This window comes from Ovis aries, chromosome 16, assembly GCF_016772045.2.
Source record: "Ovis aries strain OAR_USU_Benz2616 breed Rambouillet chromosome 16, ARS-UI_Ramb_v3.0, whole genome shotgun sequence".
NCBI classification, from domain to species: domain Eukaryota; kingdom Metazoa; phylum Chordata; class Mammalia; order Artiodactyla; family Bovidae; genus Ovis; species Ovis aries.
This window is the reverse complement of record NC_056069.1, coordinates 46,348,646-46,420,734: the sequence shown is the minus strand read 5'-3', so window position 1 is coordinate 46,420,734 and position 72,089 is coordinate 46,348,646.

Genomic DNA, 72,089 nt, shown 5'->3' with positions numbered 1-72,089 from the left:
TTTCATAATTAGACTCCAGGAATAACATCTCTTATAACCCCAAATTCTCTGTAAGGATGTGTTTCGTTGCTTAAATCAACCATATGTTTTACAGAAGGTTAACTTAAAGTTTTAATACAGAGTTAATTTCTTTTTACCTACCACAGGTTTTGGAGTACTGTAAGGGCTGATTGATTAAGCTTTCTTTCTACAACAGCAGATGAATTAAAAGTGTGGAATAAATTTCAGGATAAATTAAATATTAAGTCATATGGCATAACAATAATGTCCTACTTTTCTTCCTTCCAGGTAAATTTGAAAGTTCATCCTAATCATATGCATTTATAAAAGGGTGAAGACTAAGGGACCCTTAGTGGTGTGGACTAAGTGGTGTGACTCTGCACAATGATCCTCAAACCTGTGTTCTCACTCCAGAATGAGAAAAATGTACACTCTATTACTATATAACATTGTCTCTTCACAATTATACTGGAGAACTTAGTCAAGGTAATAAAGACATAATAAGAAATATACATTGTAAGAAATGGAAAAAAGAAATAAAATTGTCATTATTTGCAGAGAAGATGAATAGAAAACACAATAATCTTCAGATAAACTCTTACAACTGACGAAGGAATTCAGCATCCTGCAAAGTCAACATATAGACACCAACTGTCCACACGGAAGCAGCAAACATTCAGAAAATAAAAATTTTTTAAAATGATACCATTTACAATGTTATGGGTGTTAGTTGCTCAGTCATGTCTGACTCCCCGTGGACTGTAGCTTTCCAGGCTTCTCTGTCCATGATATTTCCCAGACAAGAATACTGGAATGGGTTGCCATTTCCTATTTCATGGGATCTTCCCAACCCAAGGATCAAACCCATGTCTCTCCCATTGCAGGCAGATTTTTTTTTTTTTTTTACACCATCTGAGCCACCAGGAAAGCCCTTACAATGCTATACATAAAAGCAAATAAATGTAACATTCTGAGATATCTACATGCATACACATACACAAAATTGTTGGGAGAAATTTAAGAGCTATATAAATATAGAAATACACTGTGCACATGTAAAGGAAAACTCATTCATTTAAACATGCTAATTATTGCTATATTTATGCTAGGTAGAAATTAAATACAACCAACCCTATAGCAAATTTGTGTATGTGTATGTTTAATTGGTAACTTGATTTTAAAGTATTATATGTAAAAGAAATAAGAAAACTATTCAAGGATGAGCAAATTTGAAACAATAGCACAACCTGATATCAAGAGGTATTATGAAACTAATACTTGACAACATCATATATGCACAAGGATAAAACCAATGAAACAGGACACATAGATCAGAAATCTCATATGTTCACTTAATTTATAACATATTCAGGGAAGAATAGCTTTTTCAATAAATGGTGTGAGATCAAGTGAATACATAAATTCAAAAAAAATGAAACTTGACCTCTACTTCAAACCACATACAACAATGAATTCAACGTATACTGTATATCTAAATGTGAAAAGTGAAACACTAAAGCTTTCAAAAGTTAATATAGAAAAATACTGTTATAATTTTGGTGTAAATCAACATTTTGTAAAACATTACACAAAATTCCCTTAATCATAATAGACAAGACTGCCAGATTGTATTATATTAAATTAATAACATTTGTTAATCTAAAGGAATCAGATCAATGTTGGAGAAGATTTTTGATGTACTACAATCAACAAGGTTCTAATAGACTGAATACATATAGGGCTTCTTCAAATCACAACAAAAAACAAGTCAGTGGGAAAATGTGAGAAAAAGAAAGGAAAGATCTGAACACTTCACAATGTTATTCAAATAATCAATAAGGAAATGACAAATTACTCATCTTAGATACAGAGTAAAGCAAAGGAGATCAGCCCTGGGACTTCTTTGAAAGGAAGGATGCTAAAGCTGAAACTCCAGTACTTTGGCCACCTCATGTGAAGAGTTAACTCATTGGAAAAAACCTGATGCTGGGAGGGATTGGGGGCAGTAGGAGAAGGCGATGACGCAGGATGAGATGGCTGGATGGTATCACTGACTCGATGGACGTGAATCTGAGTGAACTCTGGGAGTTGGTGATGGACAGGGAGGCCTGGAGTGCTGCGATTCATGGGGTCGCAAAGAGTCGGACACGACTGAGCGACTGAACTGAACTGAACTGAAAGCAAATTAAAGTCAATTGAAATGCTCACAACAGAATGTTTAAAATTTTTAAAAAGGACAGTCACAATTGTTGCTGAAAAAGTAGAAATACAAGTATTACACACAGGAGATGAGAGCCTATATTGGTAAGAATACTTTCAGAAAACTCAGGCAATACATACTAAAGTTGAGCACATAATACTCCAAGACCTAGCATGCTCACTTTTAGAAATATTCTCAACAACAAAAACATGTTTTATATGCATTTAAAGACATACATGTTAATATCCCTGGCACCATTTTTAATAAGATTGCTGCATGAATAAATTGTGTAGCCAAACAATTGATCAGCAATAAAAATGGACTAAGGAAAAAGAATTTCATGCTATTAAATCATGTTTAAAACTGCTAGGTATGTAAAAGCATATACTATGTAACAATATTTATATAAAATAAAAATGGCAAAAGTAATTTGTGATAATAGAAATCAGAAGAGTTCTCATTTTAGGGAGTTTAGGTAGTATATAGAAATATTTTGGGGGAGTTTGGTAATATTCTGATTTTTTTATCTAAGTAGTAGCACAGGTGTATACATTTTGTGAAAACTCACTAAACTCTACATATAATATTTATATATTTCTTAATGCATATTTTAGCTTAATTAAAAGTATAACACAAATAAAATGAGGAAACATAATTGAATACAACATATTTTCTACAAAACTAATTCCTGCTATGTATCGTGCTTAGGCACTCAGCCCTGTCAGTCTCTGCGACTCTGTGGATATTATCCCTCCATGTTCTTCTGTCTGTGGGATTTTTCAGGCAAGAATGCTGGAGTGGGTGGCCATTTCCTCCTCCAGCAGATCTTTCTGACCCAGGTATCACACCTGTTTCTCCTGTGTCTCCTGCATTGGCAGACAGATTATTTTACCACTGAGCCACCTGGGAAGCCCTGGTGGCAAGTATTCCCCTCCCATGGCTCACTGGCTAACCTTGAAGGCCTGCAATCACAATCCATTTCTCAGGTGTCATTGGAATACTATCTGTGACTCCTCTATAATACCTAAAATAGTTGGAAATACAAACAAAAAATCATAATTAAGTTGAACAATAATAACAATTTTAAATTGTCCCAATCTGTGATATGCACATTACATAATAAAAATTGAAATATTAGAATAAAAGTTCAGTAAAATTAGGCACATATATTTCCAGGGTATGGTTAATCATATCATATGGGTATATGAAAAGACAGGTACTAGTAGTTTATTCAATTTCACCTTTAAATTAAAACTGATGTTAATGAAGTGAAACAACTCTTATTAAAATGCCTTTAGAATTGTTAGAAATATATATTGCTTTATCCTCAACTGCAGGTGTACTCATATTCTCATAAATGAAATCATCCATCTTTAAGCAAACCAAAATTATCTTTGCTTTAATTATTGTATATGTAACCAAAATTTGTAGATCTCTCTTTGTTCATGTTAACAGGAATGGACATTTTATAGATAAGTAAATTTCTTGGACAATTGAATATATTTTGAAATGGAAATTTTCAGTCATCCATGAAATTAAACAGTGCTTTACAAAGAAAAGAAAAGCTTTTCAGTGATGAATTCTGCCCTCCTATCTTAGATTCTCTGTTTAAATTTCCATGTCAAAATAAATAGTGTCTTATTCCAAAACAAATTCCTAGGAAGTTTTTATCTCATGCAAAGTTCCTTTTTATTCTAACAGTCTCTACATGCAGTGCTTATGGTTTGACTTTTCTGGTGGGACTTCCATGCTGTGTAATTCTTCTTGCTTGCTGGTTCTTACCATATCTTGTTAACCTTCTAACACTTCATTCCATTGTATAGTTCAGTTTTGTTATCCTAATTCAACATTTAGCAGGTGTTTAACTTTGTGGAAGGAAGGAGGAGAGGAAGGAAGAGAAGGAGGGAGGGAAGAATTAGGAGGATCACTTTCATCTTTGTCAGGAGTGATATGTAATGATATTTAGCCAACTTCTTGTCCTACAAGTTGTCCCTCAGATAAATATACTGTTCATTTGCCATTTTCTGAGGTTCAGATTTTGTTGCTGGTGTTATTGTTTGTGTTTTTTTTTTAATTTAAATATTTATTTAATATTATGGAGGAATCATGGGGGCTAAAATAAACAGGGTGGAAAATCTGGATAGAACTAGTTTGCAAGTTTCAGTGAAAAAAACTCTGATTGTAACAGAATGGAAATGGAACTAGGTCTAATCCTCCCTAGCTACTCATTATATTTCTTTCAATCTTGTCTAGTAAGAATAAATCCACTCAATTCTTTCATTCATCTTTTAAGCCTGTGTCTTGTGTTCCAAGATCCCGCAAGAATTTTCTTTTGCTGTAGAACATATTAGGAAAGTTGTAAGTACAGATAATGTTGCTTTAGTAATATAAAGTAGTCAGATAAAAAATATATAGCTTAGAAAGTTTTACATGGTCTGATCTCAATCCTAATATATGGTTCTTTGACTGGAAAAATGTGTCTAATGTATTTGCCTGTCAGGTAGGACATAAATTTCTGAAATTTTCTTTAAATTAGAACTTTAAGTATTCAAAGCATTAATGTCCTATCTGTAAACACTCTTCTATAACCTATTTGTGAAATAAAATTTATTGTGCATTTCAGATAAATCAAATGGATATGTTGTTTTCAATCCAAAATGTCCAGAGTTATAAATCAAGATAATGTTTCAATATGATCAGATTCAAGGAATGCAACACTTAAATTAAGGATTGCATTCCCAGGATCAAGATTAAGATCTCCTATCAGATGTAAGACAGAATTAGAAGAATTAGTAGATTTTAATGTCCCCAAATATAAAGATATGAGAAAATAGAATTATGAGTACTCTGCCAGTGATAATTTGATCTAAGTTAAGATTAAATATATATACACATAAATGTTATTATTTAGTAGATAAAGTGAAGAGCATATACAGAGAGCATGAGGTGAGAGAGGACATCACACATTGGGGATCCCTTCATTTCTTCATGTGACTGAAATGCAGTCGGAGGAGAGACAGATAAAAGCTTCAAGAAAGAGGTAAATGAGCATTAATTAGGGGCTTTACACTTTGTTCATAATAGTTTCGGAAGCACTGGAATGAAATTATTTCACGTGTTTGCTTGTCTAATACATATATGAGAGGACAGAATCAAACTTAAGAAATCATTTAGATAGGAAGTATTTTATTTTAGAATTTGAGGTTATATCTTAATATGTTTTGTTTGGTTTGCTTTACAAAATCACATAAAGCAAAGAAGCTCTGCTCTAAATTGATGTTGCTTAGTAACTAGAATAATTCCAGCAATAATAATTAAAACTTTTGTTAAAGATTAACATAAGACCAGATTTTGTGCTTTGTTCAAGATACATTTATTTTAAAAATCCTGCAATTGATAGAATTAGAGTTTTATGATATAAAAGGATAAAGTTTCTGGAAAAAATTCTTTTTAAATTATGGAACGCTGTTTCCATTTAGCTATTTTTAATCACTACTGTCATGGTCTAATGAATTGGATAGTCCTCTAATGTACTAATATATTTATACTGCTATAATAAAATCACATGAACAGAGGAGAAAAATTTTCCATTATAATGCAAATATATAATATTGTTTTCTACCACTTTGTGTTTCCAGGGTGAATGGACCTATAATCATGTACTGTTTCTTTCATTCATATACTTTTTTCTGTTATTTCAAATTTTATTGTGTACTTAAAATTTTGGTGGTGGACAAAATGTCTCATTTTGGTTACACACACACGCACGCCCACAAATGCATGCACCATGATGAAGTTAAAAGTTGAATAATATTGTCTCAATAATTTATAAAAAATGCATCAAGATATGGTAATTTGGAACACATTATAAAGAGGAAATCAACCCCATTAAAATAACTGTGTAGGTTCTTATTTAATTTTCAAAAAATATATGTGATTTTAAATAAGTAAATATTAAGTATTCATTTATCGAGAAATATACTAAAGTGAAAGTATAAAAGTTGTAAACCAAATTTTTTTCCACTTACACTAAACACAATTGCATCCTGCAATATTAGCCAGTTACACATTATTTTAATGAACTATGCACATTAGGAGAAATTATGAACATGAGGCCACATATTACAATTTACCATGTCTTTCATTGACCTTCATCGACATTTCCTCTGTGTCTTGAATACTTAATGGTCTTAGAAAGCACCTAAATGCTATCAGTGGTTCCTGTATATGATTTTATGTATCCTGAATGAATGCTATTTTGTTAGTCTCCTATTGCTGCTGCAAAAATCTACAACTAACCTTGTGGCTTAAAACAGCATATATTGATTATCTTAAAGTTCTGGAGGTCAGAAGCCTGAAATAAGTCTAACTGGGGTAAATTCTAAGTTTAAAAAGGGCTGTACTCCCTCTGAAGGCTGTAGGGGGAAATCTCTTTTATTCATTTTCCAGATAGATAAGGGGCCAAGGACACTTAGTGGTTTGTGGTCCCATTGCTCTCTTCAAAGCCAAGGAAGTCAGACTAAATCTTCATGCTGCTATCTCTCTGACTCTCTTTTTTTCCTCCCTTGTTCTTGCATAAGGATATATTTCATTACATTAGAACTACTTGGATAATCCCAGATAACCTCAATGTTTTAATTCACCTAATTAGCAACTTTAATCCCCTTTGCAATCTTTATTCTCTTTGTCAGGTAACCTAACACAGTCATTGGTTCCAGAGATTAAGCTGTGGATATCTGGTGCTAGTGGTAAAGAATCTGCCTGCCAATGCATTTAAGGAGTGAAGATCCCCTGGAAAAGGGCAGGACAGGCCATTTCAGTACTCTTGCCTGGAGAATCTCCTGGACAAAGGAGCATGGTAGGCTATGGTCCATAGGGTCCCACAGAGTTGGACACGACTGAAGCAACTTAGCATGCACACATCACTAAAGAAGGGAAGGGGAAGCATTTTGCTTAATAAGCCTAGCTGTGCGTGGAGAATCATTGGTAGAAGAGTAAGTGTGATTAATTAAGCATCCATCAAATAGTTATAGCGACAGTAAAACTGAAATGCTCACAATATAAAACCTCATAGAGTACCAAAATAATAAACGTTATTACACTCTGTAATATACTACTTACTATAAGTTTATGATAAATGAAACAGTTGTTATTAGATTCATGATAAATTACAGACTTGCAATGTCCAAGCCTGAAATGACAATTTTTAGGTCACATTGCTTGCGTGATTTATCAATGTTTCAGTTTACTTACGGACTGAAATAATTCTAATTATTTTTGATTATCTTGTCACAAAGTAAACTTTTAAAAATTATCTGGATCTACTATACTCTATCCATCTACATACACATGCATGCATCTCTTAAAATTTTTACCATCTCTGTATTAACCACACATTTTCTCATAAACTTGGCAAATTAACAAGAGTTCTGACATAAAGTGAAAGAAAATCAGCATGTTTACTTATGTGTTCTGTGTGAGAGTGCACAATGGTATAAATTAGAGAAAACATTTTAGAAGTATTTTGAAGCATTGAAATTTTATATAATTTCCCATTTACTTATTAAATTACACTTGTAGAAATTTATAACAGTAAAAGTGTTAATAACAGTCATCACTTATTATTGAGTATTTACTTTTGGACAGAAGTAATCTAAGGCATTTACTTGTATAAATTGTTTAATTCTCAAAATGATACCATGAAATAATTTCTATCACTGCCTCATTTTATGAATGAGGAATCAGGGGCATAGATAGGTTAGTGCGGTTTACTTAGGTACAAAGAGCTAATCAATAACACATATTTTTGATTCCAGACTCTGGATTCCAGAATCCTTATCACAACTGTCCCTTTTAATGTAAGAAAGAGGCATGCCCAGGATGACATACACGCAAAGATCTCCTTTTCATGAAAAAATGCAAACATTTTGTGTCAATTAATGTGAAAAGCGTTAAATATTATTCATTATAACTCCAGAAGACAATGGAATTATTTTACAGCTAGATGAAAGAAAACAGAAGACTCTACACATGACATCATCAGATAGTCAATACTGAAACCAGACTGATTATATTCTTTGTAGCCAAAGATGTAAAAGCTCTATACAGTCAGCAAAAACAAGATGAGGAGCTAATGTGGATCAGATCATGAACTCCTTACTGTTAACTTGAGACTTAAATTGAAGAAAGTAGGGAAAACCACTAGACAATTAAGATATGACCTAAATCAAGTCCTTTATGATTATACAGTGGAAGGGACAAATAGATTCAAGGGATTAGATCTGATAAAGTGCCTGAAGAACTATGGACAGAGGTTCGTGACATTGTATAGGAGGCAATGATCAAGTCCATCCCCAAGAAAAATAATGAAAAAAGTCAAAATGGTTGTCTGAAGGGGCCTTAAAAATAGCTGAGAAAAGAAGAGAAGCTAAAGGCAAAGGAGAAAAGGAAAGATATACCCATTTGAATGCAGAGTTCCAAAGAATAGCAAGGAGAGATAAAGAAGTCTTCCTCGGTTATCAATGCAAAGAAATAGAGGAAAACAATAAAATGGGAAAGACTAGTGATCTCTTCCAGAAAACTAGAGATACCAAGGGAACATTTCATGCAAAAAATGAATAAACAATAAAGGACAGAAATGCTATGCACCTAACAGAAGCAGAAGATATAAAGAGGTGGCAAGAATACACAGAACAACTATACAAAAAAGATCTTCATAACCCATATAACCATGATGGTGTGATCACTCACCTAGAGGCAGACATCCTGGAATGTGAAGTCAAGTGAGCGTTAGGAAGCATCACTATAAACAAAGTTAATGGAGGTGATGGAATTCCAGTTGAGCTATTTCAAATCCTCAGAGATGATGCTGTGAAAGCGTTGCACTCAATATGCCAGCAAATTTGGAAAACTCAGCAGTGGCCATAGGACTGGAAAAGGTCAGTTTTCATTTCAATCCCAAAGAAAAGTAATGCCAAAGAATGTTCAAACTACTACATGATTTCACTCATCTCAGCGATGCTCACAAAGTAATGCTCAAAATCCTCCAAGCCAGGCTTCAGTAGTATGTGAACTGCAAATTTCCAGATGTTCAAGCTAGATCTGGAAAAAGCAGAGGAACCAGAGATCAAATTGCCAACATCCATTGGACTATAAAAAAGCAAAAGAGTTCTAGAAAAAGATCTATTTCTGCTCCATTTACTATACCAAAGCCTTTGTCTGTGTGGATCACAACAAACTCTGTAAAATTCTTAAAGAGATGTGAATAGCAGACCACCTGACCTACCTCTTGAGAAATCTGTATGCAGGTCAAGAAGAAACAGTTAGAATGGGCATGGAACAACAGACTGGTTCCAAATCAGGAAAGGAGTACATCAAGGCTGTATATTGTCACCCTGCTTATTTAACTTATATACAGAGTAAATCATGCAAAATGCTGGGCTGGATGAAGCACAATCTGGAATCAAGATTGCCCAGACAAATATCAATAGTCTCAGATATGCAGATGACACCTCCCATAATGCAGAAAGTAAAGAGGAACTAAAGAGCATCTTGATGAAAATGAAAGAGGAGAGTGAAAATGTTGAGATCATGGCATTCTGCCCCATCACTTCATGGCAAATAGATGGGGAAATAATGGAAACAGTAAGAGACATTATTTTGGGGGGACTCCAAAGTCACTGCAGATGGTGATTGCAGCCATGAAATTAAAACACGTTTGCTCCATGGATGTAAAACTATAACCAACCTAGACAGCATATTAAAAAGCAGAGACATTACTTTGCCCACAAAGGTCCAACTAGTCACAGCTATAGTTTTTCAGTAGTTATGTATGAATGTAAGAGTTGGGCTATAAAGAAAACTGAGTGCCGAGGAATTGCTGCTTTTGAACTGTGGTGTTGGAGAAGACTTTTGAGAGTCTCTTGGACTGCAAGGAGATCCAACCAGTCCATCCTAAAGGAAATCAGTCTTGGGTGTTCATTGGAAGGACTGATGTTCAAGCTGAAACTCCAATTTTTGGCCATCTGATGGGAAGACCTGACTCCTTTGAAAATATCCTGATGCTGAGAAAGATTGAGGGCAGGAGGAGAAGGGGACAACAGAGGATGAGATGGTTGGATGGCATCACTGACTCAATAGACATGAGTTTGAGTAAACTTCAGGAGTTGGTGATGGGCAAGGAGGACCGGCATGCTTTGGTCCATGAGGTTGCAAAGAGTTCACACAACTGAGTGACTGAACTGAACTAAACTGAAGGATAGGCACTGGCTGCTAAGTGACCCAAAGGCTTGTTTAGAGGGTTGGAGTCTCCCATCCCCCTCCCCGCCACCTCCGGACTCTGGGGAACAGAAAGGGGCTGGAAATTAAACCAATCACCAGTGGCCATTTATTTGATCAATTATGACTAGCATTAAAGCCTAGAAGGATAAGGCACAAGTTGGTAAACACATGGAGATTTGGGAAGAAACCAGTGTCTGGAAAGTTCATGGAAGACCAACACCTCTTACCATATATTTTGCCCTATGCATTTCTTCCAATTGACTGATGTGACGTTACAGGCTTTTTATAACAAACCAGTGATCTGGAAAATAAACTGTTTCTCTTGAGTTCTGTGAGCCATTCGAGCAAATGAATGAAATCCAAGGAGATTTTTGGGAATCCCTGATCTACAGCCAGTTCATAAGAAGTGGCTAACAACCTGGATCTGTGATTGATTTCCTGAGTTGGAGGAGTTATTGGAACTTCCAAATTGTAACCAGTCTGTCAAAACCACAGTGACCAACCGGAACTTGTAACTGAACACTAAAGTTGTGGAGATGGGCAGTCCCTTGGAACTCAGTTAAGTTCAGTTTAGTCGCTCAATCATGTCTGACTCTTTGCGGCCCCTTGAATCACAGCACATCAGGCCTCCCTGTCCATCACCAACTACCGGAGTTCACTCAGACTCATGTCCATTGAGTCAGTGATGCCATCTAGCCATCTCATCCTCTGTCGTCCCCTTCTCCTCCTGCCTCCAATCCCTTCCAGCATCAGAGTCTTTTCCAATGAGTCAATTCTTCACATGAGGTGGCCAAAGTACTGGAGTCTCAGCTTTAGCATCATTCCTTCCAAAGAACACCCAAGACTGATCTCCTTTAGAATGGACTGGTTGGATCTCCTTGCAGTCCAAGGGACTCTCAAGAGTCTTATCCAACACCACAGTTCAAATGCATCAATTCTTTGGCGCTCAGCTTTCTTCACAGTCCAAATCTCATATCCATACATGACCACTGGAAAAACCATAGCCTTGACTAGAGGGACCTTTGTTGGCAAAGTAATATCTCTGCTTTTCAATATGCTATCTAGGTTGGTCATAACTTTTCTTCCAAGGAGTAAGTGTCTTTTAATTTCATGGCTGCAGTCACCATCTGCAGTGATTTTGGAGCCCCCTAAAATAAAGTCTGACACTGTTTCCACTGTTTCCCATCTATTTCCCATGAAGTGATGGGACCAGATGCCATGATCTTCGTTTTCTGAATGTTGAGCTTTAAGCCAACTTTTCGCTCTCCTCTTTCACTTTCATCAAGAGGCTTTTAGTTCCTCTTCACTTTCTACCATAAGGGTGGTGTCATCTGCATATCTGAGGTTATTGATATTTCTCTGGGCAATCTTGATTCCAGCTTGTGCTTCTTCCAGCCCAGCGTTTCTCATGATGTACTCTGCATAGAAGTTAAATAAGCAGGGTAACCAGTTCCATCACTTCATGGCAAATAGACGTGGAAACAGTGGAAACAGTGGCTGACTTTATTTAGGGCTCTCCAAAATCACTGCAGATGTTGATTTCAGCCATGAATTGAAAGACGCTTACTCCTTGGAAGAAAATTTATGACCAACATAGACAGCATATTAAAAAACAGAGACATTACATTGCCCACAAATCTCCGTCTGGTCAATGCTATGATTTTTCCTGTGGTCATGTATGGATGTGAGATTTGAACTGTGAAGAAAGCTGAGCACCGAAGAATTGATGATTTTGAACTGTGGTGCTGGAGAAGACTCTTGAGAGTCCCTTGGACTGCAAGGAGGTCCAACCAGTCCATTCTAAAGGAGATCAGTCCTGGGTGTTCTTTGGAAGGACTGATGCTAAAGCTGAAAACTCCTATACTCTGGCCACCTCATGTGAAGAGTTAACTCATTGGAAAAGGCTCTGATGCTGGGAGGGATTGGGGGCAGGAGGAGAAGGGGATGACAGAGAATGAGATGGCTGGATGGCATCACTGACTCAATGGACATGAGTCTGAGTGAACTCCGGGAGTTGGTAATGGACAGGGAAGCCTGGAGTGCTGCAATTCACGGGGTTGTGAAGAGTTGGACACGACTGAGCGACTGAAGTGAACTGAAAACTGAATTTAAAAATACATATTTTTAAAGGCAAATGATTATCTCCAATTTACTTTTGTTATAAATCAATTCTCTCTGTCTTGGGAGCCAAATATAAGTGAGCTTTTACCATTAAAATATCTGTGGCACTTTAAGTCTTGGAGGTATTACTAAAATAAAAAAATATATATCTCTCTAGTTCCAGACAATATTTTTATTTTAAATGACAAAAATTAAGCACTATTAAATCAAATAGGCAAGTTAATCATTATTCAGGATAGAGAGTAAAGGAGACCATTATCTTGTAATACCATTCAACAAATATCCATTGAATATCTTCCTTTTACTATGAGATCTATTAGGTGCTACAGATGTCAGGTAGAGATAGGCCTGGTGACTGATCCACCATATACAGCTTTCTATGAAGTGGAAGGGTCTACAGGCAATTGCAATGAAGTGTAATTAGGAATATAACAAGTACTTCCCAGAGGAAGTATAGTCTAAGTCGATAGCTCTGTGTCTAAGTAGAGAGTAAATATAGAAAGTGAAGGGAGAACACATTTTAGAACTGAAACAGGGGGGCGGTCCTAAGATGGCAGAGGAATAGGATGGGGAGACCACTTTCTCCCTCACAAATTCATCAAAAGAACATTTCAACGCTGAGCAAACTCCGCAAAACCACTTCTGAATGCTGGCAGAGGACATCAGGTTACCCAGAAAAGTAGATCATTGTCTTCAAAAACAGGTAGGAAAAAATATAAAAGATGAAAAAAGAGACAAAGGAGATGGGGAGGGAGCTCCGTCCTGGGAAGGGAATCCCATCCCGGGAAGGGAATCTTAAGAAGAGAGGTTTCCAAACACCAGGAAACACTCTCCCTGCTGTGTCTGTGACGAGCCTTGGAAGAACAGAGGGCAACATAACAGGGAGGAAAAATATATATTTAATTAAAACCAACAGATTACAAGCCCAACAGTAATTCCCCCAGTGGAAAAGCAGTGCAGACGCCTGCATCCGCCACTAGCAAGGGGGGGCTGAGCAGGGAGGCATGGGAGGCTAGGGCTGCAGTGCTTCTTAAGAATCGGGCAGAAACGCCCCGCGCATAACCAGAATGAACTTGGGCTAGCAAACTAGACTGTGAGATAGCTACCACGTGAAAAGCTCAAACAGAAGACACCTCCAGGACCGCACACAGAACAAAGGATGGAACGGAAATAGCCGGCTGCAGACTATCCCCCGCAGGGGACAGGCAGCCAGAGCCATAAGGGCTGGAAGGGGCAATCACAGCCCCAGAGAGACATTGCCTAACAAACTGCAAGCAGGCTTCTTTGCTAAGACTTCTGGGGGTTCTAGACAGTCACCATCTGCCTCACAAGGGGCGCCAGTGGTACACCTAGAAAACTGAGCAGCAGAGACAGGAAAGGCGATAAGTCGCAGTGACCATGCTCGCCAAACACCTGAACTATTTGGACCTGGGAAGGGCACAAAACGAAGAACTGAATCTGCACCTCTGAGGACTACCTGAGTGCCGAGCCTGAGCGGCTTAGACCGGGGAGGTGCATGCAGCCTAGGGCCGGCCTCAGACGGTTCCCGGCTGAGCATCGTAGAGCCTGAGCGGTTTGTGCAGGCGAGCAGGGGCAGGCCCAGCGGGGCTGAGACACTGCGTGCACACGACAGTGTTATTTGTTTGCAGAATCCCTCCCTCCCCACAGTGCGACTGAATAAGTGAGCCTAAAAAAAAAAAAAAAAAGTATCCACCACCGCCCGCCTTGTGTCAGGGCGGAAATCAGACACTGAAGAGACCAGCAAACAGGAAAATTTAAACAGCATTGGAAGGGACCCCACACTGCCCACAACATGAGAGAAGGGCCAGATATATCTTTACTATTTTTACAATCATTCCTTTTTTTTTCCCTCTAGAAATAAAAGAGAGATAATATATATAAATAAAAGAGAGTCAATATATAATGAATAATGCAATAAATGAGATCAGAAACACTCTGGAGGCAACAAATAGTAGAATAACAGAGGTAGAATATAGGATAAGTAAAATCAAAGATAGAATGGTAGAAATAAATGAATCCGAGAGGAAAAAGAATTAAAAGAAATGAGGACAATCTCAGAGACCTCCAGGACAATATGAAATGCTCCAACATTCGAATTATAGGAGTCCCAGAAGAAGAAGACAAAAAGAAAGACCATGAGAAAATCCTTGAGGAGATAATAGTTGAAAACTTCCCTAAAATGGTGAAGGAAATAATCACCCAAGTCCAAGAAACCCAGAGAGTTCCAAATAGGATAAACCCAAGGCGAAACACCCTAAGACACATATTAATCAAATTAACAAAGATCAAACACAAAGAACAAATATTAAAAGCAGCAAGGGAAAAACAACAAATAACACACAAGGGGATTCCCATAAGGATAACAGCTGATCTTTTAATATAAACTCTTCAGGCCAGGAGGGAATGGCAAGACATACTTAAAGTGATGAAAGACAATAACCTACAGCCCATATTACTGTACCCAGCAAGGATCTCATTCAAATATGAAGGAGAAATCAAAAGTTTTACAGACAAGCAAAAGCTGAGAGAATTCAGCACCACCAAACCAGCTCTCCAACAAATGCTAAAGGATCTTCTCTAGACAAAAAACACAAAAAGGGTGTATAAACCCTAACCCAAAACAATAAAGTAAATGGCAACAGGATCATACTTATCAATAATTACCTTAAACGTAAATGGGTTGAATGCCCCAACCAAAAGGCAAAGACTGGCTGAATGGATACAAAAACAAGACCCCTATATATGCTGCCTACAAGAGACCCACCTCAAAACAAGGGACACATACAGACTGAAAGTGAAGGGCTGGAAAAAGATATATCATGCAAATAGAGACCAAAAGAAAGCAGGAGTAGCAATACTCATATCAGATAAAATAGACTTTTAAAAAAAGGCTGTGAAAGATACAAAGAAGGGCACTACATAATGATCAAAGGATCAATCCAAGAAGAAGATATAACAATTATAAATATATATGCACCCAACATAGGAGCACCGCAATATGTAAGACAAATGCTAACAAGTATGAAAGGGGAATTTAACAATAACACAATAATAGTGGGAGACTTTCATACCCCACTCACACCTATGGACAGATCAACTAAACAGAAAATTAACAAGGAAACACAAACTTCAAATGATACAATAGACCAGTTAGACCTAACTGATATCTATAGGACATTTCACCCCAAAACAATGAATTTCACCTTTTTCTCAAGTGATCACGGAACCTTCTCCAGGATAGATCACATCCTGGGCCATAAATCTAAACTTGATAAATTCAAAAAAATCAAAATCATTCCAAGCATCTTTTCTGACCATAATGCATTAAGGTTAGATCTCAATTACAGGAGAAAAACTATTAAAAATTCCAACATATGGAGGCTGAACAACACACTTCTAAATGACCAACAAATCACAGAAGAAATCAAAAAAGAAGTCAAAATATGCATAGAAACAAATGAAAATGAAAACACAACAACCCAAAACCTGTGGGACACTATAAAAACAGTGCTAAGAGGAAAGTTCATAGCACTACAGGCATAGCTCAAGAAACAAGAAAAAAGTCAAATAAATAACCTAACTCTACACCTAAAGCAACTAGAAAAGGAAGAATTGGAGAACCCCAGAGTTAGTAGAAGGAACGAAATCTTAAAAATTAGGGCAGAAATAAATGCAAAAGAAACAAAAGAGACCATAGCAAAAATCAACAAAGCCAAAAGCTGGTTCTTTGAAAGGATAAATAAAATTGACAAACCATTAGCCAGACTCATCAAGAAACAAAGAGAAAAATCAAATCAATAAAATTAGAAATGAAAATGGAGAGATCACAACAGACAACACAGAAATACAAAGGATTATAAGAGACTAATATCAACAATTATATGCCAATAAAATGGACAACGTGAAAGAAATGGACAAATTCTTAGAAAAGTACAATTTTCCAAAACTGAACCAGGAAGAAATAGAAAATCTTAACAGACCCATCACAAGCACGGAAATTGAAACTGTAATCAGAAATCTTCCAGCAAACAAAAGCCCAGGTCCAGATGGCTTCACAGCTGAATTCTACCAAAAATTTAGAGAAGAACTAACACCTATCCTACTCAAACTCTTCCAGAAAATTGCAGAGGAAGGTAAGCTTCCAAACTCATTCTATGAGGCCACCATCACCCTAATGCAAAAACCTGACAAAGATGCTACAAAAAAAGAAAACTACAGGCCAATATCACTGATGAACATAGATGCAAAAATCCTCAATAAAATTCTGGCAATCAGAATCCAACAACACATTAAAAAGATCACACACCATGACTAAGTGGGCTTTATCCCAGGATGCAAGGGTTCTTCAATATCCACAAATCAATCAATGTAATTCACCACATTAACAAATTGAAAAATAAAAGCCATATGATTCTCTCAATAGATGCAGAGAAGGCCTTTGACAAAATTCAACATCCATTTATGATAAAAACTCTCCAGAAAGTAGGAATAGAAGGAACATACCTCAACATAATAAAAGCTATATATGACAAACCCACAGTAAACATTATCCTCAATGGTGAAAAATTGAAAGCATTTCCCCTAAAGTCAGGAACAAGAAAAGAGTGCCCAGTTTCACCGCTACTATTCAACATAGTTCTGGAAGTTTTGGCCACAGCAATCAGAGCAGAAAAATAAATAAAAGGAATCCAAATTGGAAAAGAAGTAAAACTCTCACTGTTTGCAGATGACATGATCCTCTACATAGAAAACCCTAAAGACTCCACCAGAAAATTACTAGAGCTAATTAATGAATATAGTAAAGTTGCAGGATATAAAATCAACACACAGAAATCCCTTGCATTCCTATACACTAATAATGAGAAAGTAGGAAAAGAAATTAAGAAAAAAATTCCATTCACCATTGCAACAAAAAGAATAAAATACTTAGGAATATATCTACCTAAAGAAACTAAAGACCTATATATAGAAAACCATAAAACACTGATGAAAGAAATCAAAAAGGACACTAATAGATGGAGAAATATACCATGTTCATGGATCAGAAGAATCAATATCATAAAAATGAGTATACTACCCAAAGCAATCTACAAATTCAATGCAATCCCTATCAAGCTACCAGTGGTATTTTTCACAGAACTAGAACAAATAATTTCAAGATTTGTATGGAAATACAAAAACCCTCGAATAGCCAAAGCAATCTTGAGAAAGAGGAATGGAACTGGAGGAATCAACTTGCCTGACTTCATGCTCTACTACAAAGCCACAGTCATCAAGACAATATGGTACTGGCACAAAGACAGAAATATAGATCAATGAAACAAAATAGAAAGCCCAGAGATAAATCTGCACACATATGGACACCTTATCTATGACAAAGGAGGCAAGAATATACAATGGAGTAAGACAACCTCTTTAACAAGTGGTGCTTGGAAAACTGGTCAACCACTTGTAAAAGAATGAAACTAGATCACTTTCTAACACCACACACAGAAATAAATTCAAAATGGATTAAAAATCTAAATGTAAGACAAGAAACTATAAAACTCCTGGAGGAGAACATAGGCAAAACACTCTCCGACATAAACCAGAGCAGGATCCTCTATGATCCACCTCCCAGAATGCTGGAAATAAAAGCAAAAATAAACAAATGGGATCTAATTAAAATTAAAAGCTTCTGCACAACAAAGGAAAATATAAGCAAGGTGAAAAGACAGCCTTCTGAATGGGAGAAAATAATAGCAAATGAAGCAATGGACAAACAACTAATCTCAAAAATATACAAGCAGCTCCTGCAGCTCAATTCCAGAAAAATAAATGACCCAATCAAAAAATGGGCCAAAGAACTAAATAGACATTTCTCCGTAAGAAAGACATACGGATGGCTTACAAACACATGAAAAGATGCTCAACATCACTCATTATCAGAGAAATGCAAATCAAGACCACAATGAGGTACCACTTCACACCAGTCAGAATGGCTGTGATCCAAAAGTCTGCAAGCAACAAATGCTGGAGAGGGTGTGAAGAAAAGGGAACCCTCTTGCACTGTTGGTGGGAATGCAAACTAGTACAGCCATTATGGAGAACACTGCGGAGATTCCTTAAAAAATTGCAAATAGATCTGCCTTATGACCCAGCAATCCTACTGCTGGGCATACACACTGAGGAAGCCAGAATTGAAAGAGACACATGTACCCCAATGTGCATCGCAGCACTGTTTATAATAGCCAGGACATGGAAACAACCTAGATGTCCATCAACAGATGAATGGATAAGAAAGCTGTGATACATATACACAATGGAGTATTACTCAGCCATTAAAAAGAATACATTTGAATCAGTCCTAATGAGGTGGATGAAACTGGAGCTGATTATACAGAGTGAAGTAAGCCAGAAAGAAAAACACCAATATAGTATACTAACACATATATATGTAATTTAGAAAGATGGTAACGATAACCGTATATATGAGACAGCAAAAGAGACACAGATGTATAGAACAGTCTTTTGGACTCTGTGGGAGAGGGAGAAGGTGGGATGATTTGGGAGAATGGCATTGAAACATGTATGCTAGCATGTAAGAAATGAATCGCCAGTCTATGTTTGATGCAGGATACAGAATGCTTGGGGCTGGTGCATGGGGATGACCCACAGAGATGTTATGGGGAGGGAGGAGGGAGGGGGGGTTCATGTTTGGGAACGCCTGTAAGAATTAAAGATTTTAAAATTAAAAAAATAAAAAAACTAAAAAGAAAAAAAAAGAACTGAAACAAAATAATACATTACTGAAGAATAAATTGTTGGTTTGAGAGTGAGGAGATGAGAAGGGATCATGCTGTCCTCTCAAAAACAGGTATTAAATGTATCTGCTACTACTACAGTCCATAATACATCAGCTCTTCCTTTAAATACTGTAGTAGCTTCCCACCCAGCCTCCTATCTTCCCCTCTTTCTCCCATACAGTAGAAGGTATGAGCTTAAAAAAATATACACTGTATATAAAATACTTGATAATATTTATCTGTTTAAAGCCATCCAATATTTTTTATCAAGGGCTTCACTGATGGCTCAGCAGGTAAGGAATCTGCCTGCAATGCAGGAGACACAGGAAGCATGGGTTCAATCCCTGGGTGGAAAATATCCCCTGGAGAAGGAAATGGCAACCCACTCCGGTATCCTTGCCTGGAAAATCCCATCAACAGAGGAGCCTGGTGGGTTACAGTCCATGGAATCATAAAACATCAGACATGACTGAGCACAAGGCACGCACTATGACTTTTATCAATATGAAAGGAAATTTGGATCTTGTCTCTCAAGCAAATGACATCTCTTTCCACTACTCTTTGAATTTCAACCAGAGTGATCTTTCAGTTTTTCAAAATCAGCAAGATCTTCTTGTATAAACAAGTTCAAATTTAGTTTTCCTATAACCTAAGTCCTCTCTTCTATTGCATGTATTTGCTTGTTTGCTGACATATATTTATCTTTTAATTATCAGTTTCAATATTTTAATTTCAACAAGTTCCTTCCTGGAAGCCCAGTGTAACTTATCATCTTTATTTAGCTCAATACCACCTGACCAGCACATAGGATTATGACTGACACATAGTAGGAGCTCAATAAATATTTGTTGAAGTGAATGAGTGGAGGAAAGACAAGCAGTGACTAAATAAGTAATGCAGAGTTGCAAGTTTATCTGAGTGCCTTATGTAAATGGATTGGAGAATGCTTGTTTGAAAACAAACAAAAATGTAATTAGGAGACGAGTAATCCCATTAGCCCATGTATTGAGGAAGAGATAATGGTGGAAAAGTCTAGGAAGATGAACCATGATGAGGAAATACATGGTTTGAAAAATGTTATGTTGTGCTATGCTTAGTCCCTCAGTCATGTCTGACTCTTTGTGACCCCATGGACTGTATAGCCTGCCAAACTCCTCTGTCCATGGGGACTGTCTAAGTAAGACTATTAGAGTGGGTTGCCATGCTCTCCTTCAGAGAATTTTCCCAACCCAGGGTTCAAACCCAGGTCTCCCACATTTCAGGTGGATTCTTTACCATCTGAGCCTCCAGGGAAACCCAAGAATACTGGAGTGGGTAGCTGTCTCTTTTCCAGAGGATCTTCTGACCCAAGAATAGAACTGGGGTCTCCTACATTGTAGGTAGATTCTTTACCAGCTGAGCTACCAGGGAAGCCTGAAGAGGTGTTATAGACATGTAATTAATAGCACTTTTTAACTGATTGGCTGTGGTTAATAAGTGAGACATAAATAACAGAATCATGGAAGATATCTGATTTTCTCCCTTAAAAACAGAGTGAATTGTGTCATTTTATTTTTTATTTGAGAAAAGAAACAAACCTGATTCTTTGTGACCTCCTGGACTGCAGTATGCCAAGCTTCTCTGTCCTTCGCTATCTCTTGGAGTTTGCTCAAATTCAAGTCTTATGAGTCAGTGATGCCATCCAACTATCTCCTGCTTTGTTGCCCCATTCTCCTGCCCTTAATGTTTTCCACCATCAGGGTCTTTTCCAACCAGTTGGCTCTTTGCATCAGGTGACAATAGTATGGGCAGTTTCAGCATCAGTCCTTCAGTGAATATTCAAGGTTAATTTCCTTTAGGATTGACTGGTTTGATCTCCTTGCTGTCCAAGGGACTCTCAAGAGTATTCTCTAGGATGACAGTTCAAAAGCATCAATTCTTCGGTGCTCAGCCTTCTTAATGGTCCAACTCTCACATCTGTAAATGACTACTGAAAACCCATAACTTTAACTATACAGATCTGTGTCAGCAAAATGATGTCGCTGCTTTTTAATATGCTGTCTAGGTTTATTACAACTTCCCTTCCAAGGAGCAAGTGTCTTTTAATTTCATGACTGAAGTCACCATCCACAGTGATTTTGGAGACCAAAAAAAAAATAAAATCTGTCACTCTTTCTACTTTTTCAACTTCTATTTGCCATGGACTTTTGGGACTGGATGCCATGATCTTAGTTTTTTGAATGTTGAATTTTAATCCACCTTTTTCACTCTAATCAAGAGGCTCTTTAGTTCCTCTTTGTTTTCTGCCTTTTGGTTGACGTCATCTGCATATCTGAGAAGGGCTATCTCAGAAGATCAATCTAAATAAGAGATGTGATAATGCAGTCTTTTCTGTTACATCAGATAACTGGAAACATGCTATTAGAATGAGCTACTTGGACAAAGTGTTGGGGAGAAAGAAAATGAGATTTTTTAAGACATTCAAGTGTTAAAAGAAGAAGAAGAAGAAGTAGAGACTGCAAAGAAAACCAGAAGAAATGGCTTTGGACAAAACTAGGGGAATTTGATATCATAAATGCAAAGGATGAAAATGCCTGATGTATGAGGATATGATCAACAGACTGAATGCAAAGTGCTCCTCAGTTGAACAGGTCATTGCATTGGCAAGAGTACTGTTTAAATTAATTTTAATGTATAGTTACTTTACAATATTGTGTTAGTTTCTACTACATAGCAAAATAAATCGGCCACACACACACACACACACACACACATATATATCCCCTCCATTTTGAAATTCCTTCCCATTCAGTTTACCACAGAGAATTAAGTAAAGATCCTTGTGCTATACATTAGGTTCTCATTAGTTATCTTTTAATACATAATATCAATAGTGTTTATTTCTAAATCCCAGTTTCCCAATTCCTCCCACCCTGAACTATCCCTCCTTGGTATCCATACATATATTTGTCTGCTTTGGTTTGCAAATAAGATCATCTGACACCATCCTATGGCAGAAAGTGAAGAGGAACTAAAAGCCTCTTGATGAAAGTGAAAGTGGAGAGTGAAAATGTTGGCTTAAAGCTCAATATTCAGAAAATGAAGATCATGGCATTTGGTCCCATCACTTCATGGCAAATAGGTGGGGAAACAGTGGAAACAGTGTCAGACTTTATTTTGGGGGGCCCCAAAACCACTGCAGATGGTGACTGGAGCCATGAAATTAAAAGACGCTTACTCCTTGGAAGAAAAGTTATGACCAACCTAGATAGCATATTCAAAAGCAGAGACATTACTTTGCTGACTAAGGTCTGTCTAGTCAAGGCTATGGTTTTTCCTTAGTCATATATGGATGTGAGAGCTGGACTGTGAAGAAGGCTGAGCGCTGAAGAATTGATGCTTTTGAACTATGGTGTTGGAGAAGACACTTGAGTGTCCCTTGGACTGCAAGGAGATCCAACCAGTCCATTCTGAAGGAGATCAACCCTGGGATTTCTTCGGAAGGAATGATGCTGAAGCTGAAACTCCAGTACTTTGGCTGATGCTGGGAGGGACTGGGGGCAGGAGGAGAAGGGGATGACAGAGGATGAGATGGCTGGATGGCATCAGTGACTTGATGGACATGAGTCTGAGTGAACACTGGGAGTTGGTGATGGACAGGGAGGCCTGGCGTGCTGCAATTCATGGGGTTGCAAAGAGTTGGACACGACTGAGCTACTGAACTGAACTGAACTGATTCCATAATGGCACCTCACTCCAGTACTCTTCCCTGGAAAATCCCATGGACGAAGGAACCTGGTAGGCTGCAGCCCATGGGGTCGCTAAGAGTCGGACACGACTGAGTGACTTGACTTTCACTTTTCACTTTCATTCATTGGAGAAGGAAATGGCAACCCACTCCAGTGTTCTTGCCTGGAGAATCCCCAGGATGGGGGAGCCTGGTGGGATGCCATTTATGGGGTCGCACAGAGTTGGACATGACTGAAGTGACTTAGCAGTAGCATACCATTTTAACAGCTTTATTTCATTCTACTTCAGTTCAGTTCATTCGCTCAGTCCTGTCTGACTCTTTGCGACTCCATGAACCACAGCCCGCCAGGCTTCCCTGTCCGTCACCAACTCTCGGAGTTTATCCAAACTCATGTCCATTGAGTTAGTGATGCCATCCAATCATCTCATACTCTGTCGTCCCCTTCTCCTCCTGCCTTCATTCTAGGAAAGTAGCAAAAATGTAGAGTTTAAGGCTGAATGGGATTAGAAACAATAGGATGAAAACGATTTTTTTCAGTAACTGTACCTATGAAAGAGAAGAGAACAACAATACTAGAGAGAGGGTACAACGTATTTTTTGGCGCTGAAGAGACAAGTGCATCATTAACTCTCTCTGGGAAGGATTTAATTTGGAATGAGTAGCAGCAGAAAGTCGATAATTAAAAAAGGGACATCCCACTCCTGAGAAGGCAAGAATATTTGAGAATCTTATGATTATTAGGATTAACAATGGATTAATTAGTTCAGGAAGTGGGACAGACAGTACGGATTGATGAAAATGTAAAAGTTTAGTGGCAAGAAAATTTATTCTGTTCCTATCTAGAGTCTTCAATTTTCTGTGAAAAGTGCAATTAATGTCACTTAGAGTGAGACAAAGTGTGCTCATCAATGGTAAAAGAAGACTAAAGTTTTGAAATAGCTACATGGCACTGCACGAGAGGATGCAAATTATTAGACTGATGTTCTTTATCTGCTATGTATTTAACTAAATTCTACTTTATATTCCCACTAATTTCAAAATATTTAAAATGCTTCTATTGTATAAATTTGCATGAACTAGAATAATTGAATATTGAAGAATAAAGAGATAATAATTTCACACACATATCTTATTCTTTCCTCCATATCCATTTGAAAAATCTAGTGGGACTGCCTAAAACTGAATTCCTCAAATGGGAGGGAGTCATAGGAAGGGGCAAGTCATAATGAGTTTGAAAGGAGCAGACTTTTGCTTTGGGATGAAGCTGACCTGTACACTTGAATAAACAGGTTCAGCTGAAACTGATAGGCCTTATTTCTCCCAATGCAACTAATTATTTAATGTCAAGTCAAGCATTAAAATAGTAACATTAAATAGTGGCAGATTGCGTTGATACTCTAGTTTTATTTTTACAACAGCCTTAAAAGAGAAGTTAATATGTCTAATTTTGAAACACACTAAAACACTTTGAAAACATTTTCAACTTTATAATGCTGCCTAAAATGGCAACCCACTCCAGTATTCTTGCCTGGTTAACCCCATGGAAAAAGGAACCTGGGGGTGGGGGGCTGCAGTCCAGGGGATCATAAAGAGTCAGATATAAGTTAGCTAATAAACAATGAACAAAGAGATAGCTTAGGCCCTGCTATACCAAGATAGCCAGAGATCTATTATTACTAGAGTTTTATCCATTTATCTAAATGTGTAAATGAGTGCTGTTTGTATTCAAGAAAGTAATGCATTATAGAATATAAAAATAACCAAATAATGCCCCAATTCTTACATATCAACTTTTTTTTGGTGAGTGCAAGAAACTCTAATGAGAAAAAAATACATCAAAATATGCTGTATTGCTTTTGTTATTATGTTTCTATACGAATCTCTTGAGAAAGTATTATTATTAACAGTAGTTATTGCTCTTGAAACCATATTGCCTTTCCAATAAAATATAATCCACAAGTCTTGAACTTTATAAAAGTAGGCTGGAAACACATGCAATAATAGCAAAGATATCTCTGGTTTTCCTCTCCTAAAATCACAAAAGTAATTACAAGAGTTGCTGCCTGTGTAAAATCTCCCTGATAATTTTACTAAATATTTTGTTTGTTCTTTCTTAAACTATTGAGTGATTTTACTTTTGGTCATTTAAAGAGTTGTGAACTAGCTTTTGGTTTTCATAGAACAGGAACAATTTTTGAAACGTTTTAAGAGTGGCAGTCTCTGTATGCACATATAGTCACTTGTAGTGTATATTTTCATCATTATTTTAAAATATGCATTCCAGATTTTCTGTTATTTAGTTATGCTCAAATGACATTGAAAAGAAGACAAAGCATTTTATTCAATTCTATGAGTTAGTGACATGCAGCTTAAATAAATATATATTAGCTTCATGAAACAAGACTTTTGTAAAGTTGATGATTTTTCATTTCTTGACTAGATTACCCACTGTAATAATCAGTTAAGATCTATTTAGGATTGGTATGATGCATCTTTGGAGTATTGGAATAAATGCAGGTGTTTGAAATCACTTGGTGATATAAGAAATATTTACATTTTTATACATTTATATAAAATATAATTATAGATAATATATGGTAAAACTACTTTTAAATGTTTATGTTTTCTATATAAAGAAAACAGTAGAACAATCAAACAATGTAATGTAGGCAGCTTTTATTTTAACCCATGATGGATTCCATTATTTCTTTCAAATGAATTTGACCATTTATTTTGTTGTCATAGACCATCCTGCACTCTACTGTATTGTGTATAGTGGTAGCTATGCCCTTGAATCAGAATGTATGTTATTCTTTTTAGAATACCCAAGTCACCACTGAAAATTATCCCAGTAAAATTTTATCAGTGGCTTATGTGGAGGTCTGTAGACCTCTTTTCTATATGCCCTGAGAAATGTTTCTATTTGTTTACTTATTCCATATAATTTCCTGTTAGCTAGGTTGAATCTATTTCTTTGTCTATTTCTTCTCTACTAGTATGTGCTTTGAGGACAGAGCAAGAATTCTCATCTTTGCCCAGAGAGAATCTTTTGCTGATTAGAGTTGAAGATATCAATGATTCCTGAGACAGAAGTGGAGATATAATACTGCATAAATTGGTGAATTCTTCTTCACCGTAGCAGCTAATGAAACACTTTTTGTTTCACAAAAAGGGAACCAAGAAGCTGAAAGACAAGCTTAGGAAAATACATGCATTTGAATGATTTAAATCATGAGAAAATAGCCTTTTTTTAAAATTCACAATTATGTTTGACTGATTCTTTGCATTTTTCCCAATATTTACAATTGTTTCAGAAATGTAGAACAGATTTATAATTAAACTGTAAATTTAACACCTACAAAAAGTAGGCCAAAAATAAGCTAAAAGGATTCATTTAGCTAAGGGCAGGTGTAGGGTGTTGAGTAGCATTTGAATTATTTTATAGTTGCTGAGGATAAAAAGGACAGTGCCTGATGAACTATGGACAGAGGTTCGTGACATGGTACAGGAGACAGGGATCAAGACCATAACCAAGAAAAAGAAATGCAAAAAAGGCAAAATAGTTGTCTGAAAAGGCCTTACAAATAGCTGAGAAAAGAAGAGAAGCAAAAAGCAAAGAAGAAAAGGAAAGATACACCCATTTGAATGCAGAGTTCCAAAAGAATAGCAAGGAGAGATAAGAAAGCCTTCCTCAGGGATCAATGCAAAGAAATAGAGGAAAACAATAGAATAGGAAAGACTAGTGATCTCTTCAAGAAAATAGAGATACCGAGGGAACGTTTAATACAAAGATGGGCTCAATAAAGGACAAAGATGTTATGGACCTAACAGAAACAGAAGATATTAAGAAGAGGTAGCAAGCATACAAGAAGAACTATACAAAAAAACATCTTCACAAGCCAGATAACCATGATGGTATGATCACTCACCTAGCCCAGATATCTAGGAATGTGAAATCAAGTGGGCCTTAGGAAGTATCATTATGAACAAAGCTAGTGGATGTGATGAAATTCCAGTTGGGCTATTTGAAATCTTAAAAGATGATACTGTGAATGTGCTGCATTCACTATGCCAGCAAATTTGGAAAATTCAGCGGTGGCCACAGGACTGAAAAAGATCAGTTTTCATTCCAATCCCAAAGAAAGGCAATGCCAAAGAATGCTCAAACTACCACACAATTACATTCATCTCACACACTAGTAAAGTAATTCTCAAAATTCTCCAAGCCAAGCTTCAGCAATATGTGAACCGTGAACTTCCAGATGGTCAAGTTGGTTCTAGAAAAGACAGAGGAACCAGAGATCAAATTGCCAACATCTGCTGGATCATGGAAAAGCAAGAGAGTTCCAGAAAAACATCTATTTCTGCTTTATTGACCACGCCAAAGCCTTTGACTGTGTGGATCACAATAAACTGTGGAAAATTCTGAAAGAGATGGGAATACCAGACCACCTGACCTGCCTCTTGAGAAACCTATATGCAGGGCCAGAAAGCAACAGTTAGAACTGGAAATGGAACAATGGACGTGTTCTGAATCGGAAAAGGAGTACATCAAGGCTGTATATTGTCACTCTGCTTATTTAACTTATATGCAGAGTACATCATGAGAAATCCTGGGCTGGAAGAAACACAAGCTGAAATCAGGATTGCCAGGAGAAATATCAATAACCTCAGATATGCAGATGATACCACCCTTATGGCAGAAAGTGAAGAAAAACTAAAGAGCCTCTTTGTGAAAGTGAAAGAGGAGAGTGAAAAAGTTGACTTAAAGCTTATCATTCAGAAAATGAAGATCATGGCATCCGGTCCCATCACTTCATGGCAAATAGATGGGGAAACAGTGGAAACAGTGGCTGACTTTTTATTTTGGGGCTCCAAAATCACTGTAGATGGTGACTGCAGCCATTAAATTAAAAGATGCTTACTCCTTGGAAGGAAAGTTATGACCAACCTAGATAGTATATTTAAAAGCAGAGACATTACTTTGTCAACAAACGTCTGTCTTCAAGGCTATGGTTTTTCCAGTAGTCATGTATGGATGTGAGAGTTGGACTATAAAGAAAGCTGAGCGCTGAAGAATTGATGCTTTCAAACTGTGGTGTTGGAGAAGACTCTCTTGAGAGTCCCTTGGGCTGCAAGAAGATCCATCCAGTCTATCCTAAAAGGAAATCAATCCTGGGTGATCATTGGAAGGACTGATGTTGGAACTGAAACTCCAGTATTTTGGGCACCTGATGGGAGGAGCTGACTCATTTGAAAAGTCCCTGATGTTGGCAAAGTTTGAAAGCAGAAGGAGAAGTGTCGACAGAAGATGAGATGGTAGATGGCATCACCGACTCAATGGACACAAGTCTGGGTAAACTCCGAGAGTTGGTGCTGGACAGGGAGGCCTGGCGTGCTGCGGTTCATGGTGTCGCAAACAGTCAGATATGACTGAGCAACTGAATTGAACTGAACTGAAATACTTTGGCAGTTGTGAATATTAGCAGAACTATTCTGTGTGAGAATATACATATATATATATTTTAGAATTAGCACATAAAATAATTCAGTTTGCTTGATTTCAAGCCCTTTTAGCCAATATTTTATATATAATCAGTTTACAGTGTAATTATGATTGATGGGCTAGTATACTTTTTTAAATTTTTGCTCATTGTTAAGAGCTGTATGTCAAGGGTCTACTCTTTCTGGGCTGTTGACTCTGTACTGAATTTAAAATTGTGACTGTATCTATATCTATATCTATATCTATATCTATATCTATGGGTATGTGCATGCATGCTCAGTCACTTCAGTGTGTTAGGATATTTGAGACCCCATGGACTGTAGCCCACCAGGCTCCTCTGTCCATGGGACTCTCCAGGCAAGAATACTGGAGTGGGTTGCCAGGCCCTCCTCCAGGGCATCTTCCTGATCCAGGAATCGAACCCGTGTCTCCTGCGTCCTCTGGATTGCAGGCAGAGTCTTTACTGCTGAGTCACCAGGGAAGCCCAGTGATATTCATATCTTTCTATATGTCTCACCTCACAGAGCTTTAAATTTAGCAGGAGAAAAGAGGGAAGGAATTATATAAAATCTTCTATGTGTTACAGCCACCTAAGAGAACATGAAAAATTATAGTATAATTTAGATGGAGGTATAAACTAAGATAGAGACCAAATTTTATTAAAAATTTGAACAAACTCTCAACATTTAAAATTTATATTAGAGAGGAAATTTTGTTTTACTGGTCTCTTGTAAAAAGCTGTAAGATGTGACAGTACTTGGCAAATACACATGTAGTACTGGTCCAATGGGTCTGAAAGCAAGCACCCCTTTTAAACAAGTGACACCTCAGCCAGATCTATGTATCCCACCATCCCATATTTATAGATTTAGAATCTGATGGATAATTGGCATTTTCATTTACTATCCAGCCAGTTAAAATACAGTTTGCATATAAAGGGATTTCCTGGTGGCTCAGATGATAAATAATCTGCCTGGAATGCAGGAGACCTGAGTTCGATCCTGGGTTGGGAAGATCCCCTGGAGGATTGCATGGCAACCCACTTGAGTATTCTTGCCCGGAGTAACCCATGGACAGAAGAGCCTAGCAGGCTACAGTCCATGGGGTCACAAAAATCTGACACAACTAATTGACTAACATTTTCACTTCACTTTTGTGTATAAAAAATAAAAATTATACAGAGAAAGAAAACAAACAACAACAAAAAAACCTTGGTCTTCTTGTATACCAGGCCTTTGCAGTTACGTATAATTCTTCTAGGGCAAGTTATTTAAAGCTTTCTGAAGGAAATGATATATAATCTGAAATCTGAAGGATGGACAGAGAAATAACAAAGGAGAATTTAGCTGTTAGGCATTTATTCTCTCAAATAAAAAATACAGTTCAGTTCAGTTCAGTCGCTCAGTCGTGTCTGACTCTTTGTGACCCCATAATAAATACAAAAGTACCCAGTATGTGGCAGGAATTGTGGTATATTGGTTTGGACATATACTTAGTCTCTGCTCTAACAGAGCTCACAGTCCACCAAGGGAAATGTATGTACCAGACTTATGACTTGGACGAGCATGAAATATGGAATTTGAACAAGTTCACTATGACTGAAGGTAGAGCCTGAGGTTGAAAATGCTGATACATTACTTTGAAGAGAAAGACAGGCTCTATGTTGAAGGCCTTATGAGTCATGTTAAGAAAATCTGACTTTATTCTTTTTTTTTTTTTTTGACTGTATTCTAAAGACAGATAAATGAGAAGGCATGGCACAATTTTAGGGAACTAACACAATTGTGTGTGTGTGTGTGTGTGTGTGTGTGTGTGTGTGTGTGCTACACTTGATAAGGGTGTCATTAACTGCAGATTGGAGAGTTATTCAGAGAGGTGGACCATGGAAGAACATAGTCTGGTTAATTCACTGTATCAGTAACATAGTGGGAGTAATTGTGGGTTGGGTTGAAGTAGTTCAGATGTAGATGATCAGGAATGAGTTGAATAAAAAGCTACATGATTCAGAATAAGAATGAATGTAAAGATATTCATCTCACTTTTCTCAGTAGCTAATACACTTCCTGGTACATAGGAAACATCAGAAATGTTGTTATAAATTATTTTGTTATACACTGTCTTTGATATAAATGTGATAGAGGAAGAAAGGTATTGAAATGGTGATGAGCATAAACTCTGGATTCAGATGGTTTGAATTCAAAATTCAGACTCTGTTGTTTATTTCAAGATTCTGCCTTCCATTAACTGTGTGACATGAGGCACATTGCTTAACTTTATTGTGCGTCAGTTTCCTCAATTGTAAAATGGAGCTTATATTGCTGCAAGGATTCAATGTGATCCTGCATGCAAATGACTTAGCGTGGTGCTAACCAAACACAGAGAGATCAAAAGTCCTGGGTCTGTCCTAATCAGCAAGATGGGCCATTGTTCTTCTCTAACCTTTGATCCAAGTGAGTACAACCTAAGAGAAATTCCAGGCACCAAAAAATAGCTGGATATGAAAATACAAAGAGGGACAGTAAAAGCACAAGAGAATATGGGAGGCGTCGTTACTACGAGCAAGTCTTGCAGTTCTAAGCCTCTTAGAAACAGAAAAAAAGGTGATTAAATACATCAGTTAAACTGCAGTTTCTCATGAATTGTAATGTTCAGAGTAAGAGAGAAATGTAGCAAGACTAGAAAGTCGGATTATTTTAAATTACAATTGCAATTATTTTAAATTACCTTAAAGCACAATTACAAAGGAGAAAAACTACACGAGAGGACAAATTAGAAAAGAGTACTCACGTTGATTTGTTCGTTCCCTGATAGCTCAGTTGGTAAAGAATCTGTCTGCGTGCAGGAGATCCCAGTTCAATTCCTGGGTCTGGAAGACCCTCTGGAGAAGGGACAGGCTACCCACTCTAGTATTTTTGCCCTTCCCTTGTGGCTCAGCTGGTAAAGAATCTGCCTGCAATGCTGGAGACCTGGGTTTGATCCCTGGGTTAGGAAGATCCCCTAGAGAAGGGAAAGGCTACCCACTCCAATATTCTGGCCTGGAGAATTCCACAGACTGTATAGTCCTTGGAGTAGCAAAGAGTTGGACACCACTGAGCAACTTTCACTTCACTGACTTAGATTCAAAAGATCATTCAGCTGACAAGCCAGTGAACTAAAATGCAACTCATTTTGTTTGTAGTTAATCATTGGTCTAGATAGATGAGGCCTTATGTAATAATGAGTGAAATTTATTGAGATGTAGCAAACTAACCGATGATGGTGGTAAAGGAGCCTCCAGTAAGATTGAAAAGAAACAATTAAAAAATTGTTGTTGGTGGTGGTGTTGCTCAATCACTAAATCACATTCAACTCTTGGCCACTGCATGGATTATAGCAAACCAGTCTTCTCTGTTCTCTACTATTTCCTGGTACTTGCTCAAATTTATGTCCATTGAATTCATAAGGTTATATAACCATCTCATCCTTTGCCGCCCCCTTCTCCTCTGGCCCTCAATCTTTCCCAGCATCAGTGTGTGTGTGTTAGTCACTCTCAGTCATGTCCAACTCTTTGTTACCCCATGCATTGTAGCCCACCAGGCTTATCTGTCCATGGGATTCTCTAGGCAAGAATACTGGAGTAGGTTGCCATGCCCTTCTCCAGAGGATCTTCAAACCCTGGTCTCCTGCATTGCAGGCAAATTCTTTACTGTTTGAGTTACAGGGAAGTACTAGCATCAGGGTCTTTTCCAATGAGCCAGCTCTTCACATCAAGTGACCAAAGTACTTACTGGAGGTTCAGCTTCAGCATATAAGTGACAAAAGTATTTCTGAGTGGAAAAAATTGTAATTTTTTAGATGAAGAGTTCTTCTAAAGTAAGATTTTATCTTGACTAATGACAGCTCTTCCTTCCCCCAAGGCAGAACTTGAATCGGAGACTTGCAAATAGTTAGCTTATTTCCAAAGCAGTATTAAGGAGTGAGTCATATAGAGGGGAAAAATAAAAAGACCAATTCGATAATTAGTTAAGGGGGATGGTTTATGACGTTGGTCACCAATTTGACAACTGATGTTTAATTCTGTGTGACATTCTGTGGAGTCTTTGTAAAAGAATATTGCAACTGTGTACAGGGATTGAGTTATTAAAGAGGAACTCTTATCCCCTGTCCACATCCATCATAGGTCAAGCATGGGTTCACCTGTGAATGGCAGTTGTGCCACTTGGAAAGTTGTGTGACCATGAGCTGGTAGGGTGAACCTGTGAGGTAGGTAAAATCTGCTCTGAATCAATCAATTTGACAGTGGCAGTTGGGGCTAGAAGGATTTAAGTGATCTCCACGCATGCCTGCTAAGTCACTTCAGTCATATCCGACTCTTTGAGACCTCATGTAGCCTGCCAGTCTCCTCTGTCCATGGGATTCTCCAGGCAAGAATACTGGAGAGTTGCCTGCTCTCTTCTAGGGGATTTTCCTGACCCAGGGATTGAACACATGCCTCTTATGACTCCTGCATTGGCATGCAGGTTCTACAGAAGGAGGCTAATACAATTCCTATCATTATTAGGGGAAAGCGTCAAAGTAAAAGAGTGAGGAATATATCCTATAAGTCTTCAGTGAAGGAGGAGATTTTCTTCAGTCAATTCAAAATTTGTTTCCCTCAGATTCTCAAATGTAATAAATATTACAAGAATGGGAAGAGTTTTATTTTGCTTTATTTGTAAACCATTGTTACCCAGTAATTTTATTCTCAGTAAATGAGTAAAGATTGTATTTGTTATACTTGATATTTTTGTTGTTGTCCTTAAAATGATGATAGACATACTTATACATGAAAGGACTCAGGTATCATTAGAGTTCTATACTCCTGGAACAAGTAATTATCTAAAGTTACTTTCCAGACAAGAATGGTAGAATACAAAATGGCTCTAAAACAGTGTTGAAGAGAAGATATGAAAGAACAGGAAGTAAAGACTAAGAGGAGACAGCAAATGCTATATAGTCTCATCTACTCATTTTATCTACATAGAGTACTATATTCCCTCTCCCTATTTTCTATCACAGCCAAACCATTTCTTTCCTAAAGCTTGCTATTTTAAAATGTTTATGTGTATAATAGATGCATTCTTCTTAGTCTCCACTAAACCACCAGGGCCAGAGTACCAAAAATATATCTTTCTTCACCACTCTATAGTCAAGAGCATGTTCATTGTGTAAAACTGGACATTTTTACTGAATTAATTAATGTATTAATTTCCAGTTAATGGCAGGGGAGAGTGAAATTGTACTCCCAAAGAGCATAAATAAATGTTCCATAAGCTCAAAGAGTCTTTGAAGTTACTTGATTTGTTTTAGAAATTCAAGCACATTTTGAATTTTATTACCCACTCTATTCATGTTTCTACTGATTAATCAAAATAATGGTTTAATTTGCTTATCTGGAATAACATTCTTGCTTTAGTGAGATTGCAAATGTTTACTAATTAACAGTTTAGTCCCTCCAGTGCTGCATGTCTCTTTAGAAAAAAATGACAAAAATCTAGTGTAATATAAAATTAATATTTTACTAGATAAATTCACACTTTTGAATAACTGACATGATTTTAGCTTTTGAAAAACTTTTTGAAATTTGATAAATCAGGATTTAAAGGTTCTTCTCTTCTTTTCCTGCAGAGTGTGATAAGGTCTGCACTCTCATACCTGAGTATCATGAACCCCTAATCACTTGCTTGACCATAAAGCAATTTAAAATATGTGTTTCAGATATTGTCAATATGTAAAAGAGCCTTGCCATTTTGAATTTTTATATTTGTGACACGGAGTGTGAGAGTCACTTAGCTTCTGGCTGGAGAGCATTTTTCTCATTCTTTCCTGGGCATCATAAGTGAGTAGCCTTAGTAAAATCTGATTTAAATTCTGAATCTTAGCATACTTCCACATTCGGCTCTTCGAAGTGTGCAGCAATTAAAACACACATACATACTTATGAAATACTCAATTATCCAAATTATAAATTAATAATTATAGTGAAGAGAACCGAACAGCTTTAACTATAGGTGTTCTTTGCCATTCTTATTTAACATACTCTCCCTTCCTAACACACATATGTGATGATATAGGAATTTAAGTAAGGCAACTCTTTCTCACGTGCTACCCTCCATGATCACAAGAGCTTAGTCATATTAATCCACTTTTCTAATTTCTTTTATCTCCTTGTTCTGCTAAAAAAAAGGGGAATTCTTATTCTCTTGGATTCTGTTCTCAGTGGTTCTAAGTTTAAGATCTTACCTTCAAATCCAAAATGGGAAAAGTCACTTAAAGTAGTTCTCTTATTTAAGTGAATTTTCATAATAATATTTTGACAAAATGAAAACAAAACCCCCAGGGGATTCTTTCCATTTTTTCCTTCATTATGAAGGTCAATTTATCAGCACTTGTTTTTCATTGACTTATTTCAATTTTACAAATTTTCTAAGAACATACTTATCTAATATTTAAATCAATGCCATCACCTTTGTCAAGAAGAAAAGAATATATTATGATGATAATTAACATACTTTATTATATCTAGCTGAATAATAAAAATTTTCTTGTAATTCAGTTATTAAAATAATATAATTTAAGAAAATTATATTTTACTTTCATTATCTAACTGTAAAATATTAAAGAGTAGTATCATTTGTAAATGTATTTTGCATTGTATGTAATAATATTTTTTCTTGGTATAATCAGTTTATCATAATTTGCCATTTTAGTTTTTTCTCTACTTTTCTACAACCAACCTGTGTGACATGACTTTTAACCTCAATAAATTAGCATATCTCAAAACATAAAATTATAAGTTTACTTAAAAGTTAAATACAATCACTAAATATTTCTAAGTATTCCTCTGTGTGTGTGTCTTACTTCCCATCGTTGTGAAAATAATCTTTTTTTTGAGAAATATTCTCAAATACTAAACAAATATATAGATAATTCCTTGATAATTGATAATCAAAAGTCTGCTAGAAAGATACTTAAAGGTTATTTAGAATCTTTTAAAGTAGTCTCGTAATTCAATTTGTAATGTTACTCCATATGGTAAGTGGTAACTTATGAGAAGATCTTGTCTTGAATCTATTATTCTTTTATAATTTATATGTTCTTTATCTTCAAGTAATTTATATATAGAAAAAAACTGGTTCTCTCCAAACCAATTACAAACTAATCACCATACAAACAAAACCCTAAACCCAGTGGTGTAAAACGGTCCTAAATTATGCCACTAGATAGTGTTCACATAATGGGTCTTCATTTTAGTTATCTAAAAGCAAATATTAACCTTTGACAATTTAAATACTGGAATTCAGTGACAGGATACAATATTATCTAAAGATAGATACATATGGTTCCAGCAGACCATTGTATAGTGATTATTAACTTTAGGTAACTTAAGTACTGCTGCTGCTTCTAAGTCGCTTCAGTTGTGTCTGACTCTGTGCGACCCCAAAGACGGCAGCCCACCAGGCTCCCCCATCCCTGGGATTCTCCAGGCAAGAACACTGGAGTGGGTTGCCATTTCTTTCTCCAATGCATGAAAGTGAAAAGTGAAAGTGAAGTCGCTCAGTCGTGTCCGACTCTTAGCGACCCCATGGACTGCAGCCTACTAGGCTCTTACATCCATTGGATTTTCCAGGCAAGAGTACTGGAGTGGGGTGCCACTGCCTTCTCCCAACCTAAGTACAAACAGGTGTAAAAAGACCCAGTAACTGATCTACCTGCACAGGTGTTCAGTTCAGTTCAGTCGCTCAGTCGTGTGCAACTCTTTGCAACCCCATGAATCGCAGCACGCCAGGCCTCCCTGTTCATCACCATCTCCCGGAGTTCACTCAGACTCACATCCATCGAGTCAGTGATGCCATCTAGCCATCTCATCCTCGGTCGTCCCCTTCTCCTCCTGCCCCCAATCCCTCCCAGCATCAGAGTCTTTTCCAGTGAGTCAACTCTTTGCATGAGGTGGCCAAAGTACTGGAGTTTCAGCTTCAGCATCATTCCTTCCAAAGAAATCCCAGGGCTGATCTCCTTCAGAATGGACTGGTTGGATCTCCTTGCAGTCCTAGGGACTCTCAAGAGTCTTCTCCAACACCACACTTCAAAAGCATCAATTCTTCGGTGCTCAGCCTTCTTCACAGTCCAGCTCTCACATCCATACATGACTACTGGAAAAACCATAGCCTTGACTAGACGGACCTTAGTCGGCAAAGTAATGCCTCTGCTTTTGAATATACATCTAGGTAGGTCATAACTTTTCTTCCAAGGGGTTAAGCGTCTTTTAATTTCATGGCTGCAATCACCATCTGCAGTGATTTTGGAGCCCCCTAAAATAAAGTCTGACACTGTTTCCACTGTTTCCCCATCTATTTCCCATGAAGTGATGGGACCGGATGCCGTGATCTTTGTTTTCTGATTGTTGAGCTTTAGACCAACTTTTTTGCTCTCCTCTTTCACTTTCATCAAGAGGCTCTTTAGCTCCTCTTCACTCTCTGCCATAAGGGTGGTGTCATCTGCATATCTGAGGTTATTGAGATTTCTCCCGGAAATCTTGATTCCAGCTTGTGTTTCATCCAGTCTAACGTTTCTCATGATGTACTCTGCATAGAAATTAAATAAGCAGGGTGACAATATACAGCCTTGACGTACTCCTTTTCCTATTTGGAACAAGTCTGTTGTTCCACGTCCAGTTCTAACTGTTGCTTCCTGACTGCATACAGATTTCTCAAGAGGCAGGTTAGGTGGTCTGGTATTCCCATCTCTTTCAGAATTTTCCACAGTTTATTGTGGTCCACACAGTCAAAGGCTTTGGCATAGTCAACAAAGTAGAAATAGATGCTTTTCTGGAACTCTCTTGCTTTTTCCATGATCCAGCAGATGTTGGCAATTTGATCTCTGGTTCCTCTGCCTTTTCTAAAACCAGCTTGAACATCAGGAGTTCATGGTTCACGTATTGCTGAAGCCTGGCTTGGAGAATTTTGAGCATTACTTGGTGTAGTCAGTGACAAAACAAAATCAGGATACATGTAGTTCTGACTCCATAGCCCATTTCTCTACTTAGACATGATGAGTGTTTCAGCAACTGTATGACATCATCAGTTGTCAGATGAGTACTATGTTAGCTACTATGCAAAATGGTTGACATCTATACATTTTCAATACTAGCTTCCAAAATGAGAAAAACCACAAATGTGGATTTAGTAAAATTAGAGCAATAACTTTAAATACTAAACAAATATACTTTTGAGGGGAAAGTAACATATCTTATGGGGAGATAATTTTGTGTATGTAATGAAGAATAGATTGAGGCATTTAACATCGAGATTTTCAGTTCTACCACCAGTACAATGGTAAAGGCAAAAAATCAACAATATAGAAAGTAATTTACTGAAGGTGGTAACAGCACTGTGAAAATGTGGAAAATAATTTTTTAATTTGTTATTTAATTAATTTCTACACTGTAGGAGGTCCAGGAGAACCTTATTAATTATCACTCCTCACTAACAAATTCTAATTAATTAGAGTTTCATTTATAGTCATATTCTTCAAATGGGAATTAAAATATCATCTTTTCTTTTTTCTTTTTTCTTTTTGCTATTGCTAGACTGGATAACTCATTTCCTAAATATGGATGAAAACTACATTTAAAAAATTCCATAATGAAGTAAAAAAACCTCTTCTCTCACCTCCATCTCTTATATGAATATTTGGAGAATATGCTCCAGTGGTGTGTGGATACGTGGTGGGAGCGAGGAAACAAGGAATAGAGAATTCCTGCTTCATGACCTTATGTATCAGAAAAATGAATGGTTTGTATCCACCCAGATATTCTCTATAAACTTGGTAGCAATAACTAGAGCTGTACACTTTCAAAATGCATGTTACCAGATCTCATGAAATATGTGCCGCAGAGGAGAATTGTTTCAAATGATGAGCTGAGGGGCCTGACCTAAGAAATGTGTCCAGTGTAACCAAATTTGTTGCTGAAAATTCCTTAAACATCAAATGAATTCACAGAATAACCTGAAGAAGAGATTTTTAGGTTTGATTGGTTATAGAATAAGGAAATTCAATTTTATCAATCATTTTTCTTTTTTATTTAATAAAAAATACAGCAAACACTTGACTGCTACTAACCAAAGGATAGAATTTATACCAGCTTATAAGCTAGGTTTTACTAGGCTCATCTGGTTCTTGATAGGAAATCAAAACTTTGGAGCCATTAAATTACCTGTTCAAATTCTTTAGAGTAATTTAGATAAATGAAGCTTTTATTATAACCCAAGCCTACTAAATTTAAGAATCATGATTTTTATCATCATGTAATATCACTCTTGAATTTGCAATCATACTTAAATACCTTGAGAGTTTTCTTCAAATGCATTATTCAAAATAATAAGGTAGAGTTTCATACATACTCAATTTCATGCTAAAAATCTAAAGAATATAGCATTACAATTTCTTTAAAGTCCTGAACTAAGTGTGAGCAGAACATCCCGTAAGACTAAGTTGCTTAAATTATTAACACTTCAGAGGATCATTTCATTAAAATGTGATACTCAAAATAGAGTATCATTATGTTTTTCACCTACTGTTAGGAGTTATAGAGTTCCTTGCCTGTGGATTTGTATCACACTATCATTAGTTTTACTAAAGTCAGAAAGAAAATTTAAGTCCTTTTTTAATTTTAATATCCTAACTCTTTATCACATGACTATAACATAGCACTAGTAAGAGTTTATAGAAGTAATGTATGCTTTCAGGAATAAGTGAATTATAATTATAATATTATTATCATAATTATGAGTTAACCAACTTAGAAATCAGTCATTTTAAGAAACATTATGAATATAGGTGATCATATTTTGAAACATGTGAACATATTTTGCATGCAATTCCAAAATGACAAATTAGATTTTAACAGACAATTATTAAACAGAACTTGAGTATCCACAATGGTCATTTTTAAAAAAGTACACAAAAGGATATATATAAATATGGTTAGTATATTACAAGCTGAGTTATAGCATTTTGTATTCTCACATTATGAATTTTATCATATGTCTTATTATACTCTAAGTGAAAAATAAAGTGGAAATTTTAGTCATTCAGTCATGCCCACCTCTTTGTGTCCCACGGACTGTGAGCCACCAGGCTCCTCTGTCCATTGAATTCTCCAGGACAGAATACTGGAGTGGGTAGTCATTCCCTTCTTCAGGGGATCTTTCTGACCCAGGGATCGAACCTGGGTCTCTTGCATTACAGGCAGATTTTTTACCATCTGAGCCACCAGGAAAGCTCAAGAACTGGCACAATTATTAATTTGTCCATTTACTCTCTAAAGTATTAAAGAAACTTTTTAAAAAAGAGTTTATTCCAATGCTACTTAACCTACTACAGAGCACAGAAAATAAAGAAAAACTTCTAAATTAGTTTTATAATTAAATCATAACATCCTTTAAGAAAATTATCAAGAACTACATCAAAAAGAAAGCCATGTACCATGATTATTTATGAATATAAATTCAGAAATATTAAATGAAAAATAGCAAACAGAATTCAATAGAATATTGAGAAAGTAAAAGAAAAAAAAATCACAACTAAATGGAGTTTTCTCTACCCCAGAAATCCAAGCATTCCGTTAGTACCAACTGTTTTAATATAATCAATCACAATAATATAAGCAAAATCACATGACAATAATTTATAATTTTATAAATAATAAAAGTAAAAAATTATATTTATGGTAAAGAATGTGAAATCAAATAATAATTGATAGAATGATATGCATTCACCCACAGATCTTTATCTAATAAAGAAACATGAAAACATCTCCTGCTAAAATTAAGCATATACGGTTTCCTGTTTCACTACTATTTAAAATAATGTAAGAAACATTTGGACAATGCAAACAGAGAAGAGAAAATATTGAATTTGAGAGGAAGAAATTAAGCATATAGATGGTATGATAGCTTAAATAAGCCAATGAAAAACAGGAAAACTTACTAAAGTAATAACAAGGAAATGTACATAAAACCAATAGTTAACAAATAGGCAAACAATGCCTATCATAAAAGATAAAAATTTAGATAAAACCCTCATTTACAGTAAAAAGAACAGCAATTTAAAAAGCTGACTGGAAGTAAAATTAGAAATAAATCAATTTAAAGTAGATGTTAACATTTATAAAATTTCCCTAAACCAAAAAAGATTTGAAAAAAATGAAAAAAAAAATTCAGTTTGAATAGGAGAGATCATATAATAGGTTTTATATTTTTATAGGTTAATTTACAAATTTAAAACAAAGGTCCATCTAGTCAAGGCTATGGTTTTTCCTGTGGTCATGTATGGATGTGAGAGCTGGACTGTGAAGAAGGCTGAGTGCCAAAGAATTGATACTTTTGAAGTGTGGTGTTGGAGAAGACTCTTGAGAGTCCCTTGGACTGCAAGGAGATCCAACCAGTCCATTCTAAACGAGATCAGCCCTGGGTGTTCTTTGGAAGGGATGATGCTGAAGCTGAAACGCCAGTACTTTGGCCACCTCATGCAAAGAGTTGACTCATTGGAAAAGACTCTGATGCTGGGAGGGATTGGGGGCAGGCGGAAAAGGAGAGAACAAAGGATGAGATGGCTAGATGGCATCATTGACTAGATGGACGTGAGTTTGAGTGGGAGTTGGTGATGGACAGGGAGGCCTGGCGTGCTGCTATTCATGGGGTTGCAAAGAATCGGACATGACTGAGCGACTGAACTGAACTGAACACAATTTCAAATAAGGTGCTGCCATTTCCATTTTTATAGTTATTAAAATTAATTACAAACTTTATTTAGAACAACAAATACGCCCGATGAGCAATGAGAGGGAATTACTTTTTTAAGATATCAAAGGTACTATTTAGCCTCTATAATTTATGTTTTTTTTCATTTTGACAACATTTTTTACAAACATATTTTATAAACACTAGATAAATTATGTACAAAAGCTAAACATAAATGTATAGAAATCCCAGAAAGAACAAGATTATTTTATATAACAGTATATAAGTATGCATCAGTTCATAAATAATGTAAAGTGACACAACAGTGGTTTCTGCTCTAACATATGAAGACCCACATTATGAGGGCTTCCACCCTCATAATGAGAAAAAAATTTTTTAAATTTCTGAATAACTAAAAAATCAGCAAAAATCTATCAGGGAATTGAGGTCACAAAACAAACTGTCACTCAGGAAACTAGGGGAAAAGGCAAATACAGAGAGTCATGATTTACCAGGAGCAGAAACCACTGAAGACAGTGACTGGCAGAAACCCTAACAATTGCTGATGAACTGCTGTGGACCAATTGTGGAACAGACTGAAAGTTAAATTCCTATAGACCCAATATAAGGGCAGCCCCCACAGTTTCGTTAGTTTTACTTTTGGGAACAATATCAGATTCTCACTGCAAAGATTAGAACATCCCCTTTCCTTAACACTTACTCCTCAAATATTTAAGCAAATAAAGGGGGAAAGCAACCATTTTGAAAATTCTCAGGGAAAAGTAATTATTTTGAAATTCATCATACCCAACTATACAAAAGACACTTAAAAATAAACAACAAGGAATAAACAATCCACATGAAAAAGACAAAATATCTGAACAGAAAGACCACTGAAGAGTACATACAGATGGCAAGCACGCTTATGAAGCGATGGTAAACATTTGTAATTAAGAAAGTGCTCATTGGAACTGCCAATTTCCAGTCCTGCATGTTGCAGGCTTTAAAGTCCGCCCTAATAACAAATAAAAGGCTGAACAAGGTGAAAAATCAACTCTTCTTAGATGTCAGAAAAGTGAGGTCACAGAGCAAACTGCCTTCCTAGAAGGTGGAGAGGCAAACAGGTAGATACAGAGAATCATAGCTTTCCAGAGAGGAAATAAGAAGCAGAGGTCTCTGCAAGAATCAATATTAGGGCAAGAAAGTCTGAACTGTGGGGATCAGTGAGACCAAGTGTGTGAGCTTAAAACTCCAACAGGACCCCCATACTTTAGTGAACTTTATTTTCTGAAGCTCTGCCAGATTTCTGTGGTGAATATCGGAGAAATATTATCTCTGGCTTCCAACAGGAAGAGAAGGAAAATAACAACTATGAAGTTCGTTGGAGCATTCCATTCTTTTTAGCAAGGCCTGCCCTCAAAAGGAATTATTTCACCACAGCCTGTTGGGATTTAGTCAGAGCCTCACTGACTAGGGCAAGCGAAACATCCAAAACCAGCACTTCCTGTCCAACTTTCAGCAAAATATTGCAAAGCATAATAAAGGACAAAAACAGTTTGAAGATTCAAAACAAGAATGAGGACTAGACTCAGGCATAGCAGGAATATTGGAATTATAAGACTGTGAATGTAAAACAATTTTGGTTAAAATGTTAAGCGCTCTAATAGAAAAAAATAGACAACATGCAAGAATATGAAGATAATCTAAACAGGAGATGGAAAGAATAAGGAAGAAATTGGTAGAGATCAAAAACACTAAACAATCTTGTCTTGTCCCTGATCTTAGAAGATATGCATTCAGTTTTTCTCCATTGAAAATAATGCTTGCTGTGGGTTTAATGTATATAGTCTTTATTATGTTGAGGTAGGTTCTTTCTATGCCAGTTTTCTGGAAGGTTGTTTTATTTTTTTATCGTAAATGGGTGTTGAATTTTATTGAAAGCTTTCTCTTCATCTATTGAGATGATCATATGGTTTTCATCATTCAATTTTTAATATATCACATTGATTGTTTTGTGTATAGTGAAGAATACTTGCATCCCTTTAATAAACCACACTTGATCATGGTGTATGATTCTTGCAAAGTATTATTGGATTCTATTTGCTAGAATTTTGTTGAGGATTTTTGCATCTATGTTCATCAGTGATATGGGCCTGTAGCTTTACTTTTTTATGATACCATTGCATGGTTTTGGTTTCAGGGTGAGGGAGGCCTTGCAGAATGAGTTAGGGAGTTTTCTTTCCTCTACCATTTTTGGAACAGTCTGAGCAAGATAGTTGTTAGGTCTTTTCTAAACTTTAGATAGGATTCTGTGAAGTCATCTGGACCTGGGCTTTTGTTTGTTGGAAGATGTTTTCTCACAGTTTCAATTTCAGTGCTTGTGATTAGTCTGTTCATATTTTTTACTTCTTCCTGATTCAGTCTGGGAAGGTTGCACTTTTCTAAGAATTTTTCCATTACTTTAGGTTGTCCATTTTATCAGCATATAATTGCTTATTGTTGTTCAGTTGCTCTGTCGTCTCCGACTCTTTGAGACCCCATGGATTGCAGCACGCTGGGCTTCTCTGTTCTTCACCATCTCCCAGAACTTGCTCAAACTCATGTCCATTGAATCGGTGATGCCAACCATCTCATCCTCTGTAGTTCCTTTTCTCCTTCCTCGATGTTTCCCAGCATCAGGGTCTCTTTTCATGAGTCAGCTCTTCACATCACATGGCCAAAGTATTGAAGCTTCACCTTCAGCATCAGTCCTTCCAGTGAATATTCAGGATTGATTTTCTTTAGGATTGACTGGTTTGATCTCCTTGCAGTCCAAGGGACTCTCAAGAGTCTTCTTCAACACTGCAGTTTAAAGGCATCAATTCTTAGGCACTCAGCCTTCTTTATGGTCCAACTCACACGTCTATATATAAGTGCCATATATTAAGGTATATATATATATATATATATATATACACACCATATATATATATATATTCCTTATACCTTATATATATATATATATATACCTTATATACATATATACCTTATATATATATATATATATATTCCATATATGTATGGAGTCTAGAAGTATGGTACTGATGAACCTAGTATAGAACGGACTTATGGACACAGAAGGAGAAGGTGAGGCTGTGACAAATTGAGAAAGTAACTCTGACATTTATAGCTGATCATGTGTAAAATATACATGTTAGATAGGTAGAATAGGGAAAAGGAGTCCAAAATGGTGGTGGCTAAAAAGACAAGGAAGGGAAAAGCCCGCAAAAATAGAACAAAGGAAGGTCCGAGGACCAGAGTGAGGACCTCAGGTAAAACAAACAACACTCCTGGCTGGCCCAGTTTACATAGGACAAGCCCAGGGAGAGAAAAACATATAAAAAGAGGAGCCAAAGCTAGCTCTCTCTTTCTCTCTCTCCCGCCCCGCTGTGCACTGGGGCAGTCTTCTCTACACGTCTTTGGATCGACGTGCCCTCATGCCTTGAAGATGGATTTTCCTGCTATCTTCTAACTAAAATAGAGCTGTAACACTGAGCTGTAACACTGATTTGTCTAAGAGCTATGACATGGTCTGTTCAAGACCTGAGAGCTATAACATGGTCTATCCAAGACCTGAGAGCTGTGACACTCCAAGGGTGGCTTTAAGGTCCATTACTCTAAATCTTTGTTGCGACGAGACGAAGAACCAAGGAGTATACACTCGCCTGACATATAGTTAGTGGGAAGTTGCTGAATAACACCAGGAACCCAGCCTGTTGTGGGTTCCTAGATGGGTGGGATGTGGGGAAGCTCAGGAGACTCAGGAGGGAAGGGGTATATATATGCACACACAACGCACATATAATTATGACTAATTTGTGTTGTTTTGTGGAAGAAACCAACACAAAACTGTAAAACAATTTTCTACCAATTAAAAGATAAATAAAATTTTAAAAATTACTAACAGAAATGGGAAATGTCTGTGATGCACTTACTAGTAGATTGGGCACAGTTGAGGAAAGAATCTCTGAGCCTGAAGATGTACCAACAGAAACTTTCAAAACTGACAGCAAAGAGAAGAGAGAGAGAGAGAAAAGGACTAATATATCTAAGGAATGTGGAGTAACAATAAAAACTGTAACATAACATATAATGTAACATATATATAATGCAGATATCAGACAGGAAAGGAACAGAGAAAGGAACAGAAGCAATATTTGAAGCAATAATGATGGAGAGTTTCCCTAAATTAATATCAGACACCAAACCACAGATTCATCAAGCTCAAGAACATCAGGCAAAGATAATTGCCAAGACAAAAAAATTGAAACAACTCGAAACAACTCCAAAATATAACAAAAACAACTGCACCTAAACATATCATATTCAAAATGCAAAAAATCAGAGAAGAAGTATTGAGAGAAACTGAAAACTCAACAACAATTTGTTTCTGCAACCTATTAAAATCTAACAAACCTTGACAATGCCAGATTCTAGCAAGAATGTAAAAACAACAGGAACTTTCATTTACTGCTGGTAGGAATGCTAAGCAAAGCAGCCACTTTGCAAGACTTTTTGATATTTTATTATAAAGCTAAACAGAGGCCAAGTATGATCTAGTTAAGCTCCCTAGTATTTACTGAACTGAATTGAAAACTAATAGTCACCCAAAAGACTGCCTGTGAATATTGACAATAGTTTTACACCTAGTTGCCAAAATGATAGCAGTCAACAAGTCTGATAGCATGCAACAAATTGATGAATGGATAAACAAAATACTGTGTTTATATCCATACAATGGAATATTATTCAGTAATAAAAAGAATTGAACTAGCCAGCCATAACAAGATATGCAGTACATATCTAAGTGAAAGAAACTATTATACTTTGCTAAGTGAAACAAGCAATTTTAAAAAGGTCACTTACTGTATACTTTTAAATATGCCACATATATGAGAAGACAAAACTATGAGGATGATAAAAATACCATGATTTCCAGGGTTTGAGTAAGTGGAAGAGCTAAGTGAAGCACAAAGAAATTTTGGAACAGTGAAACTGTTCTATATTTAGAGAAATCAGAAATGTAGTTTGTGATTGCTTCTGGGGGAAAAAAATTGCCCCCTAAAAGGTACATAAAGAAATGCTTTTAGCTACTGCTGAAGTGGTAATCATATTGCAATATATAAATACATTGAATCAACATATTATACGACTTAAGCTTACACAATTTTATGTGTCAATTATATCTAAATACAGTTCAGTCACTCAGTCGTCATGTCTGACTCTTTGTGACCCCAGGGACTGCAGCACGCCAGGTTTACCTGTCCAAAACAAACATGCAAAAAATTACTTAAAACTATCTAATATATTATTGAAAATAAAAAGAAATTATCTGGAGTAAATAAAATCTTGTAAGTTTTAGTTGATAGATAAGCAGACTTAGAAATTATATATATGTAAAAACTCTTCAAATGTACACATAAGATCTGTGAAACTTAATGAATGCAAATTATATTACGAATTTTAAAAAGTGAGAAAGAAAAAGAAAAAAGAGACTTGAGGGCCATATCATGTAATTATATACACAGGTATTACTTAGTTTTGCCCTCCAACTGATAAAAAGGAAATTAAAAACAGATTTATAATGTGTACTTGTGGACAATGTGTCTATATTTTCTGATATTTAAAAGGTTTTTTTTTTGATGTGGTAATTTTATTGAGGGCATATTTCATGTTTTTTAAAAAACTTTTATAGAACATATGCTGGTATATTTAAACTAAAATGATTCTCTAATTACTTTCACATTAATTTACACTAGGTAGAGAAGGGAAATTGAGTGGGGATATGTATAAAAGTAGGTTGATCATTCATTGAAAATTGTTGATAGATGATTATAATATCCTTTCTACATTGTATTTACTTAAAGCTTTATCTGAAAAATTAAAAATGTTTCCCAGTTTGGAATATTAGATATATTGTAAATATAAACAATACTTTATATTAAACCATCCTACATTCAACAAGTGTGAATAGTTGAGAAAATATAGCTCACTATCTATATCCTTTGTTTTGAATACTTCTGATCACTACAGTTAGACTTATGATCCTTGATACTCTCACTCCTATTGAATCGAAGGCCAGTACTAGCCTTACCTAAGGACAACAAATTCTTATCCTCATAGGTATTTTGCAAGGTAAATATGGACATCACTATTTACCAGTGAAGGAACTGCAGTTTAAAGCCCTCTCAAGTTTCTGCAGTTATCAATTTGTATTGGATCTTTAATCAAAATATGCAGGCCACTGACTACAAAGACAGCTCAACTTCAAAATAACAATGCATTGTGGCTCTTTGTATTGTGGCTTCTTATATTTTAACTGCATTCCTTCAATTCTCCAGTAACTAATGCACATGTGCTGAGTTGCATCTAACTCTTTGCAACCCCATGGACTGTAGCCCGCCAAGTTCCTCTGTCCCTGGGATTTCCCAAACAAGAATATGGGAGTGGGTTGCCATTTCCTTCTCCAGGGTATCTTCTCAGCCCTGGGATTGGACTCACATCTCCTGCTTGGCAGTTGGCTCCTTTATCACTGAGCCACCAGAGAGCAGGGACTTCCTTTATTACTTAAGAGCTGAAGAATAATAAATGTATTACTTAGTATCTTAGATTTCATCTTTACAAGGTAATTTACTTTACTTTGTTGTTCAACTAATCTTCCTTTAACTTGTGCTTAGCTGGCTTTTTCCTCAATAGTACTTTTAGTGATTTTATTTCTCAATCTTATACCAACTTGGAATTCCATACATCAGTAGGCCATGACTTTCTTTTCATGTTTGAATTTTTAGCAGCAGTTTGACTATGTTTTTTCCTATTTAGTACTTTTCTGGGTGATCTCTTTTAAAATATATAAATCTATGATTCCAACAAGTGGGTGCTTAATAAAGGACTATTAATAATTACACACAAATACTATTGTGAGTATCTTAACAGATGTTGTTTACATCCATCATTTTATTTTTAGGAAAACCAAGAAATCATCATTTTAATTGTAATGCTAAAATAAATGCAAACCACATATCTTCTGGGAGATATAAATGCAACTGCTTTGCTTTAATTAGATATGGCAAAAGACCTTTAGTATGAAGTATCTATATTTAGAAGGTTAATTATCAATTTATAAAATGACCTTGAAAAAGATGTGCCTGAATCTAGACTACAGACAGATGGACTTTTATGGATTTTAAAGAGCAGCTTAATTGTGCTAATAAAATCTAATATGAAACAAAATGGGTTAGGTGAAATTCTTTAGTATCACTAATTATGCATATGCTAGAGATATTAAAATTGCCATCAGACCAGGACAATTTCATTCATTTTCTCAAATTTCTGATAATGCTTATATGCTATTTTACACCATTGCTTCCATTTAGAATTACCTGCAATATTTATAATCTATTAATGTCAAATTCAAAGATACACACTGGATTTCAGAAAGCAATAGATAAGACTCATTAACAGCTGAAAGTTTGGAGTAAGGGAGATTAGATTAATGATTCTCAGTCCAGTTCAGTTCAGTTGCTCAGTCGCATCTGACTCTGCGACTCCATGAACTGCAGCATGCCAGGCCTCCCTGTCCATCACCAACTCTCAGTCTCAAAATGGGGCAAATATTTTTTCCTGGGGGGCTTTTGCAATATCTGGAGATATATTTGGTTGTCATAATTGAGTGGGAAGATAGTTCCTACTGGCATCTAATAAGTACTGCTCATGGATCCTGTAACACATAGCACAGTTTCCCCCAGGAATTGTCTCACCCTCCTGGTGGCTCCAATGGTAAGGAATCTGCCTGCAATGCAGGATACCCAGGTTTGATCCCTAAGTTGGGAAGAAACCCTAGGGAAGGGAATGGCTACCTATTCCAGTATCTTGCCTGAAGAATTTCATGGACAGAGGAGCCTGGTGAGTTACAGTTCATGGGATCACAAAGATTTGGCCAGTCTATGTCTGACGCAGGATGCAGCATGCTTGGGGCTGGTGCATGGGGATGACCCAGAAAGATGTTATGGGGAGGGAGGTGGGAGGGGGTTCATGTTTGGGAATGCATGTAAGAATTAAAGATTTTAAAATTAAAAAAAAAAAAAAGATTTGGTCATGACTGAATGACTAACATTTTCACTTTCAAAACGTCATAAGTGTCAAGGATTACAAATCTTGGCAAGTGTTACTGTGTGTTCTCTATTCTGCCATGTAGTATTATTGCTACTCAATTCCCTTAAAACGGAATTTGCCAATCTGTGAAATGTGATCAAAGTAATAAATATTTAGGTCTTTCCTGGTGACTCAGTGGTAAAGAATCCACCTGCCAATGCAGAAGACAGGGGTTTAATCCCCCATCCACAAAGATTCCCAAATGCTGTGGAACAACTAAGTCTGTGCATCACAATTATTGAGCTTGTACTCTAGAGCCTGGGAGCTGCAACTACTGAGTCCATGTGCCACAACTATTGAAGCCCGTGCATCCTAGAGTCTGTGCTCTGCAGTAAGAGAAGCCACTGCAATGAGAAGCCTGGGTATAACAACTAGAAAGTGGCCCCTGCTCACCACAACTAGACAAAAGCTCACATAGCAATGAAGACCCAGCACAGCCAAAAATAAATAAATAAAAATTTTAAAAATAAAGGCTAATGGCAAAGATTAAGGAATACCTCTGAAAAACAGCAGCTTAGTTCATACACACAAAAAAAGAGCTCAGATAATGTCTACTATTTGTCTTCTTCCCCAAATTTTTTACTTCACTTGTATAACTTGCTATAAGCAAGACTTTCACACTCTCCACAGTCACACAAAGAAAAAAAAAAGGGTATTATTTTCATCATTTACTTAAGTACCTCATAAATAAATGTCATTAATTCTCTATTGCTTTTTGAATCCACCATTTCTTTTCATCTATATTCTCACTTTCCTCATTAAGAGTCTGAACTTTTTCTTATCCAGGGTCATTGCAAATTTGCCTATTTCTAGTCCCTTGTATCTGAATAGCAATGTCATTACTAGTCTTGCAAGGAGTCTGGGAAAAGCTCAGCTCTAATAAGATATGTGTTGGGTGGAGATTTTTACCATTCCACTAAACCAGAAGGAGGGAAACTAATCTGAATTTTGGAAACAAGTGCCTTCAATGCTGAAAAATCTTCAAAATCTAGCTGAATGACTATGTGACTTTTGATTTCCATGTAGAATGTAAAAAGTTTGAAACAGCATTAATTTTACTCTTAATAACAACAAAAGCAAACCAACACACAAAAAAACACTAGACAGTCAGCAAATTAATTTCCTCCTCCAGGGGATCTTCCAGACCCAAGAATTGAACTCATGTATCCTGTGTCTCCTGCATTGCAAGCGGATTCTTTACCACTGATTCACTAGGGAAGCCCTAATCAGCCAATTCAAATTTTCTTGTTTCCATAAAAAATACAATGTCAAAGGTGACCGGCTAACCAGAAACCTAAGAAAAGATGGGTACTTCTAAACAGAAATGATTCTAGCTTAGTTCTGCTACTGCTAGCCACTAGCAAGAAGAATTCTGGAAAATGTTTAATCAGTATAAGTGACTAGGGAAATATTATAGAACCCTTTAAAGCCATATACACTGAAGAAATTTCCAACCTCTCCCAGGCTCTTTTCCAAGGACAATAGCAGACATTCACTCAATATCTGTGAATGGAGAAAGTCTCACTCTTGCTGCAGGATTTGAGTGAGGGTTAGGGAGGCAGAGTGAACAGTGGCCACTGTGGAACTCAGATTCTTCTCCCCATCTCTCCTTTAGAACAAAGGCCTAAAGCTTCTGGAAATGACAGTGAATTACAATAGCCAATGAGATACTGAAAAAGAACAGAATTGGAAGTTTCACAATGTTAACTATCTGATGCCCAGACCTACAGTAATGTTTCATTAATCACAATAATGTAGTTGGAGTAGGTATTGTCAAATACATCAATAAAAAAGAGCGGAGAATCCAGAAATAGTACTATATATACATGTTGATTGAGATTCAGTGGAATCAAATCCAATGGGAAAAAAGTTAATCTCTTCAATAGTGCTGGAAAATTCTCAAAGACACATTAAGAAAAAAATTACAACACATACACGACTTCAAAAAGGTTAACAAAAAATAGATCATTGACCTAAATTTAAAACCTAAAACCATAAATTTTCTAGAATTAATATAGGAAAAAAACATTCGTGCCTTGAAGTTTGTTGAAAATATTTTCTCCATGACACTGAAAACACCATTTAAAAACTCATAGTAAATTAGAATTTATTGATATTAGCATAGTTTGTTTTTCAAAAAGCACTAGTAAGAAAATGAAAAAGAGTCAAAGGCTTGGAGAATATAATAGAAAATTGCATTCCTGCCTATGGATTACATTAAAAAAAATTAAAGATAAGAAGATAAATAATTTAAAATTAGGCTGTGCTATAAAGCCAAAAAGTACTATAAAGAAAATGACGTCTTGAGATTTAGGTAGCATTGAAAGGGTCAATTCCCTCCGTGTTTCTTGTTTATCCCTGTGGTCTATATTTTTGAATTTTAATTAGGCATGAATTAGGGATGGAAGAAATAACAACCTGGAGGCAACAAAATGGAAGGTTGCATTACACATCATTGCACAGATGCTTGTACCCCAAAGGTAGCACCTTCAGTGGATAGTTCAATAATATATAATTTCAGAAAGGAAGCAGGAATTTCCAATATAACTACTGTTTTCTAGTTCATGACCTGTACTATTCAATAATAAAAAATACAAAGAAAAAAAGTATAAACATAAGAATTTGAAGATCTAGGGGCTCTTCCCAAGCTAGGATCGAACCCAGGTCTTCCGCATTGTAGGTAGATTCTTAATGGTCTCAGCCACCTAGGAAGTCCTTATATTCGGGTAAGAATTTGAAACAAAACACACATTTATAATTAGGAGCTAAAAGATCCCATGGAGAAGGCAAAGGCTACCCAGTCCAGTATTCTGGCCTGGATAATTCTGTGGACTGTATAGTCCACGGTGTTGCAAAGTGTTGGACATGACTGAGCGACTTTCACCATCAGTTTCTTTTTTTTTTTTTCAGTGTATTATGCATATGGCACATTACAAAGATGATACAAAATGAAAAACTCAATAATTAAAAACACCCTAGATATACAGAAATGAAGATAATAGTTAATAAACATAAATATTTAAAAAAGGAAAAAAAAAAAGCTTTTGGCCACATTACACAGCTTGTGCTCTTAGTTCCTTAACCAAGGATTGAACTAGGCATTCAGCATTGAAAGTGCTCAGTCCTAACCACTGGACTGCCAGGGAATTCTCTAAAATCACTTTCAATATTAATAATACATACAAAATTTGTATTAAAACAGAAAAAGAGATATCCTCCTGTTTTGAATTTTCTAGTCCATAGTAAAGGTTCTGGTGAATGAAATACAGGTTGAAACTTTTTTCAAATCCTAATGTCAGAGAAATCTTTATTGATCATTAACTACTCCCCTTTTTCTACTGCTATGATGGAGGAGGTTGTCCCATGTGATACATTTAAAAGCTAGTGAACTCTCCAACATCCAGTGACCCAGAATTATTAATTTGCCAGAGTCCCCTGCCAACCTACATGTGACATGGGGTATTTATAGAAAATAAATTTTTTGTTATATAAATCCACTGAGACTATTGTTATTGTTGCTATTCCTACAGTATGATGTTCCTGCTTACTAACTTAGAATATTGGTATCAGGAACTTAGTGTTACAATTGTGAAATGTCTAAATACGTGGCAATGGCTTAGAAAGTAAGATCCAAAAATGAGGAGGCTAATTTCAGACACTAAAAAGATGGTGTCACATATTATGCAGTGATAAACTGGCTTTTAAAAAATGGATGACATTTTTTAAAAAAGAAAACATTGTAGGTTCTAGGTGAATAGGCTGGAAAGCTAAATGGAATAGTGAGTGTTCAAAGTCATTGCAAATTTTTATCAAGGTTAGACAAAAAAGAGTTCAGAAAAATTACTGTCTTATTTCAAGCAAAACTGAAAGGAGTTAAAGGGATTCAGAAATTCAGGCAGTGTTGGATAAACCAATTATTTCTTTTTAAAAAACAAGAAAACCCTCTTAAATTTTCCTTAGCTAATTCCAAATATGATTAGTCAATATTGCAATCCAAGCTAAGGCCTAGAACACTACAAGGTAACACTTGCTTGGAGAGTTCCTTCGAGAGCAAGGAGATCAAACCAGGGGAGGGAGGTGGGAGGGGGGTTCATGTTTGGGAACGCCTGTAAGAATTAAAGATTTTAAAATTAAAAAAATAAAAAACTAAAACAACAACAACAACAACAAAAAAAACCTAAAGGAAATCAGTCCTGAATATTCATTGGAAGGACTGATGCTGAAACTGAAGCTTCAATACCTTGGCCACCTGACGTGAAGTACTGACTCATTGGAAAACACCCTGATGCTGGGAAACATTGAAGGTGGGAGGAGAATGGGGTGACAGAAGACTAAATGGTTGGATGGTGTCACCGATTCTATGGACGTGAGTTTGAGCAAGTTTTGGGAGTTGGTGATGGACAGGGAAGCCTGGCGTGCTGCAGTCTGTGGGGGTCACAAAGAGTCAGGCATGACTGAGCAACTGAACTGAGCTAAACACATTCTTATTTGCATTCAGGGAAGAAACAAACTATCCCTGTGGTCCATGGTTTTATAGTTTGCTGACTGAAGAAATTTACTTCCAGGAAGAAGAATAGGACAGCATGAATGGATAGTTAAAAAAAAAAAAAAGTGTTTTCTAAATATAACACATAAAAAACTTACTGGTGCCTATTGATTGCTTACAATGAATGGTGCCGCTGGATTCATGGTCTCTGAAGAAGATTTAACTCCAGGACCAAAGACAGGTCTCAATCACTCAGAGCTTTGTGTGCAAAATTTCATTTAAAGTGACAGAACAGAGAAAGCTTCTGACATAGACATCAGAAGTGGGTAGAAAGAGTACCAGCCTCACTAGTTTAAGTGAGATCTTACGTACTTCTCAACTAGCTGCTAAGAATAGATAAAAAGAATACCTCAACGTTGTAAGAGTTCCACTAGGCCCTTTCCCAAGACATATATCCTGAGATAACTTTGGCACAAGATTAGCCAGGGAGAACAGGTTCCAGACAACGTCTCTGGGCAAGATATACCATTGCTGTGTAATCAGGGCTACAAGTCTTTTTTGTTTTTGTTTTTTTTTTGTTTGTTTGTTTGTTTTTTCATTTTTTTTGTTAGGGCTACAAGTCTTGAGATACAGGTTCCCAGCCAAGATTTGTTAAATTATAATCATTAACATAGAGCCTAAGAAAAGCATTTTCATGAGTAAGGCCTTGTGGTGTGTGATCATTAGTTCCTGACCTAAAGAAAGGCCAGTTCTTGGGCAAGATACATTGTTGCACAAGGTCTAAGGAAAGCACCAGTGAGAATGTTCTCCTCCTTAAAGGTCCTTGGACTGCCTGTCTTAACTTTAACTCTTTCACTGTGTACATTTTTACCTTTGTACTGCAAATAACACCCTCTCCTTTAAATCTGCATTCTTACCCACAATTTCAGTTCAGCTCAGTATAGTTCAGTCGTGTCCAACTCTTTGAAACCCCATGAATTGCAACACTCCAGGCCTCGCTGTCCATCACCAATTCCTGAAGTTTACCCAAATTCATGTCCATCAAGTCGGTGATGCCATCCAGCCATCTCATCCTCTGTCATCCCCTTTTCCTCCTGCCCCCAATCCCTCCCAGCATCAGAGTTTATGATCTCCCAAATGTACTGATTCAAGTCTGTATTTTCTTCTACTACCTTTTTTTCTGATCTATATTGTATGAAGAAGAAGTGGAAGTTGCTCAGTCATGTCCAACTCTTTGTGATCCCATAGACTTTAGCCTGCCAGGCTCCTCTGTCCATGCAATTCTCCAGGCAAGAATAATGGAGCGGGTTGCTATTTCCTTCTCCAGTGGATCTTCCCAATCCAGGGATCAAATGCAGGTCTCCCGCATTGCAAGCATATTCTTTTTACCATATGAGTCACCAGAGAAGCCCATATTCTTGAGTCTTGGTCTATCAAACTGATGCTTTACACTAACAGATTCCACACAAGTAATCGCCACTGAGGGAGCCTTTCTTAACCTCTCTTAATGTCTTTCCCAAGATTAGCTGAGTTTCCCTCTTTATTTTATGTCACTATGATAATTTGGAATTATACTTTTTATAACACTTTACTTTTGCTACTATATTTAAAACAGGACTTTGCTTCACCAAATTTTGAGTGCCTTTGAAACCAAGTCTTCTGTCTCATAATTGTTATAATCTCAGTATCCATCATTTAGTAGACACTAAATCAACACTTGTCAAATGATAGAATTAGAAATAAACAGATTTTTGTTCAATACTCAGTTGAATATAATATTAAACTCAACATTTTTAAATAAAAAAATTAAGCGGCATATTTCTACCAATGATGTTTTAGAAAATGTTTTCTTCTTAGTTTCTCTTTTCTACTAATAGTTTCCTTTGTTTAAGGAAGCTAATTAGTAAAGTACTTGATTTTCTTCAGTAGCCTAAAAATTTTAGATCTTCACAGTGATTTTAACATTTCAGTACTAAAAGAACTTTATTTTCTTCCTTATTACGCTGTTGATAGGATTCAATCCATCCCAATGTCCAGTTCTATAAATAGCTGCCTTTAAAAAAATCATTTGCTCTTTTCATTTAATGCTTTCTATATATATATATATGTATATGTATATGTATATGTATATGTATATGTATATGTATATGTGTTTTGCCTTTTCCTAGTAACAAAGATATCTGAGATCTGGAGAGTGAGTTAGCTAGCTGAATCCAGGAGAGCTGATGGATTAGTTTCAATCTAAGTCAGAAGGGTTGATAACTAGAAAAGACAATGTTGCAGTTCCAGTCCAAAAGCCGGAGACATAAGAAAGGCCAGTGTTTCAGTTCAAATTTGAAGTCAGGAAAATAGCCAATCATCTGATTTAAAGACTATCAGACAGAAAGAATTCTTTACTTAGAGGAAGGTAAGCTTTTTAATTATCATTATTTTTTATTTAAGCTATCAACAAATGAGGCTCATCTACATTACAGAAACGATCTATTCCACTCTCCCAATTTGAATGATAATTGTATCCAAAACACCCTCACAAAAACACCTAGAAAAATGTTTGAAGAAATGTCTGGACACTTTGTGGTCCACTCAGTGTGACACATAAAATTAACAAATACTGTGTCTATAATTACATTTGCATTATGCATATAAAGTTTCTATTATAAACATGCCGTGTGTGTGTGTGTGTGTGTGTGTGTGTGTGTGTGTTAGTCGTTAACCATGTCCGACTCTTTGTGACTCCATGAACTATAGCCCACCAGGCTCCTCTGTCCATTGAATTCTCCAGGCAAGCATACTGGAGTGGGTTGCCATTCCCTTCTCCGGGAAGCTTCCTGATTCAGGGATTGAACCAGAGTCTCCAGAATTGTGGGCAGATTTTTTACCATCTAAGCCACCAGGGAAGCCCCCAAAATGCTATAAATTATTTCAATTACAATATTCATGTCACATTTAAAAATCTAGGGGAAGAATCTCAAGGCCATATAAGAATATGGAATGACCACAGCTGGAATCAATTGTGGAGAAGATCAGGAGATAGTTGAACAATGAACGTCACTGACTGAGTAGAAATCCAGTTCAACCATGTCCCCATGGTCAGATAGAAGACAAGATATCATGTTTTTGGAGTGACTGTTTTTATACCCATGCTGTGTCATGTTAAGTTGCTTCAGTCATGTCCAACTCTTTCCAACCCTATGGACTGTAGCCTGCCAGTCTCCCCTGTCCATGGGATTCTCCAGGCAAGAACACAGGAGTGGGTTGCTCTGCCCTCCTGCAGAGGATCTTCCCGACCCAGGGATTGAGCCCATGTCTCTTGCATCTTCTGCCTTAATAGGCAGGTTCTTTACCACTAGTGCTACCCTGGAAGCCTGTTTTTACACATTAACCCCTAAATCCATTGATTGATAAAAAGGTGTATCTTTCTTTGTCATGGGAGTCGAAAATGGGTGTGTCTGATGAGTATGTGGTCTTGCTAAAGGTCACTCAGTTACCTAGGGCCCCCTGCAATTTGGTCTACCCTGCTTTAGAATTCTGAATCCTTTGATTTCAGCCAGCGTGTCTAATAAAGGAGGTAGAGATAACACATGGGAAATATTTGGCCAGGGCTAGAAATGACCTTTGTAATTTCTGACTTAACTTGCCACAAACTGAGTCACATGACCATACTAGCTGTGGACAGCCTTAGAAGTGAAGTATGGCTCTGTCCAGGAAAAAAAAAAAATGGTTTGGAGAACAAAGGGGCAATTTCTGCCCCAAATGAGAAACAAACCACTGCAGATTTTATAGCAATGAATCAAAAAATTGAGCTAGAGTCCAGAGGGTCTCTGAAATTATTGTGAGTGGTATATTGGATTATTTAAAGATAATACAATGAACAAATTCAACATTAAAATTTCTCACTTGTAAAAGGATCCTCGTTTATCTTCTATAAAGTATAAAATTCTCTCTATATTTTTTCAAATAGACACTTTATAAAAATTTGCCAATACATATCTATAAATAGATAAATTAACATAACTTAAAAAACTGAATATTCCTGAAAATACATAATAAATATCATGACATTTCCCCCCATAGTTTATGCCTAAGCTTTAGCAGTAATATTTTTAGCCCTAAGTCAATAGAAAAAAAATGAAGCTATGAGTTAGACTCTGATTAAAGAGTAAATCTTCTCCAAAACCTATTGGAATCAATAGGGAATTTAGAAAAAATTAATAAAAAATACACAAAACTTTTTAGGTGTCACTGAAGTCAAGAAAATGAAAATTAAACTACCCAAAATGTTTGATTTTGCTATTAGAATTTGAAAAGACAATTATTAAAATAAACATTGAGCCTGAAGGGCAATCTTTAAAGGTAAATATAATTCTGAAATTAAAGAACAAGGATATAGACATGTAGAAACTGCAATAAAAACTATCACCTTTCTCAGACAAATTTTTAGTAAAATAAGAATTATATTATGCATTTATGTTTGTGTGTACATGTATATCTTTTAGCTGTTAGTTTGTGCAGGTGTGTTATATATGTATATGAATATATACTATATGTATAGTAATTGGTTTAAATAACTATTACTCATGTCAGCTATAGTCTGGAATATAACCATTAATAGATAGCTTGATAAGTGCTTAATAAGTTTGTGATATTATCACCATATATTATCCAGTATAAAATATCCTTTTTAAACAAATGTTCATATTAAAAAGATATTTTAAATGTATATAGATATAGATAATAAGAATACATTTTAAATTTAAATAAATGGTCAATGAAAAGATAAAATGGCTCAGTCGTGTCTGACTCTTTGCAACCCATGGACTATACAGCCCATGGAATTCTCCAGGCCAGAATACTGGAGTGGGTTGCCTTTCCCTTCTCCAGGGTATATTCCCAACCCAGGAATAGAACCGGGGTCTCCTGCATTGCAGGCAGATTCTTTACCAACTGAGCTATCAGGGAAGCCCACAAAATGGTTAAGGTTTTTTAAATTTCTTGATGAAGTCTGATTTTTCTAAATCATTTTGTAAGTCAAAGCCATAGATACATACTATTTCTACATATAATCATCTTTTTCCAATAAAGAGTTATGCAGCAACTCTTTATTCTCCAATAAAGAGAGTATAGCATTTTTTTTTAAAGTTTGTTTTCTCTTTAAGGATTTTCTTCCAACAGTCTTCAATATTTTTCCAAGTTGTTGACATCCATTTTTATGTTTTGATGCTTGTTCTTAATCAATACTTCCTGAAAGTAAATGTTTTCACACAATGAATAGGGCTCATGTGCCTGCTTTCACTGTTTCTTAGTTTGTTGACTAAATTGTTGAGAGTTTACAGTTGGGCAGTCACACCATCAAGTACGGCAGCCAAGTTGGCACATGCTGGGTTGATAGCAATTTTAAATGTTATTGATTGTCAGACAAACTCAGTGATATTGAAAAGTGTAAAAACTGCCTTTAATATAGTAATATCAAGTTCTGGAAAATGAATGTATACCATCACATGGACAATCAATTTCTTCTTTCCTCAAGTTCATAGTTTATTAATAGAGTTTAATGATAGAATAGAAGTTTATACTAAAATGTATATAGAATCATAATTAAAGGCCTTGTTACATCTCACTGTTAGATATGATATTTTCATAAAAAAGTATCATTGAAATTATATACTTTATAGGATCAGCCACACTGCTAAGGAGAAATTATTGCATTCCAGAAGGTTCACTGTGTTTGGTTACATGAAATAGTTTGTATATGAACAGATTTTTTTTTCAATAATTGTCAGACAAATTTTTGTATTCAAGAAAAATATATTTGAGTACTCACTATATTCTAAGAAGTGCCTTGTTGTTGTTTTTTAGTTGCTAAATTGTGAAATTGTGTCTGACTCTTTGCAACCCCATGGACTGTAGCCCAACAGGCTCCTCTGTCCATGGGCTTTCCCAGGCAAGAATACTGGAGTGGGTTGCCACTTCCTTCTCCAGGTGATATCTTGACCCAGGGATATTCCTGACCCATGTCTCCTGCTTGGCAGGCAGATTCTTTACCACTGAGCCTCCTGGGGACCCCAAGAAGTGCCTTGGTGTACACATATATGGGGATGATCCAGAGAGATGATATGAGGTGGGAGGGGGGTTCATGTTTGGGAACTCATGTACACCCGTGGTGGATTTATGTCAATGTATGGCAAAACCAATACAGTATTGCAAAGTAAAATAAAGTAAAAATAAAAATTTAAAATAAAATAAATAATAAAATAAAATACTTTTTCTTACTTGCAAAAAAAAATAGGTTAAGTTTAACTTTGAACTCTAATGTACTTTTTAGAAACTGAAGAGAACAAGAAATAATCATGTAAAAGTGCAATAAGGAATGCCATAAATGAGTAAGGAACACAGTGCAATGGGTGTGCAGAAGAGGGAATTATGAATTGTCAAGATATACAAATATTTTTAGAGCTTAAATTTATAGGACTTTGTTCAAGAAGGAACATCAGTGGATAAGGCTATTCCAACCAGATGAAATAGCATAAGCCAAGACACAGAAGTAAGGATAGAAGTAGTTTGGCCCTCCTGAAATTATTCACTGCATTTAGAGAAATATTATATTAATAAAAATGATATTATATATCCATATAAGATGGTATACATCCATGTAAATATGCTAAGAGTTTCAAGCTTCATCACTGACACATGAAGCAAAAATAAAACTTTGCTGGTATTGTGAAAAATAGATTAAAGATGAAAGTATGGAAAGTTGACATTATATTATGAAAATAACCTAAACTCAAGATGATGAGGTTTAATTAAGATGCTAAATTTGGCAATAGATGTTAGAAAATAAAATGGAGAGGCATGGAGAAGATAAAATTGGTAATTAGGAAAATGGATAAGATGGAGAAAATGTTGATTAATAGCATTAATTAAAGAATAAACCCCATGATCAATGATGAGACTTTTTAAAGCTCAATGTAAGACATCTGTCTCTCTCTAGATAGATGATGATAAAAAGATATTGATAGGTGATATGTAAAGATAAAGTTGATAAGTAGATGGTAAGCATAGATGTAGATATTTGCATAGAGACATCACATACATACAATATCAATTATATATATGATATATAATGTATGTGATAAAATAGATATACAATAAAATAGAGATGATAGTGGAGCATGTTAATATAAATAACCAGTTAATATAAATAATCACTTGGGGTATTTCAGGTTTAAGGGAAACAAGGTCCATGAGCCCCTTGACTATATATTCACACATGACACATACCTAAGAAGATCTGTGTATTACATTTTTCTAGACATAGAGAAAAAGAATACTCACTAGTACCTTTTAATCTAGCATGCCTTACATATTAGACATTATTAAAAGACTGATATTATTGAAAGTCATTAAGCTTAAGCAAAATTAGTTAATTATTGTTTTAAATACTTTTACTTTGCCACTATCACTCTCCATGTTATCACTTAAAGTTGTTAAATCTAATCAGTCTATTTATTTACTGTTTTACACTGGAAGTAAGTCTCAATCTAATTATTATTCAACAAATGGTTTTTGACATAGCAATAGTAAAAACAATATTTTTTCACAAATAGATAATTATTCTTGTGTTATTTACTACTACAGAACTAATATAGAAACCCAGAAAAGGCAGATAAAAGGATGCCAAAGTATTTTAAAGTAAGTAATAATGAATATGCAAAATTGCTAAAATAATAAAGAATAAAAATATCACCTTTGCCTCCTTTGCCTTTTGCTTCTCTTCTTTTCTCAGCTATTTGTAATCCTCCTCAGACACCCATTTTGCCTTTTTGCATTTCTTTTTCTTAGGGATGGTTTTGATCACAGCCTCCTGTACAATATTACAAACCTCCGTCCATAGTTCTTCAGGCACTCTATCAGACTTAATCCCTTGAATCTGTTTATCACTTCCACTGTATATTCATAAGCGATTTGATTTAGGTCATACCTGAATGGCATTCTGAAGGAGATCAGCCCTGGGATTTCTTTAGAGGGAATGATGCTGAAGCTGAAACTCCAGTACTTTGGCCACCTCATGCGAAGAGTTGACTCATTGGAAAAGACTCTGATGCTGGGAGGGATTGGGGGCAGGAGGAGAAGGGGACGGCAGAGGATGAGATGGCTGGATGGCATCACTGTCTCAATGGACGTGAGTCTGAGTGAACTCCGGGAGTTGGTGATGGACAGGGAGTCCTGGCATGCTGCGATTCATGGGGTCACAAAGAGTCGGGCACGACTGAGCTACTGAACTGAACTGAACTGAACTGAATAGGCTAGTGGTTTTCCCTGCTTTCTTAAATTTAAGCCTGAATTTTGAAATAAGGAACCACAGTCAGCTTCCGGTTTTGTTTTTGCTGACTGTGTAGAGCTTTTCTCATCTATGTCTGCAAAGAACATAATCAATCTGATTTTGATATTGACCATCTGGTGATGTCCATGTGTAGAGTCATCTCTTGGGTTGTTGGAGAAGGGTGTTTTTCTTGACAAAACTGTTAGCCTTTGCCATGCTTCAGTGACTTTTAACATCCTACTTTTGCATTGTAATCACCGGTGATGAAAAGGACTTTTTTTTGGGTATTAATTCTAAAGGTTTTGTATATCTTCATAAATTGGTCAACTTCAGCTTCTTCAGCCTTAGTGGTTGGGGCATAGATTTGCATTATTGTAATGTTGAGTGGTTTGCCTTGGAAACTAACGGAGATATTTATGTTGTTTATGAGGTTGCACCAAAGTCCTGCATTTTGGATTTTTTGTTGACTCTGAGAGCTACTCCACTTTTTCTAAGTGATTCTTGCCCATGTTCATGTGTGCTAAGTCACTTCACTCGTGTCTTTACAACTCCATGGGCTGTAGGCCACCAGGCTCCTCTCTCCAAGGGATTCTCCAGGGAAGAATATTGGAGTGGGTTGCCATTTCCTTCTCGAGGGGATCTCTCCAATTCAGGGATCAAACCTGTGTATCTTACATCTCTTGCCTTGACCAGTGGGTTCTTTACTAGTAGGGCCACCTAGGAAGGCATTGTTCCTCACGGTAGTAGATATAATGATCACCTGGATCCAATTCATCCATTCCTGTTCATTTTAGTTCACTGATTCCTAAGATGCTGATGTTTAATCTTGCCATCTCTTGCTTGCCTACATCCAGCTTACCTTTATTCATGGACCTAAAATTCCAGGTTCCTATGCAATAGTGTTTTTATAGTATCAGACTTTAAACTTTCACCACCAAACACACCCACAACTGAGCACCATTTCTGCTTTGGCCCAGTCACTTCATTCTTTCTGGAGCTATTTGTAATTGCCCTCCACTCTTCCCCAGTAGCATATTGGACACCTTCTAACCTGGGGGCTCATCTTCCATTGTCACACCTTTTTAGCTTTTTCATAACGTTCATGGGGCTATAGGGGCAAGAATACTGGAGTGGGTTGCCATTTTCCCCTTCAGTACTGTATTTTTCTTAGGGTATAGTTACTTCGCAGTGTTGTGTTAATTACTGCTGCTGCTGTTGTTTAGTCTCTACGTCATGTCTGACTCTTTGAGACTTCATGGTCACAAAGCCTGGTAGCCTGCCAGGCTACTCTGCCTGTGGGATTTCCCAGGCAAGAATACTGGAGTGGGTTGCCATTTCCTTCTCCAGGGGATTTCCCCAACCCACGGTTTGAACCTGCATCTCCTGAAGTGGCAAACAGATTATTTACCAGTGAGCCATTAGGGAAGCCCAGTGTCTGCTGTACAAGGAAGTGAATCAGCTATGTTCTGTGCTAGGTTGCTTCAGTCGTGTCCGACTCTTTGTGACTCCATGGACTGTAGCCCGCCAGTGTGACCGTGGGAGTTTTCAAATAAGAATACTGAAGCAGGTTGCCATGCCCTCTTCCAGGGGATCTTCCTGACCCAGGGATTGAACTCGCATCTCCTGAGTTGCAGGTGGTTTCTTTAACACTGAGCCTTCGGGGAAGCTCGTGAACCAGCTATATGTATATACATATCCTTTCCCACTTGCACCTCCCTCTCCCCCTCTCCCCATCACGTCCATCTAGGTCACTACATATCACCAAGCTGAGCTCCTGAATTATACAGTAGGTTCCTACTAGCTATCTGTTTTACACATGGCAGCACACAGAGGTCAATCCCGATCATACTTATGGATAGTTGGGCAATAATGCAGTAGTAAACCATACAAGGCAGTGCTGGAAATCTATGTTGCTTGAAGTGAAGATTTATTGATAAGACATCACATCAGAATTTGTAAAAGATAGAGACTCAGATTATAGTGAATAAAACTAGTCCTCTCTATTCTTGAAATAATCAGTTAAGTGATGTAAACCAGAATGGGGATGAGGAAAATTCCTAACTTACACATCACATCCATTGAATACACTCAGATCCAACTCTAGTCATGATATGTGCCTGCCCAGATATCTAAAGCTTATATGTGAATCCAGCTTGCTCTTATGCCCATAGATTTCCATTTATTACCAGCAACCAATAGGGTGTCCTAAGAGAGTCCCTTGGACTGCAAGGAGATCCAACCAGTCCATCCTAAAGGAAATCAGTCCTGAATATTCATTGAAAGGACTGATGCTGAAGCTGAAACTCCAATACTTTGGCCACCTGCTGTGAAGAACTGACTCATTTGAAAACACCCTGATGCTGGGAAAGATTGAAGGCAGGAGGAGAGGGGGATGACACATGATGAGAGGGTTGGATGTCATCACCGCTCAATGGATATGAGTTTGAGTAAACTCTGGGAGCTGGTGATGGACAGGGAGGCCTGGTGTACTGCAGTCCATGGGGTCACAAAGAGTCGGACACAACTGAGTGACTGAACTGAACTGAACTGAAGAGTAACAGAATTTCCAAGTGTTTTTCAAATGTCCCATAAGTCAAAAGACAAGCTAAAGATGTTCAAACTTCAGCTCTAAGCTTTAGGCAAACATATTTTAGATAATATTCATCATTCCCTTAAAAGTCAACCATAAATTGAATAGCCCATTGCTGGATGTAAGATTACCATTAAAATGCAAATGTAGGAAATTTATGATTAGATTTATTGACCTTTAAACAATATAAAATTAGAACCAGTTATATTTCATTTTTTTCTAGGATATTTGTGTATGACAAATCCATAGTCTGCTATAGTCAGAAACCACTGACAGGCCACCAGCAAAATGTTAATTCGTGAGCCACAATAATGAACCTCTGGCTGAAGTAAAACCACATTTCTCCATAGATTCAGAAGAAAGAGGAGTCACTCCTGTGGACCATTTGTGCTGCCTTCTCTTGGCATGTGCTGCATGCTAAATCATTTCATTTGTCTCCAACTCTTTGCACCCCGTGGACTGTAGCTCACCAGGCTCCTCTGTGCAGGGATTCTCCAGGCAAGAATGCTTGAATGGATTGCCGTGTCCTCCTCCAGAGAATCTTCCCAACCCAGGAATCAAATTCTCATCACCTGTGGCTCCTGCACTGCAGGTGGATTCTTTATCATTGAGCCAACGTGGAATGTCCTCACAGGGTAATAAAACTTGGTTTTGATTACAACATGAGTGTGTCCTTGGTCGCCCCCTTGTGGTGGACTCAATAAAGTACTCACATGTGACACTACCTCTAGATGTTTGAGACTTTCTAGCATTTGATAGTGAAATATGATGCTGAATATAATCTTAAAAGGTTTTTCTTGAACTTTGTGCTGGTGCTTTTTTTATTTCTAAGATTAAGTATATAATTGAATAATCTGATCAAATTGTGTTATCCTATGTCCCTGGGTGAAATCTAGTCTATATCTTTATTTTCTATTACTGTTCCCCTTTTATATTTGTAGATTTTATTGTTCCTAGTAAGAGAGAGTGGCAATAGGCAGGTGTATATTCTCAATAAACCTGACAATGTGAATTAGCTCCGAAGGCCAATAAGAATGTCTCAACACACTGGTGGGTCAAATTTGCTTTGGGTCACTACTCCAGACCTCATATGGACTCTTTTTTTCTTTGTTTCCCTGAGGATCAATTTGTTTATCCCATTTACTAGCAGTTGCAGCAAGTAAGGCTTACTGATGGTGACAGCTGGCATTTGGTAAGGCTATAGACACCCAGGATATAAAAGCAGCATATTTATTTCCAGTTGTCTCAGCTCTTATAGGCTATCCCAGTAGAATATTCATCCCCATCCCGGGGAACTCATGCTGCATCCATGTACTTTACCATAGACTTAAACATCATTTTTATCTTTCCCTGAACACATCTACCTAGACCAAGAGTCAGAGAAGCTGAAGGATGATTGTAGGAAAGGTGGAATATTTTAGAGGTGAGCAGTTGTGTCTTGCTTGATGTGCAAGCAGTTAAGTAGCAGAATGGGTGATCTGGGGCTTCCTTGGTGGTTCAGTGCTAAAGAATCCACCTGCCAAACGGGAGATGCAGGTTCGATGCCTGGGTCAGGAAGATCCCCTGGAGGAGGAAATGGCAACCTACTCCAGTATTCTTGCCTGGAAAATCCTATGTACAGAGGAATCTGATGGACTGCAGTCCATGGGGTCACAAAGAATCAGATACATCTTAGTGACTAAACAACAATAACGAAAAAAATTAATGATCTATAAAATGGTTGTTGCTTCATTTCTTTCACATACAATCTACTCTCCATGTCCGTGGACTCTAAGAATTTAACCAACAACAGATGGACAAACTATTCCAGAATTTCCCAAAATCAAAACTTGAATTTACAGTATGGGTAATTATTTACTTTGTACTTTGTATTTACAACTATTTACATAGCATTTATATTGTATTAGGCATTATAAATAGTCCACGGGTATTTAAAATATATAAGAGGATGTACATAGGTTATATAGGCAAACACTATGCCATTTTACATGTTATTTGAGTATCCTAGGATTTTGGTATCCTTGGGGGTCTTGGAATCAATCCCCAAGACACACTGATTGAGTCTTGTATCATGCACAAGAATCTCTCTTATGATGCATCTTTATTGGAAATTAGTAGGAAAAGGATTTCAGGGAAAAGCAGTTTGGCCTAGCCAAGTGGATATATTATGAGGGCTTCCCTGGTGGCTCAGATGGTAAAGAATCTGTCTGCAATGTGGGAGATCTGGCTTTGATCCCTGGGTCAGGAAGATCCCCTGGACTCAATTATGTTTTATTGTTATTCAGTGTGCAACATATATGTGTTAATTAGATTTTTTTACCTACTTAAAAGCAAACATATTTAAAAACTTCTAAGATTCCATAAATATGTAGATTTGGTAAAACTTAAAATTTCTAGGAATTATTTCCTTAAACTAATATGAAAATATTCAGAGAGACTACATTTGCTAATAAATATAAAGATTTGCCAATTGGTATAATATTTCATAGAATAATTATGGGGTATTCGAAATACTTTATTGATTATAGTTCAACCATTTTAATTTACATACAAGGGTTATTTTGCCTTTTTATTGTTTTTTCCTCAAATATTATCAATATTTCTTGTAATTGATATTTATTGGAAATACAATAAATCAAATTAGTATAAAAATTTACTTGTGAAAATCACTTTGTCAAATACAAAAATAAATTAAACCAGTGTCTTTGTACAATCATCTCCCTTACAGTAAACTGTTGCAATCATGTTGTCATGTTCATATTAGGTAGACAGGATTTATTCTTTAGATGATGATAACTGTATTCCAGGAATAAAACAATAACAATGCTTATATATGTTAATTGGTGAAAGAGGATGTATATATGCATATGTTTTAAACTAATTTATTTCTGGGTTCACTTACCTTCCCATAGGAGCTTACATTTAATCTGCATTATGTTCTTCTAAATTTATATCTAAACCAGCTTTTTTCTGCTCCTTAAAAATTAAATATTGAATATTTTGTTGCAGTAACAATATCAAGTAGAGTTAGACTCTGCTGTTAACACCTGTTATTATGTAGACAATCACTAAGCATACAATGATTTAATAAAGTTATTGTGTGTTTCTATGGTGATAAAGAGCTTGTATAAATAGACAAAAATAGTTGAATAAGCAATAGTGTTTCTTGCATTATAAAATCTGTTACTATTACCTGTATAACTCCTTAATCTCATACATTCATCCTAAATCTTCTCAAAGTATCTAACAACTTAAAATAGACTCTTTTGTGAAACTCCATTGGATCTACAGCTGGTTAATTTGTTCATCTCCAGTAGTGCTGAAATAGCCCAGTGACACCTAAATGCACTCCCTGGCATACTGTGAGAGAGCTAACACATCAATTATAGATGGCTCTGTTAAACTTTCCTGGAATTATGTGTCCCAGGGAGCTAATTTATAGGACTAAAGGATTTGATATAGGTGTCGATTAAGCTGAACTTGGATTTCCCATAATTGGCAAATGTTAATTGAAATGTGCTCTCGTTTGTCAGTACAGTTCCAGTCTTTAGTATATTAATTCCACAGTTTCCCTTGTTTCTCTTCAACAATTCACTAATAACTTTTATATAAAGTTGAATATGGTATTTCCTAGTGACACTTTTTCTCTGATAGAAGAAGGCTGTAGAAGTTTGTGCATGTAATTATTTTACTGAAAAGGAAAGAAAGTAGTTTCTCATGGCACTGGAGAGCCATGTACAATCCTGCATTATTCGAAACACCTTCTTCCTATGAATTTTTGGGGAATGTTATCATATCCTGAGTCAGTACCTAAAATCACAAATGAACAGTTTTCTGGTTATCTGGATTGTAGCATAAGACTGTTACTCAAAGTTAAATGTTAAATGAGTTAGCCTTTCTACTCTCTAAAACAGGTTTTTTATTCTCTATAAAAACTATAATTTATGCATGTATATATAATATATATGTTCTTATGAATAGAAAGCCTCTATTTAACTTTTACATTAGTTGTATATAATATAGCTAATGTATAAATTATATATAATTAATCAGTGTGATTTTATATAATTACATATGGTTAATATATATCATATTTAATATTATTATATAAATAATACATAAATCCTCCCTTAGCAAACATTTAATGGTATTTTTCACTCTATTGGGAAAATATTAATATTTCATGAGAGATTTCTTTATTGGGATAAATATTAAAAACAATCAATATCTCTTCAGGACTTAAATGGGAGAAAATCAAGTGAATCTTATAGATCAATTAATTCAAACTTTATAACAACATGTGGGATTAGCACTACTAATATTCTCATTTTACAGAAAAGAGTGAAACAAAACATGGCTAACTTTACATCTGGACTTTACTAACTTTTCTGTTTCTCTCCAGGAATAATGAAGCATTATTTTAAATCATTATTAACTAGGGATTCCTGTCAATATCTCTGTGCAATATTGACTCCCTAAAAGGTCACCAGAAAACTTATTGATTAAGCAAACTAATTGATGCTTTTGAACTGTGATGTTGGAGAAGACTCTTGAGAGTCCCTTGGAGAGCAAGGAGATCCAACCTGTCCATCCTAAAGGAAATCAGTCCTGAATATTCACTGGAACCGATGCTGAAGCTGAAACTCCAACACTTCGGTCGCCTGATGTGAAGAACTGACTCATTTGAAAAGACCTTGATGCTGGGAAAGATTGAAGGCAGGAGAAGGGGATGACAGAGGATGAGATGGTTGGATGACATCACTGATTCAATGGACATGAGTCTGAGTAAGCTCTGGGAGTTGGTGATGGACAGGGAAGCCTGGTGTACTGCAATCCATGGGGTCGCAAACAGTCAGACACCATTGAGTGACTGAACTGAACTGAAACTAGTTTTTAGACCAGTACAGGTATGGAGAATACTATCTTGATTGAACCTCAGTGAATCTCGGAAGGGAATATCAGGGGAAGATGTACATAGGATTATCAGAGTCTAGGGCCATCTTTGTTGCTGCTCAGTCGCTCAGTCATGTCTTGACTCTTTGTGACTGAGGGACTACATACCCCTGGCTTCCCTGTCCTTCTGGTTTAAGGCAAATCTTTTATGATAAGGTGATTGGTGCTGGTAACATGTTTGACACAAAAACTTAGGACTGTAGGTACAGGCAAAAAATGACCTTAATAAGTAAACTGATAAGTTGTCTGTTCAATAAATTGTCTGATAATCAAACCTCTTACCCAGCTGAGCAAAGTGTTTCCTTTGAGAAGAGCTATTTGCCTAACTAAGTAAATTATGTTATCATATACTGGTTTATAGGATCTCCTTGAATCAAACACAGTATCTACGTACTGGTGCCTAGCCCTAAGTTCATGAGCAAGAATATCTAGGGACAAAGTCAATACAAGTGGAAAGGGTAGAAGGGGTGGGGTTTGGTTCTTGGTTAAGATTGCTAGGCTGTGTTAATGCAAGCCAATTCTCAATACCTTTTACAGAAAATAAAATTTCTCATCCTATCATAAGAACAAGTTCTATCTACAAAAACTTGTGGGAAATCTTGGTAATCCCTTTTGTGGAGAATTGTCCAACATGGAAGTAACTCCAATTATTAATCTAAGACTGATCTACTTAATACAATAGCCACTAGCCACATAGAACTATTTAAATTTGAACTTCGATGAATTCAAATGTAAAAGGCAATTCCTCAGTTATCCTAATTACATTTCAAGTGCTTAATAGCTACCTGTGGCTAGTAACTATCAGGTTAGATAATCCAGAATTATAGAACATTCCTATCATTAAAGAAAGTTCCATGGCACAACTTTAATCAAAGATAATTCTTCATGTTCTGAGAGTTGATTCAGAACATTTTCGCCTTTAACAAAGCATAAATGTTATTCCAGGAATTTTAGAACAATAGTCTTATTTATGAATAGGTCCAATGCAATCAAATTGTAATGAAGTGGCATTTGACATTATTATTTTTCATGTGAATGTATCTTCAATTTTGTATCAAACTCACATTGGACTGTCAATTTTTCAATTCAATTTCTTGAAAAAAACCTCTTAGGTCAATGGGAAATACTTTTTTCTCTTAGTGGTTGATTGAGAGTTCATTAGATATTTATGGGCACACTAAAAATACCACTGAGTCATTTCTGGGAAATGCAAAAATACATAAGAAGAATCCCATCATGTGCTATAAAACTTTAATGTATATTAAAATTAAACATCTATGACTTCGTAGCTTTACTGTATTCCATGATAGGAAAACAAAAATTCACAAATGACAGTAATATTTATAAGTAGTTAATTCTGCTTGATTGGCTTCTTTCAGAACAGAATAATTTAGTTGGAACTATAAGAGAGCAAACCATTTGATCCTTTGCTGTGGAATACTCCATCCTTGATATTTAACTAAACTTGAACATCTTGAAGTTCATGGAATGAACTTGATACACATGGAATGTGTATCCCAACATAGACAGACCATCTGATGAACAGTAAAAGCACTTTCTGGTCTGAGTCTGGGCTAATAATGCATTATTCCATGTTCCCTTTTTAAAAGAAATACTTTGAAATAGTAAGTTACCAAACCTTGTTCATTAAACATCAAAATCAAAGAGTAAATTATGATAAATTAAGAAATAAATGCACTAAATTAGGACTTGTCTCATATATATATATGTGTGTGTATATATATATATATGTATATATATATTTGTGTGTTAACTATTAGCTAATTAGTTCTTAGGGCTTCCCAGCTGGCTCTGTGGTAAATAATCTGCCTGCCAAAGCAGGAACCACAGAAGAAACAGGTTCCATCCCTGGGTCAGAAAGATCCTGTGGAGGAGGAAAGGATATATTCTTCCTGGAAAATCCCATGGACAGAAGACCCTGGTGAGCTACAGCCCATGGGGTCACAAAGAGTTGGAGGCAACTAAGCACTGATTAGTTCTTAAAGCTGTTTACCTAGTTATAGTTTTACATTTTTATAACATTAAGTAAGTCTCCAAAAACTTAATAATATTTTCCATGGTCTCTAATAACTCCAGAATTTTAATTTAGGGCATTTTTAAAAAAGTGATCATCTTAATACCTTAC